The 60,948-nt window shown below is 57.3% G+C and overlaps 2 protein-coding genes across 9 annotated transcripts; one reads left to right on the forward strand and one right to left on the reverse strand.

Moving 5' to 3' along the window:
- The first annotated feature begins 2,821 nt into the window (after positions 1-2,821).
- Positions 2,822-8,404, forward strand: GJD3 (gap junction protein delta 3). 3 transcript variants are annotated; one of them, XM_086357792.1, is made up of 3 exons: positions 2,822-2,957; positions 4,047-4,240; positions 4,990-8,404. In XM_086357792.1, exon 3 carries the CDS (start codon positions 4,994-4,996, stop codon positions 5,846-5,848), a length of 855 nt encoding a protein of 284 aa, XP_086213918.1. In that variant the 5' UTR covers positions 2,822-2,957; positions 4,047-4,240; positions 4,990-4,993; the 3' UTR covers positions 5,849-8,404. The 3 variants fall into 3 exon arrangements, with proteins under 3 accessions (XP_086213918.1, XP_086213919.1, XP_086213920.1); XM_086357793.1 differs by lacking the exon at positions 2,822-2,957 and having other exon boundaries at positions 3,853-4,240; XM_086357794.1 differs by lacking the exon at positions 2,822-2,957 and having other exon boundaries at positions 4,132-4,254; positions 4,990-6,275.
- Positions 8,405-15,683: 7,279 nt separating this feature from the next.
- Positions 15,684-59,820, reverse strand: RARA (retinoic acid receptor alpha). 6 transcript variants are annotated; one of them, XM_086357786.1, is made up of 9 exons: positions 59,704-59,820; positions 38,725-39,252; positions 24,502-24,650; positions 23,029-23,170; positions 20,925-21,085; positions 20,429-20,605; positions 19,011-19,215; positions 17,822-17,980; positions 15,684-17,243 (listed from the first exon to the last, which is right to left on the reverse strand). In XM_086357786.1, the coding sequence occupies exons 2-9, from the start codon at positions 38,900-38,902 to the stop codon at positions 17,026-17,028; spliced, it is 1,389 nt and encodes a 462-aa protein (XP_086213912.1). In that variant the 5' UTR covers positions 38,903-39,252; positions 59,704-59,820; the 3' UTR covers positions 15,684-17,025. The 6 variants fall into 6 exon arrangements, with proteins under 6 accessions (XP_086213912.1, XP_086213914.1, XP_086213911.1 ...); XM_086357788.1 differs by lacking the exon at positions 59,704-59,820 and adding an exon at positions 59,448-59,521; XM_086357785.1 differs by lacking the exon at positions 59,704-59,820 and adding an exon at positions 50,801-51,070.
- Positions 59,821-60,948: the final 1,128 nt, after the last annotated feature.

Raw genomic sequence — 60,948 nt, forward strand, 5'->3', positions numbered from 1 at the left:
GGTGGCCCCAGTACATGCCGGTGAATGCAAAAGATGTTTTAACTGGAGGAAAAGAAGCCAAATCCATAAGTGACTTTGTCTTCTGCATTTAGTCTTTCTGTAATTTTCCAGGGCCTGGTGGGCAGCACTCCTTTGAACCCAGGAGTATCTCTTTCAGGGAGGGAGTTACTTTGGTCTGCCCATCAACTGAGCTGGAGTCAACCTGATCCCACTTCTGCCCCCGGGGTGATGGAGAGAAGGTCACAGGTCCACCAGCAGCGATTCTAGCAGCTTACGGATCTTGGCAGTTATAAATACCAGCTATTCAGAGCTCCGGGGCGGGAAAGGGGACTTGGAAAGACGCTTCTTGATAACAAACCTGTCCCCTTCCCCACCTCAGTCCCAAAGTAGTTTCTCCCTTCGGTCTTTCACTCTAGGCTTTCGAGGAAAGGAAGAGGAACTCCCAAGCCTCTTTGTCTCTCAGATGAGGCTGCCTGCAGGGCCCAACCACACTCAGGCCCAGTTATCGTCCTTACTGAACAAAGCTGCCCCACGTACAACCTAGAAAAGCGCGGCATGGGCAAAGAGACCAGCTGGGGCCTCCGGTTGGTAAGAGTGATTCTTCTGCCCAAGGACGCGAACAAGGGCCTGGCACAGGCACGTGAATGAAGGTGCACTGGTTTGGTAGGACCTGAGGTAACAAGGTGACAAGGTAGACTGAGGCGGCCTCCTCCTTCCTCAGGGAGCAGCTGGTGGGGGCAGACCTGGGGCAAACCTTATCTGCCCGACTCTCCATCTCAGGGCGGAAGGTGAATACCAGAAGTGGACTTCTGACAGTGAGGGCTACATTCTCGCTTCTTCCACGCAACGCCACTCAGAATAAAGATTCCATTTCCCAGGCTTCCTTGTGGAGGGAAGGCCAATGATATGCGAGCAGGTGGGTCACGTGGCAGCCTCTCGGGACTTTTTAGATGTTCTTGCGCCTGTTTCAGCCACTTCATCGCTTTCTCCCTCCGCTGCCTGGAATATGATTGATACATTCTGTGAATCCTGCAGGAGGGGGCTACACCCCAGGAGGGGTTTGGAAGGAGCCGACTGCTCCCTACTTAGGACTTTTGGGCGCAGAGCTGCTCTGCCAGTGCTGAATAGCCCCCACCGTCCTTTTATGTGAGAAACAAGGTTCCCTCTGGTTTGAGCCACTGTTCAGTATCTTTGCTCTTAGAGCCAAATCTCATCTTAAATAATTATAGAGCTAAGGGAAGAAGTAAGGCTGGACAGGGAAGCAGGTCCCAGCTGGTGATAAATCACAGAGCCTGAGGGGTCTATGGTGAACCAAAGGCTGAGGACAGAGGGGAGGAGGCAGAGAGCTGGGGCGACCAGTGACCAGAAGATCATCTGGTCTGGAGGCTTTTCAGACCAGCCTGGGGACCAGCTCAGAAACGGCACAGCTCTGTGGGGAAGGGGCTGCAGCGGATTTGAAGGGAGTAATCAAGGAGAAGCGGCCATGCCCCCTGCCTCTCACCCACTCTTCCTTCCTGCTCTGTTTGAGCTGGGGCAGATTTTCTCCATTAACCGATTTTGGAGTTTTCTTTTCTACCCAAGACTGGACATTCTGATTGCCGATCTCAGACTGGATATTCACTTAAGTGATCACAAGCCCTGGAGGAGATCAGAGGGAACAACGGAGCCGTGGGACCCAGCAGCGTCATCCTCTTGAGGCAGAGAAGATCTGCACCCTCTAAAACGCTTCCACCCCAATTCACTCATTCAGCCACCGCACAGATCTACTAAAGTGCCAGGAACTGTCTAGGCATTGAGGGCAGGACAGTATATAAAGCACCAAAAATTTCTGCCCTCCTGGAGCTTCCGTGCTAATAAAGGAGACAGATGCCACACAGAATAAATAAGAAAAATATAAAGTATGTTATGAAGTGGTCAGTGCAAAGGAAATAAAGCTCAGAAAGGAGATAGGAAGTCAGGGGTTAAATTCCAGTTAGGGCAGCTAGGAAAGGCCTTACTAAAAGGCAGCATTTATGTAAAGATTTTTTTAATGTTAGAGGGACACAGTGGAGAGAAAATATAGTTGTGGGTTGCTGATGTCATGGGTATTAATTTACCAACATGAGTGTGCCTGCCTATGTGTGTTCGTGTGTGATGGACATCATGTGTGATGGACATGGGAAGTTGTTCCACAGTCCAGCGGACCAGGGTGAGGTGTCTGGGATGGAGACCAAGTGTGAACCAGTCTGAGCCCAGCCCCAGACCGCAAGTTGGGCCAAGAATGGGGCCAAGTGCTGCCAGCTCTGGGCAGCATCAGTGACACCTCCTGCCAGGCTGGCACTATCTGAGAAGGAGGATGGGCCCCAGAGATTGCTAAGTCTCCTGTGTCTGGCCCTGCAGTATCAGGGCTGGGCACAGTGCAGGGGAACCACAGCTCCACAGCTCCCCGGCTCCCCCCTTGCCCACCCACCACCTCTGCCATTTTCCACTCTCCACAGGCAGATGCATCTGCTCTGATGAGGATTTTTCCAGGCTGGGCTGGTGGGCTAACCCGGCAGTGGCCATGAGGTCAGGGCAGGGACTATTCCAGGGGCGATGAGGTGTGTCCTTGGGCCCCCATGGCTGGGGGCAGGATTCATGGGTCAGGGAGCAGCTTTGCCAGGAGCAGATGGAGGTAGGGAATGGGGAGGTGGCCAGTGCTCCCAGCCCACATCCTGTTTTTGGAAAGGGCCCCAGCATATGCTTTCCTTTGGACTTGATCCAGGCTGATGTCTCCCCACCCAGGCCCAGTCCCTAGGGAACCCCAGCACTCCGGAGCATTAACCTAGGGTTTTTCCAGGCAGGGCTGGGCCGGAGCCAGTGTGGGTGAAGGACACGTTTCCCACCCCTTCTTGAAATCGGACCAGGGGTCCCCATCAGCACATGGAAAACCAGACAGGCCCCCATGGCCGGAGAGGAGAGAAAGTGTCACCAAAGAGGTGAGTCCTGGCATGGCTGCCACCAGCCCCACACAAAGCCCTAGGGACTGTGAGGCCCTGGGAAATCCAGGCAGGCTGAAACTGGAACAAATCTACCATGAGCTTCAGAACGTGGGCTCCAAACCAGTGAGGCTGGGTGTGAGGCCAGGACCCTCTCTTTCTTACTGCATGACTGTGCCTTAGACCCTCTGAGTCTCAGCTTCCCATCCTTGTCAGGAGGATGAAATAAGTTAATTCTTATGATGAGTGGGGCCTGGGGCCCGACCCAGAGCAACTGCACAGGCGAAGGAGGAGAATGGTGTGGGCCCAGGCTCCTGGAAAGGCAGAGAGGACAAATGAGCACTTAACCTGGGAGTGTCCCCTCCATGGCTGCTCAGGTCACCCTCGGTCATCCTAATTGCCCTTCTCTATGGGACAGCTTCTCCAGCTACCTAGAGCAGTAGAAGGTGGCTCAGTTCAAAGCCTTGTAAGGGAAAAGAAACCTTTCTTTTACTTTTCACATTATAAAATGGCATGCTCATTACAGTAAATCTGGAAGTTACAGAAAAGCAGGAAGGAAGCAAAAGCTTTTATTCAAGTCCCAAGGCCAGAACACCCTTGAAACCCTAATGTTTTTCCAAAAGAGAAATTTTTCTGGGCTTGGGCTTTTTTGGTTGGGACCTCAGCATTAAGATGCAGAGCTGGAAGGGAACTTGGGGATCAGCTGGCCCAGGCTCCTCAGCTGACAAGCCAGGAGACTCTGGCCCAGAAGAACTAAGGGACTTGTAATATCAGAGCTTGAAGAAGAGTTAGCAGGTGTCTGCTGCTGCTTAAAATACCAGTGCCACCAATACCAGCATCAAACCCCACGCCAGCCCTGAAGACCACCTTCAGGGGGGATAGTCCCTTGATCGTGGATCTAAGCCTTCCATTAGGAGAGTCTGTTGGAGATGGGCTTCCTTCAGCAGGGATGTAGCTCTGGGTAACCCGTTTCCTCATTTCCAGTGGGGGACTCAGCCCTGGGATGGGGGTGGGGGTGGGGAGATGAGGGGATGGGAAGGGAAGGCTGGCAGAGTCCAGCAAGGGGCGTGGCCCTGGCTCTGTTCCCAGGGGTGGAGCCAGTCAACAGGGTCACCCTGTCCCTTTAAGAGAAGGGGGAGCACTGGCCCCTCTCAGCCATCCTGTCTTGTCATCCATCCTGGCCAAATCCAAAAGGGAAAATGAAAGAGGGACCAGGAGGAACAGGTCCCAACCATCTCCCAAGGTTCTTCACTCGGCTTTGACATCCCAGCGCCAGCTGCAGCGTGAGTGGTTACGGGTGAGGGTCTGGGGGCCTGTGGGAGCTGTGAGGGGGGTGTTGGGGAAGCTGGAAGCAGAGGGACACCAGGGAGGAGATGGGAAGAGTGGGCCAGCATTCCCACCGCATAGATGGTAGGGGACACCTAGGACGATGGATCCTGATGGAAGTGGGGATCCTTCCCTTTGTGTCCACTCCCCAATTCTGAGAGGAGTTCACTGCAGTTAAAAAAAAAAAAAAAAGGAGGGAGGCAAGAGAAATGGTGGGCGGAGAAAGAAGAAGGTGAATCCTTCTGGGTCTGCTGGCTCCATTTCACCCAGAAGTACCAAATTGGGTCAGAGCCTTGGGTTCAGGGCACCACTCTTGCCCACAGAAAGCATCCTGGAGCACACGAGGGCACTGCTGGGTTTCTGCTTCCACACATGTAGTCAGGGGCCGGCAGGGCTCATGTCCGAGGTCCTTTCCCTCCAACCTGGACTCGGAGGAGCGCAGGATCCAACCCAGCAGTTCCATGGGTGTCTGACCAGAGCACTGGGGCGGAGCTCCTCCTCAGCGCCCAAATTGAGACTCATCTGAGTCCCCCTAAGCTAAGCCCTTTGTTCCCTCAAAGTCCCTGCTAAAGCCAGGTCTGGCTGAGCCCCTGGCTCACCTCGAAGTTAGAGGCGGTCCAGCTGATCCCACCCCGATGGGCGGGCGCGGAGGGTTGGGACCCTGATCCTTCGGCCTTTTAACTGCCCGCGCCGCGTCTATCTCCAGCGCCATGGGGGAGTGGGCGTTCCTCGGCTCGCTGCTGGACGCCGTGCAGCTGCAGTCGCCGCTCTTGGGCCGCCTGTGGCTGGTGGTCATGCTGATCTTCCGCATCCTGGTGCTGGCCACGGTGGGCGGCGCCGTGTTCGAGGACGAGCAGGAGGAGTTTGTGTGCAACACTCTGCAGCCTGGCTGTCGCCAGACCTGCTACGACCGTGCCTTCCCCGTCTCCCACTACCGCTTCTGGCTCTTCCACATCCTGCTGCTGTCGGCCCCTCCGGTGCTCTTCGTCATCTACTCGGTGCACCGGGCCAGCAAAGAGCCGGGCGGCGCGGACGGCGGGGCGCGGGCCCCGGGGCGCCCGGGGGACCTCCGCGCGCGCCGCTGCTACCTGCTGAGCGTGGCGCTGCGCCTGCTGGCTGAGCTGACCTTCCTGGCGGGCCAGGCGCTGCTCTACGGCTTCCGCGTGGCCCCGCGCTTCGTGTGCGCAGGTCCCCCGTGCCCGCACACCGTGGACTGCTTCGTGAGCCGGCCCACCGAGAAGACTGTCTTCCTGGTCTTCTACTTCGCGGTGGGGCTGCTCTCGGCGCTGCTCAGCGTGGCCGAGCTGGGCCACCTGCTCTGGAAGGGCAGCTCGCGTGCCGGCAGCTATCTCCAGGCCGCCGAGCGCGACAACCGCTGCAACCGCGCGCACGAGAAGGCGCAGCAGCTGCTCCAGCCGCTGCCGGCCCTGCCCACGCGGCGACCGGGCACCGACCCCTACGCCCCACCGGCTTATGCGCACGGGGCGCCTGCCGGTGACAGCGAGGGCGGCAGCGGCCGCAGCAAGGCGTCGCTGGCCACCATCCGTCAGGACCTGGCCATCTAGAACTGCCTGGGGCAGGAGGTGAGGCCAGAGGCCGGACCCCACCATCCCGGAGCAAGAAGTGTCTCCTCACCCCCTGTTGGCAGGGTTTCCTGCCCCAGCAGATGACACGCAGGGCGCATGGCCCTCCAGGCAGCACCCACACTTCCCAGCGGAGCTAGGGACATCGAATCAACTAAGGCCTGTCCTTGGTGCCCTGATCCAGGCAGAAAGGAAGGAGGCCAGGGAGGCTGAGAGAAGGTGGACCAGAGGAGGGCAGAGTCAGTGGAGAGTGGACGTTCTGGAGGAGCCCTGGGTGTTTTACTGGAAAGGAAAACAGCTGTGATACCAGCATCCCCCGGGCCCTCTCCTTGTTCAGACTGAGGTGTAGCCTCTGCTAAGGCTCTCTGTGTACATACACAAACACGGGTACACACATTTGGTGTGAGCATAGGTGCCCTCGCATGTGTAAAACCTGTGTAAGCACTTTGTGTGTGTGTATGCATGCATATATATCCTGTGTGAGCTCTGAATGTGCACACGTGTGCATATGCACATGTCCATCTTGCGCAGGCTTTCTGCACACACGTGTGCCTACCCCTGTGTGCATTCTGCGTCTGTGCGTGTGACGGTGTGTCCTATGTGAGTTGTGTGTGTGATCTGTGACATTCCCGGTGTGGGTGGCCAGGATCCAGGGCAAGCAGCAGCCACGGTGGCTCCTCCCATTCTCAGGAAGATCTCCCCTCCTGATCGAGCCTGCGCAGGAGAGGCGCTGGAGGGGAGGCAGTCCTTCACCCTGGGCAGGCTTCAGTCCAGGTACCATCTGCACTCTTAACTTTGTGGCCTGGGCAAGGTGGCTGGGCCCTTCTTTCATGAAGACAGAGTGGGGCTGGGGCTGGGGTCAGAGGGCAGGACTCTTTTCTAGCTTCCTCCTCCTTACCCTGCTGCTGTTACCCCAGTCCATAAACATCCTCCTGGCCCTGCATTTTCTTCCTTCACTTCTTCCCTCACTCTAACCCTCTGGAAATACAAGGAACTGTCTACAGGGCTGCCTCCTGTTCATTCCTGCCTCTCCTCTGCCCCTATCAGCTTCCTCCTTCACCACACCCATGGGGATGCTGTCCATAAGCAGCCAGCACCTGAGTGAAGGGCTTCTCTGGTGGCTCATACAGTGAAGAGTCTGCCTGGAATGCAGGATACCTGGGTTCGATCCCTGGACCAGGAAGATCCCCTGGAGAAGAAAATGGCAACCCACTCCTGGCAAATCCATGGACAGAGGAGCCTTGTGGGCTACAGTCCACGGGGTTGAAAAGAGTCGGACACTGCTGAGCAATGAACACACACACACACACCCCTACATGAAAAATCCAGGGGTCACCATCTAACCACACCTCTGGACCGTCACCAGACTCTGCTGAGCAGGCTGCCAGAGCCCCACTCTGCACGATTGTCTTCTATGCCTCTGGTCATTCCCTGTCTATCCTCCATTCCTTCATGCCTCTTCCTCAGCTTTTCTGCCTGGACTGCACATAAGCAGAGGAAAGAGTCTTTCTAAACAGGTACCCCTGCTTACTCTTTGGGGCTCCCCTGTCCTCAGGTAAGTCAAGCACCTGAGCGAGGCTTCTGAATCCCCCACGTCTGGCCCTGTTGCATCAGGTCTTCTCCAGCCCCTTCACCTCAGCTCCTCCAAAGTTTCCATGCTCCAAACCGATCTAAACTTTCTGTTCCTGCCAAACTGTACCAGATTTGCTTCTAAATGTTTCAACTTGCTGTTCCTTTGCCTGGAGCAGCCTCCCTCTCTGCCGACCCCCTTCCTCTAGTTAACGCCTCCCTGCCTTTTGGTCTCATTTGGGAAGAAAATGGATGCCTTCCTGGACAGACAGACCAACCCCACAAAACCAGAGCTAAGGCCCCAAAGCAGCACTTCTGTTGGATGCATAGTTCTCTCCTCCTTGCAGGCCCATAGTAGGTGCTTAGTAAACTCGCGCTGGGGGGCTTCCCAGATGGTGCTGATGGTAAAGAACCGGCCCGCCAATGCAGGAGACATAAGAGACATGAGATCAATCCCTGGATCGGGAAGATCCCCTGGAGGAGGGCATGGCAACCTACTTCAGTATTCTTGCCTGGAAAATCCCATGTAAAGAGGAGCCTGGCGGGCTACAGTCCATAGGGTTGCACAGAGTCGGACACGACTGACGTGACTTAGCACACACACACACAAACTTGTGTTGAAAGTGTTCTCCAGGCCCAAACACTTACCCATGCTCACAGAGTGTGCCGCCATCTCTCTGCCCAGGGTGAGTTCTGTGTCTGCCTCCCAGACCCTTCCGCACAGACTCAGACATGAATGTCCAACTGTTTCCCATGTATATTCATTCAACAAATACTTGTGAGCACATACTATATGCCAGGCACTGTTCTGCAGAAAGAGGACGCGAGCCACCTATGTCATTCCAAGTTTTCCATTAGTCACATTACAAACTGAAAGGAAACAGGTGAAATTCATTTTCGTAATATATTTTGTTTAACCCAATACATCTAAAATATAATTTCAAACACATCATCAGTGTAAAAAAAATATCACGGAGATGCTTTACATGTTTCATTTTGTGCAAAGTCTGGTGTGTGTTCAGTGCTTGAAATCCTTCTCAATTTGGACCACCCACGTATCTCAGGTTCGGCTGTCGTCTGTGACAAGTGGCTGCTGTATTAGCAGATCCACTTGCAAAACTTGCCCTCTCAAAGCTCACATTCTGGTGGAGAAGGCAGACAATGAACACAGACTGTGCTACCAACCAGGGTAAGAGTCAAGGGAGAGAGTGCAGCCCCTGGGGAGTGTCGGGGAGAAGAACTGGCAACGGTCTAGCTGGACGTCTCTCCAGGGAGAGCATTCATGTTGGAGGAAATGGCAAGAGCAAAGGTCCTGAGGAGGAATAAGCTGAAAGTGTTGGAGGCCCAAGACGAGACTGGTGTGGCAGCAGTGGAATGAGGGGGCAGTGGGGGTCACCAGTAACTGAGATGGCATCTCAGCTTCCTTAGCTCTCACTTCAGTTGCTGGGGCCCAGGCACCCCGGCCATCTCCATCCACTGTTGCCATAGCCTGTCTTCTGCCCGCCTTCCGCATCCTGTCAACCATCTGATCCTCTCGTTTCTCCACCTAAGCATTTCGTCCCCTCGTCACCTGTTTAGAAGCTGCCCAGGAGCAGCCGTCACCGATGGCCCGGTGTATGCCCTCCCTCAGCCTCTGCTCCGGCCCCTGTGATTCTAACCTGAACACTTCACTCATCAGCTTCAAACCCTTCACTGCCAGGGCCCTCAGGATCCAGTCCCACTCCTGAACTAGCCTTGTCCTGATACTGTCCCAGCCTCTACACCCTCATCTCTTTAAATTTATTTTTTTTAATGGAAGGATAATCGCTTTACAGAATGGCATTGGTTTCTGCCAAACGTCAACATGAATCAGCCATAGGTATACATGTGTCCTCTCCCTCCTGAACCTCCTTCCCACCTTCGTCCCCATCCCACCCCTCTAGGTTGTTTCAGAGCCCGGTCTGAGTTCCCTGAGTCATATAGCAAACTCCCATTGGCTCTCTAGTTTACATATGGTAATTGTTTCCATGTCACTCTCTCCATGCATCCCACCCTCTCCTTCCTCTTCCCCCCGGTTGTGTCTGCAAGTCTGTCCTCTGCGTTTCCATTGCTGCCCTGTAAATAATTTCATTGGTACCACCCTCCTAGATTCCATATATATGCGTTAATACATGATATTTGTTTTTCTCTTCACTGTGCATAATAGGCTCTAGGTTCATCCACCTCATTAGAACTGATTCAAATCCATTCCTTTTTATCAGCCTCACCTCTTTTACCACTTCAACCAAAGCCCAAAATGGTTAAAACACAGAGCTGGGGATAATGGCTGAGCCCAGAAGCTTTTATTACCTCTGCATCCCACTTAGCTAACTCGTCCCCTTACAGAGTTAGGTGGGCAGCAGGGGTACCTCTTTCAGGAAGCTGTCTCAGCCCTGCTCCAGGTCTGGTTAAATGTCTGAGTTGTGGGTTCCCGTAGGCAAAGCACATGTCAGCCGTTGATAACCAAACTCCACAGCAGTGGTTCTCAACTTGGGGCGATTTTGCCCCCTAGGGGACATTCGGCAATGTCTGGAGACATTGATGGCCCCTCACGACAAATAATTCCCAGTGCAAAATGTCCCTCGTGCCATGGATGAAAACTGCTCTACGGTGATGCACTGCGAACCATCCAGAGCGTCCTCAGACCCCAAAGGTTCTCAGCAGCAAAGTTACTATCCCAGGGTGGGCGTTCTGTATGTTTGGGGGTCACTGACTTAGTCATCACAAGGAGGGGGATCCTGCTGGCATTTGGTGAGCAGGGGCTAGGAATGCCAGTGTCCCCCCACAATAAAGAATTGTGACACACCCCTATAGAATGTCCCACTGACATTTACATAGTGAAAAACCTCTTTATAATTACCTGAGCCCGAAACTTTACTCTGTTTTACATACAAAATATTGAGGGTTTAGTTTGTTTTTTTTTTTTCACATGGTTGTATTATTCATTATCTGTTTTTATTTCAACATACACCCGTATTCTTTAACTTTCCTGAGCTTCCTGTACAGAATAACTTCTGACCTTCTTCTTTTAGATCCAAATATTTGTTAAAAATAGAAGCAAACATAGAACTATGTCCTATTGTCTGGTGATTGTGCCCGTGCATTGACATATTGAAATTCACAGTTCAGGTCAGTTCAATTCAGTTGCTCAGATCAGATCAGATCAGTCGCTCGGTCATGTCCAACTCTTTGCGACCCCATGAATCACAGCACGCCAGGCCTCCCTGCCCATCACCAACTCCCGGAGTTCACTGAGACTCACGTCCATCGAGTCAGTGATGCCATCCAGCCATCTCATCCTCTGTCGCCCCCTTCTCCTCCTGCCCCCAATCCCTCTCAGCATCTGAGTCTTTTCCAATGAGTCAACTCTTCGCATGAGGTGGCCAAAGTACTGGAGTTTCAGCTTTAGCATCATTCCTTCCAAAGAAATCCCAGGGCTGATGTCCTTCAGAATGGACTGGTTGGATCTCCTTACAGTCCAAGGGACTCTCAAGAGTCTTCTCCAACACCACAGTTCAAAAGCATCAATTCTTCGTGCTCAGCCTTCTTCACAGTCCAACTCTCACATCCATACATGACCACAGGAAAAACCATAGCCTTGACTAGACGAACCTTTGTTGGCAAAGTAATGTCTCTGCTTTTGAAAATGCTATCTAGGTTGGTCATAACTTTTCTTCCAAGGAGTAAGCGTCTTTTAATTTCATGGCTGCAGTCACCATCTGTACTGATTTTGGAGCCCAGAAAAATAAAGTCTGACACTGTTTCCACTGTTTCCCCATCTATTTCCCATGAAGTGGTGGGACCGGATGCCATGATCTTCATTTTCTGAATGTTGAGCTTTAAGCCAACTTTTTCACTCTCCACTTTCACTTTCATTAAGAGGCCTTTGAGTTCCTCTTCACTTTCTGCCATAAGGGTGGTGTCATCTGCATATCTGAGGTTATTGAGATTTCTCCCGGCAATCTTGATTCCAGCTTGTGTTTCTTCCAGTCCAGCGTGTCTCATGATGTACTCTGCGTAGAAGTTAAATAAACAGGGTGACAATATACAGCCTTGACGAACTCCTTTTCCTATTTGGAACCAGTCTGTTGTTCCATGTCCAGTTCTAACTGTTGCTTCCTGACCTGCATACAAATTTCTCAAGAGGCAGATCAGGTAGTCTGTATTCCCATCACTTTCAGAATTTTCCACAGTTTATTGTGATCCACAATCAAAGTCAAAAGTGCCAAAGTCAAAGGCTTTGGCATAGTCAATAAAGCAGAAATAGATGTTTTTCTGGAACTCTTGCTTTTTCCATGATCCAGCGGATGTTGGCAATTTGATCTCTGGTTCCTCTGCCTTTTCTAAAACCAGCTTGAACATCAGGAAGTTCACGGTTCACATATTGCTGAAGCCTGGCTTGGAGAATTTTGAGCATTACTTTACTAGTGTGTGAGAGGAGTGCAATTGTGTGGTAGTTTGAGCATTCTTTGACATTGCCTTTCTTTGGGATTGGAATGAAAACTGACCTTTTCCAGTCCTGTGGCCACTGCTGAGTTTTCCAAATTTGCTGGCATATTGAGTGCAGCACTTTCACAGCATCATCTTTCAGGATTTGGAATAGCTCAACTGGAATTCCATCACCTCCACTAACTTTGTTCGTAGTGATGCTTTCCAAGGCCCACTTGACTTCACATTCCAGGATGTCTGGCTCTAGGTCAGTGATCACACCATCGTGATTATCTGGGTCGTGAAGATCTTTTTTGTACAGTTCTTCTGTGTATTCTTGCCATCTCTTCTTAATATCTTCTGCTTCTGTTAGGTCCATACCATTTCTGTCCTTTATCGAGCTCATCTTTGCATGAAATGTTCCTTTGGTATCTCTGATTTTCTTGAAGAGAGCCCTAGTCTTTCCCATTCTGTTGTTTTCCTCTATTTCTTTGCATTGATCGCTGAAGAAGGCTTTCTTATCTCTTTGTGCTATTCTTTGGAACTCTGCATTCAGATGTTTATATCTTTCCTTTTCTCCTTTGCTTTTCGCTTCTCTTCTTTTCACAGCTATTTGTAAGGCCTCCCCAGACAGCCATTTTGCTTTTTTGCATTTCTTTTCCATGGGGATGGTCTTGATCCCTGTCTCCTGTACAATGTCACGAACCTCATTCCATAGCTCATCAGGCACTCTATCAGATCTAGGCCCTTAAATCTATTTCTCACTTCCACTGTATAATCATAAGGGATTTGATTTAGGTCATACCTGAATGGTCTAGTGGTTTTCCCTACTTTCTTCAATTTAAGTCTGAATTTGGCAATAAGGAGTTCATGGTCTGAGCCACAGTCAGCTCCCGGTCTTGTTTTTGCTGACTGTATAGAGCTTCTCCATCTTTGGCTGCAAAGAATATAATCAATCTGATTTCGGTGTTGACCATCTGGTGATGTCCATGTGTAGAGTCTTCTCTAGTGTTGTTGGAAGAGGGTGTTTGTTATGACCAGTGCATTTTCTTGGCAAAACTCTATCAGTCTTTGCCCTGCTTCATTCCATATTCCAAGGCCAAATTTGCCTGTTACTCCAGGTGTTTCTTGACTTCCTACTTTTGCATTCCAGTCCCCTATAATGAAAAGGACATCTTTTTTGGGTGTTAGTTCTAAAAGGTCTTGTAGGTCTTCATAGAACCATTCAACTTCAGCTTCTTCAGCATTACTGGTTGGGTCATAGACTTGGATTACTGTGATATTGAATGGTTTGCCTTGGAAACGAACAGAGATCATTCTGTCGTTTTTGAGATTGCCTCCAAATACTGCATTTCGGACTCTTTTGTTGACCATGATGGCCACTCCATTTCTTCTGAGGGATTCCTGCCCACAGTAGTAGTCATCTGAGTTAAATTCACCCATTCCAGTCCATTTTAGTTCGCTGATTCCTAGAATGTCGACATTCAATCTTGCCATGTCTTGTTTGACCACTTCCAATTTGCCTTGATTCATGGACCTGACATTCCAGGTTCCTATGCAATATTGCTCTTTACAGCATCGGACCTTGCTTCTATCACCAGTCACATCCACAGCTGGGTATTCTTTTTGCTTTGGCTCCATCCCTTCATTCTTTCTGGAGTTATTTCTCCACTGATCTCCAGTAGCATATTGGGCCCCTATTGACCTGGGGAGTTTCTCTTTCAGTATCCTATCATTTTGCCTTGTCATACTGTTCCTGGGGTTCTCAAGGCAAGAATACTGAAGTGGTTTGCCATTCCCTTCTCCAGTGGACCACATTCTGCCAAATCTCTCCACCATGACCCGCCCGTCCTTGGTTGCCCCACGGGCATGGCTTAGTTTCATTGAGTTAGACAAGGCTGTGGTCCTAGTGTGATTAGATTGACTAGTTTTCTGTGAGTATGGTTTCAGTGTGTTTGCCCTCTGATGCCCTCTTGCAACACCTGTCTTACTTGGGTTGCTCAGTCACGTTCAACTCTGCCACCCCATGGACTGTAGCACACCAGGCTTCCCTATCCATCACCAACTCCAGGAGCTTTCCTTTACCGGACAGTGTGACAGCATGGTGATTTTTTTAAAGCATGTGTTTGGTATGTTATATTAAATTTCTGTCTAGTTCATAAAGAAACCTGATGGGAAGTGTTAGAAAATATTGGCTAGAGGAAGAGAACCTCTGTCCCACTCCAACCTAGGCCAGACTGTGACATAAGTGAGAAGCTGGCGCCACCTGATGGCTGAAGTAGAAATGGCCGGTGGTCTCCCACAGAAGAGACTTCCCACACAGGAATCGCATCCTGCAGGGGAGCCTGCTAATTGTCCCCAAACACAGCCTCTCCTGCCAATTCCCTAGACCTCCCCCAGGCCTCGGTGCTTGACACTTCTTCAAGGGCTTCAGAGATCCAGGAAAGAGCTCTGGCTGAGAGGCGGGAGCCCTACTGTTGTTCAGTTGTTAAGTCGTGTCCAACTCTGTGATCCCTTGGACTACAGCATGCCAGGCTTCCCTGTCCTTCACTATCTCCGAGTTTGCTCAGATTCATGTCCATTGAGTTGGCGATGCCATCCAACCATCTCATCCTCTGTTGCCCCCTTCTGCTTCTGTCTTCAATCTTTCCCAGCATCAGGGTTTTTTCCACTGAGTTGGCTCTTTGCATCAGGTGGTCAAAGTAGTGGAGCTTCAGCTTCAGCATCAGTCCTTCCAATGAATATTCAGGATTGATTTTCTTTAGGATTGACTGGTTTGATCTCCGAGTCCAAGGAACTCTCAAGAATCTTCTCCAGCACTACAGCAGCAGTTCTTTGGTATTCAGCCTTCTTTACAGCCCGTCTCACGTCTGTGCATGACTCCTGGAAAAACCATAGCTTTGACTACACAGACCTTTGTCCACAAAGTGATGTCTCTGCTTTTCAATACTGTGTAGGTTTGTCATACTTTTCTTCCAAGGAGCAAGTGTCTTTTAATTTCATGGCTGCAGTCACTGTCCACAGTGATTTTGGAGCCCAATAAAATCAAATCTGTCAGTTTCCATTTTTTTCCCCATCTATTTGCCATGAAGTGATAGCAGCCCTTACTACTGTTCCCTGATCGGCCACTTATTTGTTGGGTGACCCTGGGCAAGGGCACTGCCCTCTCTGGACCTTGATGCCTAGTGTGAGGGGGTTAAAACTGGTTTCTAAGGACCCTCAAGGCCTATCACACTCCACTCTCTCGATCAGGAGCATCCAGGTGCCGTCACCTGCCTGTCCCCTGTGCCTCCTGCCCACAGACGTGACGTTGGGGGCGGGACAGGGACAGTTCTTCCTGGAGGTGGAAGAACAAGTGGCCCGGCCTCCCAGGTTCCATCCCAATCCTGAGCTCTTCTTAGATTGCAATGAGCGAGCCCCTGACCCAAGTCCCCCAAGCCAACTGCCACTCTTGTTGTGGTCATCGGTGGTCACTAAAGATAGCACTCTGCCACTAAATGGCTCTGATTCAAGCTCTAGCTTCCCAAGGGCTAGGGACTCTCAGAGAGCTGAGGTGGCTTTCTCTCTCGGGCTGGGGACTCCCTGAAGGCTGAGGCGGTCTCTCCCTCTCTCCCTCCCACCTCTCTACATGGGTCCCTGACAGGCTGTGAGACCCCTAGACCAAGGGCTTCCTAAGGGCAGGCCTATCTCCTCCCAGTATCTCCAAAGCTCTGAGCACAGCAAGGCAGGTCCCGAAGGCAGCTTGGGCCCTGCCCAAGACACCGAGAGAAGGCGGCGAGGCAGCGAGGCTCTGAGGCGCATGTAGAATAAATATAACTTTATTCTTTATCCAGTAGATCTCAGTGGCAAGTCCAACAGTAACAGGTGCACCAGCGGGCTCTGGGGGGGATGAGACCCCAACCCCAGGGCAAGGAGGGCAGGGCAGAGCCAGCTCCCCCAGCCCCGGGGGAGCAGGGGTGACATGAGAGGACCCCCTGTAGGCCCGTCCTGCGGGGCAAAGAGGGGGCACGGGTGTGGGGTGGGGGGCAGGCCAGGGAAATGGAGGAACTCAGGCCATGTGTCTGTCGGCCTGTCTGTCCACTGTGTGTGTGTGTGGGTGGGTGTGTCTGTGTGTGTCCGGGGGCCCTGTGGGCGGTGCTGGTGGCCATGAGGCTGGAGGGCAGGGGAGCTCGGACCCCCTGGCCAGCCCCTTCATGGGGAGGGGAGCGCTGGAGGACTTCGATGACGTGGGCTCTGATGGGGAAGCAGAGGACACAGGGTGGAGAAACACACGCCTGGAGGTCCTGAGGCCCCGGTGCTCTGCCCCCAGCCCCATCCCGGGGGTGAGCCACTCCTTCCAGGGGTTGCCAGGAAACTGTCCTTGCCCAGTGGTTAGGCAGAGAGAGAGGAGAGGGCAGGCCTTGGAAAGTTAGTACTTCACAGTTTTAAAGAGAAAACTGAGGAGGAAATGGCTGGGGAGGGGGCCTTGGGGGGCACAGGGACTTGGAGAGACAGGGGAAGCCCCTTTCAAGCCACTCCCCTCCCCCGGGGCCCATCCCCCCCTCCAGCTCTGAATCCAGCTCCCCCCAATACACAGCACACTTCAGTATAAATGTGCTTAAAATGAAAATTCTTATTTAAAAAAATCAAAACCAGAAAAAAAAATTAAAATAAAAACAAAACCAGCGAGAATTAATACCTGGGGGTTGGTATGGCAAAGTATGTACAGGGGATTCCCCCACCCCGGCCCACCCCCTCTGTCACCAACCGAGGCAGGGGGGGTTCCCCAACCGGGGGGCAATGGCTTGCAAGTTCTGAGGATGGGGGAGCCAGGTCCTGGCATTTGCTGGTGATGAAGATGTGGCGAGGTGGGCAGAAGGGTGTCTTGATGAACACAAAGCCCGCAGGCCCCATCCTGAGGCCCGGGACCAGGGGTCCTCACTCAGTCCACGGCCACGGCCCTGACGTCAGCCCAGGCTCCAAGAGCGGGCAGTCCATCGCAGGCCCGGGCCTCTGTCCGAAGAGTCGCCGCCACCTCCTCCCTCCAGCCCCCCGGGCAAGGGAGGGCAGGTGGGGCGCAGGGCTGGTGGGGGTTGCATGGTTGGTAGAAAGGCAGAGAAAAGCCAGGGCACGGGGTGAGGGCTGTGTCCATGGGGCAAGGGCAGTCACGGGGAGTGGGTGGCCGGGCTGCTTCTGTTTGAGCTGGGGCTGAGGCTGGGGCTACAGCTGCCGGGCGGGGGAGCCAGGCCACCCCCGTCCCGCCCCCCACTCCCCGCTTGTCCGCTCAGAGTGTCCAGGCCCTCTGAGTTCTCCAGCATTTCCTGGATGAGAGGTGGCATGGAGCCCGGAATCTCCATCTTCAGCGTGATCACCCGCTCAGCCCCTGCAGGAAAGGAGGGACAGAGGTCAGGAGTGTGGCCACCTTGCTCCTCTAGCCCTGCACACAAGCGTGGCCCCAGGAGGGAGTGTGCAAGGGGTAGGAGGATCCACAGTACCAATATCAGCTCCCGCCACACACCGACCCCTGCGCTGTTTCCTGATGTAAGCCAGCTCTCCTAAGCCCCACAGCTGAAGGGCAGCAGGGAAAAGTGGCTCCCAGCTCTGGCTCTGGGGTCACTGGGCTTGATGCCAGGCCCTTCCTACGTGCTGCTGACTCTCCTACTGACATCTCAAGACAACTCTGCAAATGTTATCCCTGCTCTGCAGATGGGTAACTGAGGCTTAGAGCCGTTGTGTGACCCACTCAAGGACACACAACAGTCTGGTTCCAGAGCCATGCCCTGAACTAGCATGCCAAGATGACACTGCCATCTTGGGGCTCACAGGCACGGAGGTCACCTGGGCACGGTGAGGTTCAGGTGAGTGGGGCATCACAAGGACACAAAGATGTGGGGTACTGGCTCAGACACAGGAGGCCTGACTCTGGACATGGATGGCAGACACACAGGGAGAGAGCCTCACCCTTAGCACTGATGCTCCGCAGGTCTGTGATCTTCATCAGCATCTTGGGGAACATGTGTGGACGGCTGGGCCTCCGTTTCCGCACATAGACCTTCAGTGCCTCAAGCAGCGGCTCCTGCAGCATGTCCACCCTATCTGGCTGCTCCAGGTCCTGCCGGTCTGAAGAAGCAGAGAAGCCCTCTGCCTGGTGAGGAACACAGCTGCGGGCCCCATCGTGACCACCAGGGGGCGCACCTGTCCAGGCCTTGGGCAGAGTATCTTTGCTCCTCAGGCCTCCCCACCTGGCCCTACTGCTGCTGCTGCTAAGTCGCTTCAGTCGTGTCCGACTCTGTGCGACCCCATAGACGGCAGCCCAACAGGCTCCCCCGTCCCTGGGATTCTCCAGGCAAGAATAGTGGACTGGGTTGCCATTTCCTTCTCCAACGCATGAAAGTGAAAAGTCAAAGTGAAGTCGCTCAGTCGTGTCCGACTCTTAGTGACCCCATGGACTGCAGCCTACCAGGCTCCTCCATCCATGGGATTTTCCAGGCAAGAGTACTGGAGTGGGGTGCCATTGCCTTAGAGGCTCTCAAATGTGAGCAAAGAAGGGCTGGGGCACAAGGGTGTCCCAAAGCTCGCCCTGAGAGCCCAGTTCATGGAGGTCACACCCCTGAACACAGGCAGTGCCATCTTAAGCAGAGCCAGGTCTCCCACTCGAGCTGGTTATTCTGGACACCAGCCCAATATGGCAGAACTCATGACAATAAAATAATAACAGCAGCCAGCATTTACTGGGTCTTCCTCTGGGCACACTGTGCCTTACTTATTACCTCCTAATCCTCCCATCAACTTTATGAGGTGGAGACATTACTGCCCCCATTTTACAGAAATGGAGGCTCAGAGAAGTTCAGCGACCTGCTGAAGGTCACATGTTGTCCAGGATTTGAACCTGGGTGGTCTGACCTCCAAGTCCTCACTCTTAAGCCCCCTGGAAGGAGTGCTGCCTAGAAATAGGGAACCAGAGCTCAGGTCTCTATCACTGTTCCCTTGCCCTGTGGCCACAGACCAGACCCTGCTCTGCTGGGACTCATTTTCCTGTCTGACAGGTGCCTTTTTGATCAAATGATCCCCCAGCTTCTCCCTGGGAGAGGCTCCGCAAGCCACACCACCACCCCTGGGCCTGGCCCCCAGACCCAGGCCCACAGCCCACCTCCACAGATGAGGCAGATGGCGCTGAGCAACCCAGTCTCAGCGTCATCCATCTCCAGGGGCAGCAGCTGGTTGGCGAAGGCGAAGACCAGGTCCGTGAGCGGGCCAAAGCCGGCGTTGTGCATCTGGGTCCGGTTCAGGGTCAGCCCATCCGAGAAGGTCATTGTGTCCTGCTCGGGCGTGTACCGTGTGCAGATCCGCAGGATCTGGGTGCAGAGGGTTCTCGAGTTCAGGAACTCACATCCGCCAGCACTTCCGGCACCAGCATCCCCCCCCAGGACCACCTGGCGGGCAGCCAGACTACTGCTGTTCTACAGAACCTTCTGTGCGACACAGTAGCCACCAGTCACACTGGTGACCAGTGGGCACTTGAAACATGCCAAGTGCAACTGAGAAACTGAATTTAATTTTAATTAATTTCAATTTAAAACAGCCATACATGGCCAGCGGCTACTGTATTAGACAGTGCAGATCTACAGCATCCTGCCTCCACACAGAGAATTAAGAGGGCAACAAAACATTTCCAGGAAGGCCAAAACCAAAGTGGATTTCAGTCTATGGTTCCCAGGACTGGGGACAGAACAAGAGCTCAGTAAATGTACCTCATCTTCAGGTCTTTCAAACCCTGACCCTGCCTCTCGCATCTCCCTTCCACCAGGAAGAGCAGCCTGGTCACACCCCAGGTTCCCGACCTTGGAGGTGGCCGAGAGGGAACAGGAGGGCTGAGGAAGACAGGGAGGACAAGCCTCCCTCCAGCCTTGGAGTTGACAATCTCATCCGCCCCCATCCTGCCTCAAGTCCAGCCCACCCTCTGGCCCCACCAAATACCCTGCAGTCCCCTGAATCCCACTGGTCCCACGCCAGCAGGCCTTTCACAGACCATTCTACACACCTCTAGAGGCCAGCTCCTCTGGGGCTCCTCCCTGGGGCCCAGTAGTGTGGCTCTCTGTCCTGCAGGGAGGGGACAGCCCTCCCCCATCTGCAGCCAGCACTTATCACAGTTTTGCAACCTCTGTTTACCTATCTGTTGCCTCCACCAATGGAAGGTTCTCGAGAGGGGACAGTGGTGTGTTCACCTCTGTTCTGACACCCAGTTCAAGGCCTGGCCACACAGGGTCCCAGGTGAACCTTTATTAGACTGAATAGATGGGAAGATGGGTGGGTGGACGGAAGCACTGAATCAAAGATGGGCTGAGGGTGGATGAATGAGACTAGAGGTGAATGGGTGCACACCCGGGTGCTGGGTGGCTAAGCAGACAGGTAGACACGCGGGGGAGAGGAAGGGTGGCTGTTCAGGTGGCTGGGCGTTTGGACAGGTCGACTCCAGATGGATTTTTAGGAAAGTGGTTATTTGAGCGGCAGGACATCCTCCAAGAACACAGGAGTCAGTGCCTAGGCGGGCAAGGTGCAGACCCTCACCAGGATATCCAGGCAGGCAGCCTTGAGGAGGGTGATCTGGTCCGCAATGGTGAGGGTGGTGAAGCCGGGCAGTTGCTTGGCGAACTCCACAGTCTTAATGATGCACTTGGTGGAGAGTTCACTGAACTTGTCCCAGAGGTCAATGTCCAGAGAGACACGCTGTTCTGAGCTGTTGTTCTGGGAGAATGGGGGAGGGGGGGAGTGGGAGGAGAGTGAGGGCCTTCCCCTGGTGGCACCCTTCTGGGCCTTCCCCTGGTGGCACCCTTCTGGGCCTGGCTCTACCTGGCCCCACCCGCAGGCCTGCCCTCTACTGGCCTTCACTTCCTGAGAGGCGGGGAAGGGGTGGACAAGGCAGCCCAAGCAGGGTTGCGGAGGGGCAGGCCTGAAGAAGCAGGGGTGCCCCTGGGGGGCTGTACTGAAGTGTATTTGCCCAGCTGGGGGGAGGGGCAGGCCTGACAGCTGAAGGGGTATGAGGTCGCGGGGGAGCGGGCCATACCGTAGTGTATTTGCCCAGTTGGCAGAGAGCAGGGAAGGTCTCCTGATGCGCTTTGCGCACCTTCTCGATGAGCTCCCCCACCTCTGGCGTCAACGTGTAGCTCTCGGAGCACTCGGGCTTGGGCACCTCCTTCTTCTTCTTGTTCCGGTCATTTCTCACAGCTGTGGAGGGCCCAGGCCGCACAGTGAGAGGGCAGGTGGGGTCAGCGGTCCATCCCCCAAGCCGTCCAACCCCAGCCCAAGCTCCTCCCACCAGACTGAGAGCTGCGGAGGCCACCGGGTGTGGTCAGGCACGCACACAAAAGTGCACACGCACGTGAGTGCACAGGCAGGCGGGACATCCACACACAGCCGGTCCCTCGGCCCCCCTCTGCGGTGCCCACCCGGCCCACACGCCGAGGCCTGCCCCAGGGCCTGTGACCACAGCACACGTGCCCCAGACCAGCTCACTCTCCAGGGTGAAAGCCTGTGCGCAGGGTGTCCCAGGTCTGTGTTCTCAGCCTCCCTGCCCCCTGCTACTCCGGCCTGCAGGGAGAACCGACCCAGCCCTCCCGGCAGTGTTTGGGATGGGCTCAGAGCAGCTCCCTGGGCGGGCAGACACGGAGGAGGGCTCCCCAGCCTGAGAGTGGGGGGCCGGGTGGCAGAATCTCTCGGCCCATTAGCCGGGGGAGCTGACAAATCACCGGGGGCGCTGAGCCGCACACACCACTCGGCTTTAAAGAAGCGATGGGGTCGTTACCAGCCGATTATCCCAGACACACAATCACTCACAGGGCCAGTGGTGGCGGCTGCTGACGCTGGAGGAAGAGAGGGTGGGGGGTGGGGGACCCAGGGAGGGGGTAGCAGGGTGGGGGGGGAGCTGGCATAATTTGGAGATCACTCATGTCGATTCTGCAAATTCAATAAAGTGCAAGGGAGAGAAGGGAGAGGGAGAGGGAGAGAGGGGGGATAATTTGGGAAGAGAAAATTGCAGCTGTGACAAGACGTTTATCATTCGGAAGCTTTAATTCTATTGAAATGGCAGCTGCTCAGCTCCGGGGCACAGAGCAGCCAGAGAGGAGAAGGAGGGAGGGGAAGGGGGAGTTGGCAGTGGGAGGGAGAGGGGGCCCCACCCTGGTCCCCCTGCCATGAAAAGCTCTGGGATCGGGAAGGTGGCAGAAGCGGAGGAGGAGGTGCTGGGCCCTGCGGGGAAGGGTCCCAGGCCTGCAGGTCCCAAGCTGTCACCTGCTCTGCAGCGTGGAGCCACCACTTCCTACGCTACAGAACAACACAGCCCTTTCCTCCTGAGGCAGGAGGTGGCCGGGTACTTCAGGGTTCCTCTACTCCTGTCGTCCCACCATGTCCCCTCCCCACTTCCTTCTTCCACTGCCCTGCCCACAAAGGGCTAGAGGGTCCTGCAGCCCCCTCCCCCACCCCATCCCCCAAGGCTCGGGCTCCATGGCAACGGCCACGCAGACAAGGAGGCGTCTGTCAGCGTCATTTATCTCTGACATCATCAATCACCGGTCACCAAGGCAACACCCATGATTCAACACAAGAGGGTCTCCCTGTCCAGCCCTCCTTCTTTCCCTCCATCGGGCCTCAGCTGAGCCCAAACTGGAAACCCCCATTCCTCTGGGACTGGAGAAGTCCCAATTCGCTCTTCCAACTCCAGGTCCCAGGCTCCACCAGACAAAGGCTCTTAGATCCCGGTGCCTGGAGCAACCCTCAACACTTGCACACAAATACCCAGCAGCACCCCTGTCCTCAGATGCACGATGGGGTGGGGGACTCAGGGATGCTTCTGAGCCCCGCCCCAGAGCCAGTCAGAGCCTGGAAGCAAGCTGGCAGGGGCAGACACGTGCGTACACGTGAGCAAGCACACACAGCCCGCCTCACACGAACAGGAAGGGCTGTCCGCCCATGGACACACAGATGGTGAGACAGACAGGTCCGGTCCGTGCAGCTATACGTGAACTGTCCTCAACCATGAGCCAGGGCACCGCATCACGGCAAGGTCCATTTGCACCCACACGATCACCCGCATGCCCCTGCTCCTCTGGCTTTAGGGGCTAGGAGCTCACACCCTGCCCAGTGCGTGGCGCGGCCCCATCGGTGGCACTCACACTCCTTGGACATGCCCACTTCGAAGCACTTCTGCAGCCGGCAGTACTGGCAACGGTTCCGGGTCACCTTGTTGATGATGCAGTTCTTGTCCCGGTGACACGTGTACACCATGTTCTTCTGGATGCTGCGGCGGAAGAAGCCCTGGGTACAGAGAGCAGGGAGTCAGGTCAGCCACACCCACAGTCGAGCGGTGCTGGCCTGTAGCCGCAGTTCGAGGGCCAAGAATCAGGCGACTGCTGTCCCCAAGCCTTTGGCCATCCCCTACCTGAGAAGGCCAGAGAAGACGGGGAGAAGGGTACGCCTATAAGGATCCCCCGGAAGAATCTGAGTATCTGCCTCCACACTGGGGTGGGGAAAGGGCTTCCCCCACCCTGCACACATAGACCTGGCTTCCCCACCCCTGGGGAAGGGGACCGCAGGCTGCTGGTGGGTCAGGAAAAGCAGCAGACGGGGCTAGATGGGAGAGAGAGACAGAGCTCTAGAACCCAAAGCCCCGGGCTCGGTGTGCAAGAAAAGGAGACAAGCAGGAGGGGCCAGAGAGATACACACACGGGCTGGCCTGGCCTGACAGGTGGAGACATGAGTGCTCACAGGCAAGGCAGCAAGACACACGTTCACTAACCAGGCAGATGAGCACAGATCACAGGGTGACTAGGTTGGTCAGAGGCTGCCCATGTGGGCTAACAGCGAGACGGACAGACGCCTGACTAGGGCAGACCACGAACAGCTGGTCTGGACAGGACAGGCAAGACACAGAGAGTCCAAGGCCTTGTGCTTTTTGCCCTTGACCTCTGCCCCACACCTGATGGCCACTCCACACTGAGGGGGAGCGTAGGGCCCCAAGCCCCGAAGCTGTGCAGCTTCTGATCCCCAATCCCTGGAGAAGAAACAGGTACAGACAGACTCAAGCCCTGGGGAGAGGAAGCGGGAAGGCCATGCCCACAGCTTCCGGAAAGGTGGCAGTCCCTTCTGCACCCTGGAACCTAATGTGGGCACGTGGAAATCCGGCCAGAAGCTGGGGAGCCCCAGCCCAGGCACCTGAAGGAGAGACCAAGGCAAGGCGCCTGCTCCTGACGGCCTCCTGCCAGGCTGCTATGGCAAGGTGCAGGCAGGCCACCAGGGGCAGGCCTCCTGGGTCCCCAGCCAAGAGCCAGTCGGCAGCCAGTTCACCATGGCAACACGGGCAGCGGGAGCAGAGCGGGTGTGAGCCCTGCCAGCTGGAGGATGGAGATGCTAGGGGAAAGAGTCAGGGCTGGAGGAAGACCTCCGGTTTGGGGGACCCCTGCTCATCTACGGTAAGGAGGTTCTGCTGAAGGCTTCCTCTCCTCCAAGGCTCCTGCCACCTTCCACACAGAAGTTAGAGCAGCAGCTTTAGGGACACCCCCACTGCCGGTACAGTCCCCAGACCCGGCGGTGAGAACATCCCACTTATCTAATCAGGACTGTCCTTCCCCACGACGCCCTGGACTCACCTTGCAGCCTTCACAGGCGCTGACCCCATAGTGGTAGCCGGAGGATTTGTCTTGACAGACAAAGCAAGGCTTGTAGATGCGGGGGAGGGGAGGTGGCGAGGGGGGGCTGGGCACAATCTCTTCAGAACTGCTGCTCTGGGTCTCAATGGCTAGAGAGAAGAGAAGGACCGTTAGAGACCCAGGCCACCACCCTCAGCACAGTGCCCACCTGGCCTCCAGGTCTCGCCCAGGAACCTCTCCCAGCTGCCCCAGGGCTGCCAGATGTCAAACTCTGGGGCAGGGGCAGTCTTGGGAAAGCTGGCACTCCCACAGCCAGACTGCCAATGATGCCTCCAGCACCCCATCAGTCCTGCCTACTTCCCCAGGACCCCACCTTCAAAACCAGAAACATCACATAATAAACCATCAGATTGGTATGTGGATGTGGCTATACTAGGCAGGTGCCAGGTATAGGTATCAGCCTGGGTCCACAGCCCTGGACCCTGGGCGCCAGGTCCCACCTCCCCCAAGTGAGGAAGGGGTTAAGGCCTGAAGGAGGGAGGGGCCAGGACACAAGCTGGGGGCAGAGGAAACTGGGGTCAACAGGATATTCAAAGTTGGCCACTCCCCCACCCCTTCTGCTTCCGCTCCCCTCTCCACCCCCACTACCAGCAGCGACAGCCCCTCCTCCGCCCAAGCAATCCCCTGGCCAGGGATCCAAGGCCGGGTACAGTCACAAATGCTGGGGCACAACAGGCAGGGACTCCCTCAGAGAAGCAGGGGGACCCTGTGGAGACAGGGGGAAGAGTCCCTGTGGGCCCCGGAAGCCCATGGCTCTGAGTGCACCCTGGCTGGGGGGAAAAGCATGACAAAGGGGGTCTGTTCCCATCAATGCTCTGTCTGTCTGGCCATAGAGTCCATAGTATGTCCGGGTTACTGTCCCCCTCCCCTCCTGTTATTCAGCTCCAAGAGGGCAGCCAGGAGGGTGACCCCGCCAGCAGGGGCAGCCCCCACTAGCAGAATCCTCCCCAGTGCCTGGCCCCATGCCCATCACCCAGGCAGAACAGGGCAGGGCTAGGTGGGGGCTGTCTGTGCCCCAAGCAAGGGCAGCTGTGGGTGCACTGTACTAGATGGGAACTGTGACCCGGTCACCCCCAGATTCCCAAGGGGCCAGTGGCAGCCTCCTGAGGCCTTCGCCAAGTCCACTGGTCCAAGGCCAGGGATGCCTCCCTGAGTAGATAGATCCCTGCCTCCTCCCACACCCCAGACTCCTACCTAGCCTCACCCCAAACCCCAGCACACAAGGTTCTGGAATTCAGTGGGGCCGAGTTCCTGTCCAAGCACCTCATAGCATCTCATAGTGGCTCATGTGGCCCCAAAATCCAAGCACAGAGAAAAGAAGCACTCAGATGGGGGGCTGGCAAGCTGCAGGTTACCACCCTCCCCCCTTACCTGCAGACACGACCAGAGACTGCCAGGCGGCCGATGACAGGGAACCAGGCCAACAACCTTGGCAAGGCTTTCCTGGCTCTTAGTTGGGCCCGGGCACCACTTCCCTGGTCAGCCTGCTGACCAGCACTGCTATGGCCCTGCGTCCCTGTCCCTGCCCAGAGAGCAGCCTGCAGCAAAGGATCAGTGGATGCTCACACCACACCCCCAGAGATCCAGACTCTGCTGACCCTCCCCCACTACTCTGCTCCTCACCCCAAATCGAACTGTCCTGGCCTGGTTTTCCCCCACCTCACTCTCCCGGAGGCCAGACAAGCAAATCAGACAGGCGAGAGGCCTGAGAACAGCTGCTGTGGGGGGAGCAGGGTTGGGGGGCCTGGGTGAGGCCAGGAGGCAGAGGGGTGAGCGACAAAGGAGCCCTTTGTTGTGCTAACTTTTTCCAAGACGTAAAAGGAGTAACAATAGACAATCCAGACTAGTGGGGGGGGGGGTTGTTGTCAAGGACAAGGGGATGTGGGGGGGACCGTGGCCTAGAATCCCAGTCAGCGTTCCAACAAACAGGGGACCCAATAAGCAGGGGCTGGAGGCACTGACCTACCCCCCTCCCATCCGCTCCTATCCAGTCTTTGCCCTGGGTCCACCTCCCCCAAGTCTCAAAGCTCTCCAATGGACCAGAAGGCAGGGGGAGAAAGGACAGAGGGAGCTCTGGGTTCAGAGTGGGCTCGAGAGAGGGGAGGTGCACGGACGCACAGGGGGTGCCCGGATGAAGGACAGACAGCTCTGAGGCCAGGGACTGACTGGAGGGCCAAAGGCTTGTAGAAATTTGGAGCTAAGGCAAAGTCCAGAGGCTGTTTATGAAACTGGAAGAATGTGCTTTTCTAAACTGTGCTTTTTGGCAGGATGGGGGGTGGGGGCAAGCTGACCCAAGGTGGGGGTACAGTTTGGTTTCAGTGAGGCCTCCTTTCGGCCCACCCCATAGCAGCGGGCTGCCTCTGGGGCCGAACTCTGCTCTGCACCCTCTACCCCCAGCACAGCCCCACCTGTCACCCAGGTAACAGCTTGGAGGCTTCCCACTGTGCCCTTTGAACCCAGAGCCCCAGCCCAGTCCCCACCTCCCAGGAGTGTAGCCAGCAGCCGCAGAGGAACAGGGGACACTCTAGGACCCTCCCACCCTCTGCAAGAGTTAGCCTGAACTCTGCACACCTGGGGGAGTAAGGACTGCCACGACCTGGCCCCTCCCCAGAGGCCCCAGCACAAGATCTCTCCTCTTCCTGCAGAAAGACTGCACGGGAGAAGCACCACACCTTCTCGGGCTCAAAGTTCCAGCGCCTGGCGGAGGGCTGGCACCGGCCCAGGAAGCCAGGCGTCCCCTCCCTCCCGTGCTGCCCCACCCCCGGCGGGCAGGAGGCGCAGAGCGCTCCGGAGTCCCCAGCGGCCCAGAGCCGCTCGCAGGCGCACAAGGGGCCGGTTTCCTGGAGGAGATCAGCAGGAAATCAGCCGGGCCCCCGGCCAGCGGCTCCCCTCCCAATCCAGCTGGCGCCCGGTCCTCTGCAGCTCCCCTCGCAGCCCCCGGGGAGGGCAGAGGAGGGGGCGCCAGGCGCTGGGTCCCGCCCTGCCTCCACCCCGGAGAAGGGTGGGGGTGGCTCTGGGTGCAGTGCCGCGGCCGGGGCGGAAGAAGGCCCCTACCCAGCGGCCGCCGATAACCATCTCTCCCCCTCCCCCCACTAAGGGCATCCACGTGCTTCACATTCTTGGACGTCTGGGAGCGGGCGGAGGCAAGAGCGGCGAGATTGGTGGGGGACAGATGGAAAGCCACTTCCTCTGTACCCCTTATCCTCTGGCGCCCCAAATCGGGGGCTCTGGCGAGGAAGGCAAGGTCCCCAGGGTCCTGCAGGATCGGAAGGTCTCTTCCCACAGCCCACTTGCTGTCTCTTCCCACCCCTGGTGGAGGTGGCAGGAGGGAATGGAGAATTTGGTGGAGAGGACCCCCGAGGGCTCCTGTCATCAAAGGCCACACTGGTGGGTTGGGTAATGACCCCATGTGCTCTAGACTCGCTCGGGTCACCACCCCCAGCCTCCAGGTCCTTCCTGTGCCCCACAACCACCCCTAAAGCCCCCCTCCCAGCCTACACAGCCTTGGGGGCTGAGCCCACTGCCACACACCCACACTCCGACCACGGAGACAGGGCAGCCCAGGCCTCTGGCTCCACGCTGCCCCGTGTCCTCCACCTCCCTGTCGCCTGCTGGACTCCAGGCTCCCTGGGACCTTGTCTGGCCAGTTTGGGGCCAGGAAGAGCTGAGCTGCCCCCAAGGGCTGGAGCCCAAGGTCTCAGATCCTCGCTCCTCCCCAGACCTCTGGCAAAGGCGGCCGAGACTGTGGAGGGAGGGACCACGGCAGCCATACCCTCAGTGACCCCACTCTGGAGAGGGGACACCGTCCTCCAGTTCTGCGAGGTCAGGAAGAAGGGTCCTGGTATATGTCACATTTCTCGCATGTCCCCTTCTCCCTGAAGTCCACCCATGAACACCCCTCCCTCCCTCCCTCCCTCCCACCGTCTGCAGCCTACCAGGCAATCTGCCCCAGAGGCAAAGGTCAGGGGGCAGGACGATAGAAGCTGGGGGTGAGGTGGCTCTGAGAGGGGCAGAGATGGGCGTCGCCCCACTTCAGGTCACTCTTCCCACGGTGAAGGTGTTGGGGGCTGCCCTTCAACCTCCCGAAGCCCGCCAGGCCCCCAGAGACCCACTCCACCCCTCCTCCCCAGCAGGCTGGAGGGAGGCAGCCAGTCCGGGAGTGGGGGGAGAAGCCCCAGGGAAGAGCTGAGCCCAGAGAGGACTAAACCGGAGCCAAGTAACAATAACCCCCTGAGCGCCGTTCTGGCCCTCAGGTACACCACCTCACTGCTGGGTATAAACACGCCCAGGTGTGCACCCCAGGCACTTACGGCTCCCGCCAAAGCACAGAGCCCCTCCCTTCCAGAGAAGCCTGAACCCAGACAGGGGACAGCCAACAGAGGAGGTGCCAGGACTCCGGGATTCTCGTGGGCGGCCCTAGTAGGGACAGCCCAGCGCCTGCCCCCATCCCCAGGTGAAAACAGGGAAACAAAAGGACACGCTGGGTTGGGAGGGGACACATTCCTCACTTCCAGAGCAGCTCCAGACCCACAAAAAATCAAGCTCAGCCTCCAGAGGACAAACCGTGTTAGGATTACGGGGAGGGGGAACCCTTCCCACCAGATTAACTTCCTCTCTCCGTTCCTGGTGCAGCCAAGTATCCAGGACCAAGGCTACCCTCAGATGGACAGGTGGCCTGCCCCAAGGTCTAAGGGCCGGGTAGGGTGGCCGACGGGTATCTGATGGAGTTGCCCCTTCTTGCAGCACCCCACTGCCAACACCAAAGACACGGAGCGCTCCCCTGACTCCCACCCAGACGACACAAGGGCAAGAGCTGGGGGCAGCAGCTGCTGCCCAGGAGGGACTGTCCCCCAGGCTTTGGCAGGGGTGGGATCAGAGGAGGCAGCCCCTCCTCCGAGAAGCAGACAAGCCCACTCTACGACCTTCACCCCACCCTCCTGGATGGCAGAAAGGACCACTCAGCTGTGAAGCTATTGGATTCCAAGCAAGGAGATATAAACTGGGGACAAGGGACTTCACTTCCCCTTCAAGAAGTCGAAGGAGAGATGAACAAACGTTTCCTGAAAAGAGGAGCCCCCAAAGTTCCTCTGTCGGAACACAACAGAAATAAGCGCCCAGGATTACTTGGGGGGAGTCCAATTGTCCAACAAGGGCACCCGACTTTCAGCAAGAGAGTCAAGGGAAAGTTAAGGGTCAGAGACAAGATCACCTCACCACGTCCCCAGTCCGCACCCCCTAGTAGCAGCGGAAGCCCCACAGTCCGCCCCCACCCCCAGCTCCCACAATAGCAGGGGAAGGCCGATACCTACAGTGGTTTGAGCCATTCCAAAGCGGAGTCCGGAGCGGAGTGGAGTAGGGGCCGGGAGCAGGGAGCCCCTTCTCCGGAAGCAAACAGGCCCGGTTCTGGTTATAAAAATCCACCACCAGGAAGGGATTGGGGGTGGGGGTGAGCCCCCCCACGTCCACACTCTCGTACATCTTCCCCGCGAATACAAGAGGTCCGGGCGGGGAAGTCCTGCGCGCCGCCTCCCTCACTCAGTCGGCGGCGCCATCCAAGAGCTGCTGGGGGCGAGGGGCACGTCCCCCTCGCCCCGACTGGTGACCCGGGCCGGGGGCCACCTTCTGCCCGAAGTCCCGCGTCCAAATCGGCCGGCCGCCCTGCGAGTCCCAGGTGAAAGCAGGCAAGTTGTGTGTACTGGGGGAGGAGGGGAGTCCGCCGACTGCCCTCGGGAACGCCCGGCCGAGGCCCGGGAACTCCGCAGCTTCACCTCGAGGGGGCTCCCGTCGCGAGTCTCATGGTGTCCGAGGCAGCGTCCCGCGGCTCCCCGAGCGCGCCGGCCGGAGGCGGGATCGGCGCGGGGCGGGGGGTGACCGAGCACTTCCTCCTCCCCACCCCGGGGCTCCCGGGCTTCTCCTGGGCGAGGATTCGGGTGAGGTGGGGACCGCGCGGCTCCGCCTCCACCAGGCCCGGGGCGGGCGCCCGGCACTCGGTCTCCGGCGGTGCGCGCCGAGGTCCCCCCCGCCCCGGCCTGCGCGCCCCGTCCCCTGCGGTCCCACCCCTTTTCCTCCGCCCCGTCCCGTCCAGGCGCCGCCCCTGCCTTAACCCTTTCCCAGCGCGTCCGGTTGCAGCAGACGCCAAGCCGGGAACTGAGAGGGAGAGGCGGGGTGTGGAAGGAGATTGCGGGGAGCCCGGGCAGGGGGAGGAGAGAAGAGCGGACGGAAGGGGGAAAAGGCTCAAGAGCAGGAGTGCGCGGAGTACGGACGGAGGCTGTGTACCAGGAGAGGAGGGGGCTCCACCAGGACGGAAGAGGGACGGGCATCTCCCCCATCCCAGTTCCGGCTCCCAGCCTCCCCTGTGGTTGGGTCAGTCCCCGGCCCGGTGAAGCTACGGCGAGGGAGGTGGTAGGCGGGAGGAGGGGGGTGGTCCTGGTGTCCTCCCCCAACACCCCCCCCCCCCCCCAGCCCGGGCCTCATTTGCCTAATGCAATGCGGCTGAACTCTCTCTGAACTCGCCTGGCGGCGCCTCACCTCCGGGTGACCCACCCACCGCTGCCCGTGACATCACCCGCTCGCCAGCCTGCCCGCGGGGCTCGCCCACCAGCCCCCTGCCCGGTTGGGCCGCTCCCCGGGAGACGCCGGGAGTGGCGGCCGGAGACGAAGGCCCAGGGTGCTTGTGGCCAAGTGTGAGCGCCTTGCAGGGTGTCCCGGGTGTGACATTGTGCGGCACCGTGTGAGAATGAGACACCCGACTTGTGTCATTGTCTGTGACATCATGTGTGACTCCGGCCACCCGCCCGACGGAACCCGAGGCGGCGGCAGCTCGGACGCTTTGGCAGAAATGCTTGTGCTGAGGGGGGCTCTCCCTCCACGCTCTGCGTGCTTCCGTCGAGCAAAGCCCCGCCCAGGGTGTCTCCCAGAGGCGGAACCACCCTGGGCCCCCCACCGCACCGCCCAGCCCTGGAGTGAGAAAAGGAGGGGCTGATGCCTTCCAGCTGACCACTTCCTCCCGGAAGCCCTCGGGAGGCCTGTTTCACTGGAAGAAAGGCCTAGGTTGGGTAGGTCCAGGGAAGTGGGGGGATGCCCTGGGAGAAGAGGACATCTTATTGCCCCCCTCTGGCCCTGCAGCCGAGTTCCTCATTTTAAAAAGGGATAGGAATTTACGTGCTTCCCAAGGATATTGTTCCAAAAGCCAGGTTTCTAAATTATGTGGTCAGGTAATCCTCACAGCCAATCCAAGAGATAAACACTATTATTCCTGTTTTACAAATAAAGAAACTAAGCTCTCAGCAAGGTCAGATGGGTTGTCCAAGATCACACTGCTAATATAGAGTATTTGAACTTTCTGCCATCAAAGCCCATATTCCCACCATGCCAAGCCAGTGCAAGGAAAACTATTTTCTGATCACCTCCTAGGTGGATACCATGGGGAGCATGCCTTTTTAGACCTTATGGTGAAAGAGCCATTTAGCAAATAATCACACATATATGTTTATTATTGCATATATATATATATATATAAAATTGCAAGCTAACTGGTATTATGACACAAATAAGCACATAAAAAACAAATAAGCTTGAGGGAGAATTAATGTAGGCACCTAATTTAGGTTGGAGGGTCAAAGCAGAGACCTAAAGAAAAAGTAGAAGTTTAAAAACTAGTTAGGCAAAGAGCAAGAAGGAGTGGAGTTCCAGTAAGAGCCTATGCAAGGGTCCTGGGTTATAAAAGTCGGAGAGTTTACTCAAGGAACTATCAGAGGACTAGAGTAGATGGCATATACAACTCAAGAGGAAAAGGAGCACAAGACCAGGCTGTAGAGGTGGGCTGAGACCAGACCACGTGGGCTTGCTGAATTTTATCTCAAATGCAGGGAGAGACCACTGAAAGGTTCCAAGCAGAGGAGAGGCAAGATCTGATTTAGTGTTACAAATCAGCTTTAACCTTGTGAAGCTGTGTGGAGAATGGATGGTAGGAGGGCAAGAGAGACCAGTTAGAACAGTCCAGGAAGCACACAATGGTTAGCACAGCCCAGGAAAATCCCTGGTGGCTCAGAGGTTAAAGCGTCTGCCTCCAATGTGGGAGACCCAGCTTCAATCCCTGGGTCGGGAAGATCCCCTGGAGAAGGAAATGGTAACCCACTCCAGTATTCTTGCCTGGAGGATTCCATGGACGGAGAAGCCTGGTAGGCTACAGTCCACAGGGTCGCAAAGAGTTGGACACGACTGAGCGACTTCACCTTCACCTTCAGGAAACTGCCAGTGGTGATAAGTGAGTGAAAGTTGCCCAGTCGTGTCTGACTCTGTGGGACCCCATGGACTATACAGTTCAGGCCAGAATACTGGAGCGGGTCGCCTTTCCCTTCTCCAGGGTATCTTCCCAACCCAAGGATCAAACCCAAGTCGCCCGCCAGTGGTAATAAAGGAAACTAATCAGTGTGTGGCTTGTGCTACAGCAAAGTTCCAAGACTGCAAAATAGCAAAGTCTACCGGGCTGGGGGACAGGTGGGTGTGGGACTCCAAAATGAGGTCTCACCTAAGTGAGGTGTCTGGGCTGCAGAAGCAATGCTGGGACCTGGAGCACAGATGCAAGCCTTGGCTGGGGATGAGACTGCTGGGGAAGAGGGCAGATTGCTTCCAAGGCCCTTGGTATCTTTCCTCCCAGTGACAGATCCAAGGCACCAGTTATGTGCCAGGCCTTGCGTTCGCAGCTTTGAGGTGCTCAAGGATCAGGGACTGTCCCTGCCACCAAAGACCTGGTGATGGGGAAGAGATCTCCCAGATGATTACAGCTCACGGTGGGTATCAGGTGGAGAGGAGTCCCTTCGTGGGAGAGAGATGAGTTTTATAGAAGAAAAAATAAGGACCTGCGGGCATTCAAAGGAGGTAGGGGGTGGGGTGGAGAGTGAGCGAGGAAGAGTGAACTTCTGTGAAGGTTTCTGGGAAGAGGCGGTATTCAAGATGTTCCTTGAAGGATGGATAGGATTTCCGGAGCTGGAGAAGGGGAGAAGTCGGGGTGAGATGCCTGTTCTGGGCAATAGCAAGGTCACGGGGCAGGTCAGAGTAGAACACAGTGTCCTGGGGCAATGGGAGAAGAGGGAAAAAGGAAGGTTCCGGCAGGTTCTGGCTGGCCGCTAGGGGTAGCAGGGGAGGTGGGAGGGCCTAGTGGCAGGTCTGGGGCCTCTGTCCTCCTCTGCCACATCCCCTGTAACTCCTCCAGCACTGTGTGCTTAGCAGGCCCTCAGCAGGTGTGGGCTGAAATGAACTGGCCCCCAATTACCCTCCAAGCACGGCTCCCTCTGGTCCCCGACCCCATCTAGAGGGGATAACAAACAGGAAATAATGAGGCTCAGGGGCCAGACAGACATCAGGTCCCAGTACAGGGTGCCATCCCCCAAGACAATACCAGCTCTACCCCCTGACCCTGTCATCACTCATCTTATAGGGTACTTGAAGCTCGCCCAGGCCCTCACCAGCAAGCAGGTCAGCATGGCCTCCTAGCAGCCTGCCCAGCAAGGAACGGATTAGGAGTCTTGATTTAAAGAGGAAACAGACCCAAGAGAGGTTGAGTGACCTGCCCCCCGCCGCACAGAAAGAGCTGTCCTTTAAGACTTCTGCCAAAGGGGCCTTGGTCCGTGGGCTGAGGTTCTCTGCAACTCAGAAGTAAGAATGGGGAGGGGAGGACCTCTATTTCTGATCTAGCCAGGGCTGAGGGCCTCTGGTCTACCCTGGGAGGTCCGGCTCCATGGGCTATGCCCCACCTTTGAAAAGGGAGAGGAGGAAGAAGGCGTTGTGGGCACCACCCCAAAGTGATTTGGAGAAGGGAAACATTTCCTCTTTCCACAGACACTACCCCTCAAAGGGTGGTCAGGCCTGCACTGGCACATCCCCATGGGCACAGGGCTTTGGCATGGGCACACACTGTGTCTCAGGTCTGGGCCAGCCTAGAGGACAGGCTTCCTTCCTGGAGTCCCCTCCCCCAGCCCATGCTGGGATCCGGCCCTGAGGGGGTCTGTGCACTACCAGTGCCTTGAGATAAAAGGTGAGGGGGGCCCCATTTTAATTCAAAACCCCATCCAACAGTCTTTCAGCTGATTCTGCATTTTGGACCCCAGGAAGGGCACTGCTAGCAGTTCCCCCGCCCCCTGGGCTGTCTCTCCTATTGTCCAGGGAAAGAGTGGGCAGAAGAGGGAGTGGCAGAGGAGAGGAAGTCTCCCCAGGCTCCCCCAGACCCTAGAGCCACTCCCCCGTTTCTAGGCATACATAGCAAATGTGTGGATGGAAACGAAAAGTCTGGACCCGGTCTTTCGGGGCTCCCATCCCCAGCTCCCCTCCCCGTGGCTTCCAACTTCCCTGCCCCCACTCCACAAACGGAAACAAAATAAGAATAAGAATGTGGCTTTTACACTCCGTTCCTCCAGTGTCCGTCTGGAGGTGGGGGGAGGGTGCCCGCTGAGCTCTGCAAACTCCCGGGGCTGCAGTGGGCTGATTGGGGGCGGGGATGGGTGTGAACAGATTGTATCCGCAGCTTCCAGGACAGGATGGAGATCTGGCCCGGGCCTCTTATCGCTCTTTCCCTCCAGCCTTCAGGATCAAAAACAGAAGAGGGGGCGTGGCTAGGGGGAGGCCTTCCCTACGCCCCCTGCTGGGTAAAGGCGGGAGGTCCAGAAGCAGAAGCGGGGCTTCCTCCTACCTTCAGCCAGGGAAGAGGGGGTTTCACCATGGCCCAGATCCGCCGCCTAGACTCCTCATACCCAGGGCTCCCCACCATACCCTCCCAGGGCTGCCTATCTGGATGGCAGACAACAGCCCAGCTGTAGGGTCACTCAGCTCAGCCACATAACCACCAGCGCTGTTTCCCCATGTGTAAATGGAGATAATGTCCCTCTCCCGGATTGTCGGGATTAAGATTTGTAAAACAGAGATAAAGTCCCAGGCACACAGTAGGTGCTCCACAGATGTCAGCATCCCATTCTCTCCAGCTCCCACCCAGAAAAGGGTCACGATCCCTTTCCCCTGTCATAAAACCCAGGTACCACGGCCACGAGACAGCGATGAGCGCACGCACGGCGAGGAGCAGAGTGCATTACGTCGGCGATCTTGCCTAACCTCAGCCGTCTGAGGGAGCTTCTGCTTAGATCCCTGTTTTACAGACGAGGAAACACGCTCGGAGAGGTTGTCACACTTAGTAAATGGCAAAGCCAGAACTCAAGCTACACAGCCTACTCCACAGCAACCCCTCCCACCCCATGGAATTCCCAGGGCAAGCAATAAAAAAAGGCAGGTGCGTTTCCTCTCCAGCCTAGACTAGCGATAAGAAATAGAGACCCTTCCCCCTCCAAACACACAATCACAGACCCCTCCCCCTTACACATTCGGTGCCCTACGTCACCTCCCCCTCCAGCACACAAACACATTGACACCCCTCCCGGCTCTGGATCTGATTTTCCTCAAACACACTCTGACCCTCTCACCCAGTACTTTTAAGCCATTGACCCCCTCCCCAGCACAAACCCAACCTTGACCTCCCCACCCCTAAAACACACCCAACCCTCACCTCCCTCCCCAAGCACACACAACCCTGACCCTCCCCACAAGGCACACAGAATCCCAAGCCTCCACAGTAAATACCAGTCCTCAAGAGACCAAGCCCCCAGGGCTGGTTTGGAGGAGGAGATCTTGTACCATCCCTGGAACTTCCCACTCTGGCTTCCCGGGAGAGGGAGAGGACAGCAGGACAAACACCCACCCCTCGCCACTGACCTAGAGAACAGTTCTGTCCTTCCACAGGCCACTGAGTCTCTGAAGCGCACCCAGGGTCCGGCCTCCCCCCGCCCCAACTTGGTGAGAGGGATGGAAGTTGTGGAGGGGGCATTATCCAAACACCTTTGTTGGCGCCAAGTGGGAGGAGGGGGCCTCCTGTGCCAGGCTGCCTGCAGGAAGGGTGGCAGGGGACCAGAGCATATAATCGCTCCTGGTGGGATGGGGGCCACAGCTGTCCACCATCCTGGGAAATGCCTGGCCCCCAGCACCAGCCCTCAGGTGGGGGGAGCGAGGCTGCCTCCAGGTCTGAACTTTGATCTGTCATGCTGCACTACCCAGAGCTGAAAGCCAGGGTTACCAGGTCCCACAGCCTTCCACGACAAAGAGGGAGATGCCTGGCTCTCTTGGGGTGGATGGACAGGTTTCTGACCTAAGGGGAAGGAAGGTCAGGGAGAAGCTCAGAAGCTGGGGGTCTGGGTAAGCAGAGGTGTTGTTGTTTACTAGGAAGAGGCAGGGAAACCCACTGGCTCACAGAGGGAGGAGGGCAGGAAGGGGCATTGCTTAACTAGAAATGTGGGCACCCCACCCTGGGGGAAGAAGGTTACCAGGGTGGGAGGTGGGGTACCCGGAAACCCTCCCCACCCACCTCGAAGAAAGAGGAAGAAGCTTGCAACATTCAAAAAGGAGAGCAAAACACTCGCTTGTCCGGCACAAGATAAGGGTCAGGCCAGCCCACCGTGAGCCAGGCCCCAGGGGGACAGTGTCCAAGGCCCTGTTCCCAATCACCTGGGGAAGAGCAGGTGGTCCACCAGCACCAGGCTGAGCGCCCTCGGTTTCTCCCTCCCTAAAAACCCCACCCTGGCGGGAAGCAGACACTCCAGTTCCTGGAACTGGGATGTGAACTCCAGTTCCCACACAGATCTCAGGCACCACAGACCCACCCGCCCCTTCTCCAGCATCCCCTAACTCAGAGACTGGCCCAGCATCTCCAAACTCAGAGACTGGCCTCTCCCATCACCAAACACAGACTAAAGACCAGGCCAGAATCGTTCTGACTCCCAGGTCACAATGTGCCTGCTGTGCCCCCTCCATGGGAGGAAACAGAAGGTGGAGGTTTGAGGAGGCAGCATCCGCCTGCCCCCTGCCCCGGGGCCCAGAGGGTAGGGACCTAAAGGAGCACAGACTTACAGCCCCTGCTCTCAGTGGCTGGTGGGGCTGGAGAGGGAGGAGGCCACCGTGCAAGCCAGAGGAGGCGAGCCAGGAAGCAGTGGTGGCGGTGGGCAGCCGGCCAGTGCGGGCAGTGAGGCGCCCAGCCAGGTCCTGCCCCAGGGACAAAGAGACTCCCTGGCTCCGGGGAGAGTGTGCTGCCCCCACGCTGGGAAGGGGGCACTGACCCAGCCCAGCCAGGCGCACAGGGCAGCAGTGCCAGGCAGCTTGCCAGTGGCGTGGGAGAGGCGGTGGGTGCCCGGGGCAGGGTGTTCAGTCCCTGCCCGCCAGGAGAGGTGGGACACGTTTCCCAGGTCAACAGCTGACCGGCCAGGCCAGCCTGCCGTCCATGGTCCCCTTCTAGGGCTTCCACCCCCTCCCGCCCCAGGCCAGGCCCCGGCTCCCTCCTCCCCCAAACTCTGGCCTGGCGCCCAGCTGGGCCCTGGGGGCCAGAGTTACTGTAAGCGGCCTGGCAGGACCGAGGCCTGGACTCTGCCAGCTGGCCTCAGTGCCGCCACCTCCCACTACCTGGCTCGGCCAGCCAGGGAAGGGTACTGAGACCCCCACCCAGCCAACAGGCGACCCCCCGTGGCAGACGGCGGAGGCGGAGAGAAAACACAGGCCCTGCCAAGAGCAGGCCTGCGCGCAGAGCCAGAGTCCAGGCCTGTGTCCCCTCCCCGGACTCTCCCCCCATCACCAGGCTGCCTGTGGGGCCCTCCCCTGCCCCGGCCCCTCCCCACAAGGGAAGCACCATGCAGCCTGGCCAGCGGTGAGGGGAGGGGGTGCTCCTCCCAGTCCCTTCTCTCAGAGGCACTGGATGGGGTGGGCTGGAGGTGGGGTGCTGTTCTCAGTAGACCAGCCATCCCCACCAAATGTTGAGAGGTTTGTTTACCCGCCTCCAGCCTCCTTGTCCAGTGCTTGGAGCTATTTATAAGGCCCTCAAAGGCAGAGCACAGGAGGGGGCGTGAGGGGCCAGAGGACAGCATTGTCTCAGCTCTCCACACTCCAGGCCACCCCCCAACACAAAACACAACCACGGTGATTAGCCTACTGGCCTTTCATCCTCAAGCCCCCTTGTCCAGCAGGTCCCCCTTGTCTGGAGGAAACCTGGCTGCTGAGGAAGAGATGTGCCCAGAGGCCCAGCCTCGGGCCTGCCGCCCTCCACGGCCCCCTCCCACGGCGCTCCCCGACCCCACTTACTGGCTGGGGATGGCGTGCTATAGCCGCTCACTGGAAGCTGGTGCTGGAGAGTGGTCAGAGCGCCTGGCGGGGAGAGTCCACCCAGCATGGGGGGGAAGAAGAAGGCGTAGGGGGGCACCGGGTACCCATTGAGGTGCCCTCCCCCAGGTGTTGGGCAGGAGCTGCTGTTGCTGGCCATGCCAGGCGGCCACAGTCAGAAGCGCAGGCAGACAGTCTGGCGGGCTTCAGGCCGCCTCTCCTCGGGGCATGGGGCCTGGGCCCAGAGGGGGCTTGGGCAGTCAGCCCACCCCCCCTTCCGTCCCGGAGCTGCAGTCCAAGGCCAGCAGGCTAATCTCAGGCTCCTGGCACCCCCACTCTAGGGGGGGCCGGTGGGCTGGGGGACGTCCCAAGAGCCAGTCCTTTGGTCAAGCGGTTCTGCGAGCTGGCACTTTCCCGGGAAGGTCCAGAGCGGGCCCTCAGGATGCCGAAAAGGAAGCCTCTCCTGGGTGGGCCCCAGCTAGGCGGCTGTGGGGGCCATGTCCCGTGATGCTGCAGAGAGAGAAAAGACAGGTGAGTGGGCACCGAGGAGCGGGCTCACGGGCATTCCCCGTGGAGCTCCCCAACCTGGGCAGCCGGAGATTTTCCCGTGGCACCCGGCTGAGCAGACAGCTGGCACCATGCCTGGCTGGCAGAGACAGCCTGGGAGTAAGGCCCAGACACTGCTGGGGGTGGCAGGACAGCACAGCCAGGCTGGGGAGACGGGGACAGAGCCCAGAGCGAGGAGGGCCTCTCACCCACAGTCCTGAGAGCAAAGCGTCCACGCTGCCATGCCACCCTGGAGGATTCCTGCAGCAGAGAAAGGCAGCTGGCCCTCCTTCCCCCAAAGCAGGTTACCTGAGGTCAAGACACAGAGAACGTGTGCTTGAGAGGAGGAGGGAGGGGGAGGAAAAGCCGCTTCCCTAAAGCATTGGCACTTCTCAGAAAAATGACTCCTAAGCCAGGGGGCCTTGCTTACACCACTTCCCCCCCAAATCCAAGCCCAAGCACCCCAGATGGGTTTGTCCCACAGACCCGTTTACATACCTACAAATAGGGAAATGGGAGCTGAGACTCCTGAGTGTCACCTCCATTGCCTAACAGCATGATGGGCTGGGGGTGAAGAGTGTGCCAGGGACTACCTAGCATGGAAGCCCCCTACTCTCCTCGCCCACCATGAAGGAGCAAGGGAAACTGAGCTCAGACTTCACCCACATCCTCTGCCTGCAGAAGCAACCTCCCTGGAGGGAGTGGGAGGTGAGCAGAAGATGAGAGCCCAGATGCCCCCACCACCATCAGTGTATACACAGATCCACACCCTGTTTGAACAGCTGGGGCCTGAGGATACACAAAGATAACACCACAGGTAGCAAGAGACAGAGGTGAACCCAGAAATTCCACGACACAGTGAGACAGGCAGCAACAAGAGCAAAGAAAGAGACAGGAAGAGAAGCATCCACGAGAGGCCTAGGAGGATATGTATAAACAGTATCAATAACCATGCATGTATTTATATATGACTGTGTGTGTGTGTACACACACACACACACACACACACCTGTGACACATATGAAAAAGCAAAGAGAAACACGGCTAATCAAAGCCACAATGAGATACCATTTTGCATCCACCAAGATGGCTATAATCAAAAAGACTGATACTAACAAGCAGGTGAGGATGTGGAGAAATTGAACCTTCATACATAGTAGGCAGGAATGTAAAATGGTACAGCTGCTTTGGAAAACAGGCTGGCAGTTCTTCAGGAGGTTAAACACAGAGTAATATGACCCAGCAATTCCACTTCTAGGTATCTACCCAAGAGAAGGTAAAACATTAAGTCCACACAAAAACCTGTACATGGATACAAACCTTCATACCAACACTCCTTATAGCCAAAAGAGTAGAACCCACCCAAAGGTCCATCAACAGATGAACGGATAAATAAAATGCTGTACATCCATACAGTGGAATAGTATTCTGCCATAAAAGGAACAAGACACTGTGACTTCCCTTGTGGTCCGTGCTCCCAATGCAGGCAGCCTGGGCTTGATCCCTGGTCAGGGAACTAGATCCCACATGCTGCAACTAAGAGCTCCCATGCCACAGCTGAAGATCCCACACAAGGCGACGAAGATTAAGGATCTCGAGTGCTGCAACCGAGACCTGGCGCAGCCAAATAAATAAATGAATGAATATATTTTAAAAAGGGACAAAGTCCTGATATATACATCATGGATAAACCGTGAAAACATCCTGCTAGTTGTAAAAGACCACCTGTTGTATGATTCCCTTTATATGAAATGTCCAAAACAGGCAAATCTAAAAAGGCAGAAAGTAGCTTGTGGTTAGTTACGGGGTGGGGGGGGTGTGGGTGTGGGTTTGAGGGAAATGGGAAGTGACTGCTGAATGGTACGGGGGCTCTTTCTAGAGTGATGAAAAATTTCTACAAGTGAAGGTGGTGATGGTTGCACAACTCTGTGACTATAGTAAAGCCACTCACTTATACACTTTAATAGGTGAATTTCATGGTATACGAATTACATCTCCATAAAGCTGTTAAGGGGAGGAAGGGAAGAGAAAAGAGAAGAAAAGAAAACAGGGCCAGAGAGACTCAAAATAAGGATGGCCTCCAACCCCTTCCTCTCCAAGCTCAGGCCATAATACCATGTTCCAAGCTCCAGGCTCCAGGCTCAGACCTGGAGTCCAGGGGACACGCATTGGCCAGCATTTGGCCAAGAACGATGCCTGAGATGGAGGAGTTCTGCCAAGGCCACTGTGGACGAGGCCAGGACTTCTGGGCCCAGCTGGGCGAGCCACCCAGCCTGTGACTGTGTGGGGCTGAGGGGGGAGGTGGGGACAGGTACTTGCAAGGGAGGGGGCAGCTCCCCAGGAGTGAAATCTGGACCTTGTTAATGACCATGATTTTTATTTTTACTAATTATGACCTCCTTAGGGCCTCTCTTACTCCTGAATGAGGTGCCCCCTTCCTTCCCCAGGCCCCCGCCGATTCCCTCCCAGGCAGAGAGGCTGACGTCAGAGGAACAGGGGCCCCACCCATTGGGCCAGCTGCCACCCTGGCCCCCCTACACACCCCTGAGGGGCCCCGCACAAGGGGAACTCGAGCCAGCACGAGAAGGAGGGACTGGCTGAGCCTCAGTAGTGTTGACAGTCAGACCCTCACACACACACACACACACACACACGCACTTGCAGGCACTTACACGCAGAGTTCTAGGGAAAGCGTCCGGTGGGCAAGGGCACGTTTGCACACCCAGCCTGTGTGCGTGCAGACATGCATGTGGCACATGAGGAGGGGGAACCCAGACACATGATCCCCCACACCTAGGCTCCACACACAATGAAGCTGGCTCCAGATCTGCATGCCTGGCCCAGGACACAGCTCCTCACAGACACACAACCACAGCCTCACGGTCTCCCAAACTGTACTTTCCCTGGTCCTCACCCAGCCAGGCTGGCCTCTGCACCTGCCTCCCTGTGGGCCAGCCCCCCAACAGCAGCAGGGTCCACACACACAGAGAAACACTCCAGTAGATTCAGGTCCATAGGGGGGCCTACCTCCCGAGGTGAAGCCCAGGAAGCCATTCACTCCAGACTCCAGGCCTCCTGACCGAGCTTTTGAAGGGTGGGGGCGGATTCAGTCTGGACCCTCTGGAGCCCACCCTTGACCCCAAAAGAGACTAACAGCTACCTTAATATGCCTCAACTCTGCCCCTGAGAAGTTTGAAACTGGACCATACTTCAAACCTCACTCACAGATACACACCCCAGGGAGAGGCTGGAAGGCGTCCCCCACCCCCATCAGAGCTTCACCAAAGGAGCTCAGCCTGCAAACTTCAATGCAAAGTTACTCAACTCCCTGGGGAAGGCCTTGAGTCAAGGGAGGGGGTAAAGGTCACAGAAATGGGCCAAGGGCCAGGCTGGCCAGGGAACAGGGATGGGCAAGGGCAGGGATGAGGGGGGGTGGGGCCAAAGAGCACAGGCTTGGCCTCAATAGGCTTCTCTGGAACCATGACCACCCTCGGGCAGATGCCTGGGCCCTGGCCCCAGGCACCCAGGGGTGGAGAAGACACTGTCAGAGAATTGAAACCAGCACCAAAGAAAGGGAAAACAAATTACCCACATCCAACCTCCACCCTGTGCCTGCCACCTCCACTGCCCACGGGCACCCTCCCTCGAGGGAGGGAAAAACCACAGGCCCTCACCTCCCATACACCTAGCTCAGCCTCAGCACAGCACAAAGAGGGTGGGGGGAGGGCTGGAGCACTGACCACCAGCCAGGCACCCCTGACCGCTGGGGACTCCCCCGCCCTCAAAGGTGCCAGGATCCCTTCCCCAGCGTCAGGAGTCCCAGCCCCCCGTTCCTTAGGTCCCCAGAGTCTCACATCTAGAGAGAGACAAAAGTTGGCCAAGCCGTGAAGACAGCAGAAAGAACCAAAGGTTTTGAAGGGTCAAATCTCAGCTCTGCCACTCTGGGTGACCTTAGACAAGTCACTTAACCTCTCTAAGCATCTGTTTACTTGCCTGTGAACTGCCTACCTCAACAACTGGCTGTGTGATTTCAGAGATAAAAGTCCTGGAAAGTACCTAGCACAGTGCCTGGCACACAGGAGGTGCTGGGCAACGGGGTCCCCTGCTTCCCCATCTGCCAGCGCCTCCTCAGCGCCTCCCTGGCCCATGTGTCTGCACTCCCCTCCTTCTCCCCAACCAGGGCTAGTATCTGCTGACAGGGCTGGGTGGGAAAATTACCCATTTTCCAGGGTCTGTTTCCCCCCTAGACCAAGGAGCGGAATGTAGGGAGAGGAATACTTGGGGTGTGGGTGGAGGCCTGACCACAATCCTTTCCCAAATTCCCTTCTTTCGTTTCACAAACCAAAAAAGGGAAACCTTTGGATTTGGGGAGCGGAGGAGGGGAAGAGAAATAGTCGATTTATTTCCCTGCCCTCAGGGAAGGGCAGCCAGGGGTCCCCAAACCCAGCCGGCCTTGTCCTCCTCTTCATCTGCTTCTCCTCTCTGTTCCCAAGTTCCCCCACAACTAAGGCTCCTAAGGAACAGAGGCCAGGCAGTTCTGGATAGGCTGAGAGAGAAGGGGATAAGGATTGAGGAGCTTAAAAGAAGGGGCGACAGGGGCTTTCCTAAGCATTCTAGACAGTCAATGAATCATATGCAAATGACACCCAAAGCTCAAGCTCAACTTGGGGGTGGGGGGCAGGGAGTCCAGCCCTGGCAGAAGCAAAGACCCAGTCTCTCTGGACCCCCTTCCCCTGCCAGGAGCTGGCAGGGCAGGGCAGGGCGGGACAGGGCAGATTTCAAACCAGAACAGTGGGCTGGAACTATTTATAAACTTTCCAGGAAAACACACACACACACATACACACACAAAGCCACAACCTCTCCCCCTCCCCCATACTTCTCAGATCAGCAAAGTAATGAACATTACTTCTTTTTCGCCCTTTTCCAGGGGCCCCTCTCTCTTCCCGGCCATGCGCGTCCTCTGTTTACCTTTTGCTCACCCGGCTCTAGGCTGCAGGAAGCCGGCAAGACCAGCCTCATTTTGAAAGAGACCACCCCAGGCAGGGCAGAGGAGGATCGGCTGGGTGAGGCTGGGATAAGTGGAGGGCATCTCTTTCCCCACCAGTCCTCAGAAGCCCAGGCCTGCCTCGCCAGAGCTAGGAACTGTTTGAAAACCTGCCCCAAGCGCTTGCAGGGCACATCACTGGAGACAGTTAGGGGAGACCTGAAGTCCAGAGGCTGGCCTCAGGATGCTACCACTGCCCGACCCCACCCCTGTCTCAAGTTGCAGTACTTACTCCCAAAAAGTGGGTCTCATGTCTCCCCAACTTGTACCCCCCGGCCCAAGCTTCTGCCCCAGCCTCACTGGGCTGCCTGATGTCCACAGGCCATGCTCCCCATGTGACTGAATCCCAGGCAGAAGGCAATTGGATAACTCAAGCCCAGGACAGGCCAGGTCTGCAAGAAGGAAGTGGGGGGGCATCTCTGCCAGTCAGGGCAGTGTCCCAACTCTTGCACCTCCAGGGACTGCACCCCAGAGGCCCCTGGGAGATGTGACTGGGGCCTCCAAAGCCCAAGGTGACTGGGGGACCCGTTCAGAATCAGAGCTGAAGCCTCCCACCCAGTCTTCTCTCGGAGCAGAGAGCAGGTGAAAGGGCAGGGGGCAGCTCAGGCCTCAAGGAGAGGGACTGGCCCACGGGGAAGGAAGAAAACAGGAAGAGGAAGAGATGAGGCTGCTGAGGCCACAGCCAGACCACAGGAGTGTGTGGACCACACAGAGGCAGCTCTGTCCGGGTGGAGGACCAAAGGGGCACAGACAAAAGGGGACCCCCCCCAGCTTGGAAACCACCGTCTTGTCTTCACAACCAGCCTGGCATGGGGCTTTCCCCACCCCCACCTTGGCAGCTGCCCCCTCACCACTGTCTCCCCTCTCCGCAGGGCAGGAAGTACAACTATCACAATGCGGGGGGCAGGGGGAGGTGGGGGTGAACACAGAGAGCAGAAGGTGTGTAGGTGTGTGTGTGTGTGTGTGTGTGTGTGCGCAGGTATAGGTGTTGCGTAGATGTAAGGCTATAGCAATCTACCCTGCTAACTCCTCAGCCCTGCCCCAGCCCTGGGAGTGCCAATTCTGAATCTGAGGGCAGAAAGACTGTCAGCAGCACACAGTGCTACGAGCCCCCCTCTCAGCATCCCTCCCTAGGGACCGCACTGCAGGGAAGCTGGGAACGCCCCCCCTCCTGCCTCAGGATATCCTTTTGGCTCTGACCCCAGACCAGGCCTGAGTCAGACTGTGCCCCGCCCCATACCCCTCTATCCAGCAACCCCCCAGGAACTTCCTACTCCACACTCGCCTACTCAGTTGGGGTTGGAACTAGAGGGAATCTCTTCCCCTACTTTAGCCCCCTCCGAACAGAGAAGCCCACCAGGGGGTGGGGCAGATGGTCACAAAGTCCCACGACCTGCCCCTTCAGCTGAGGGCCCGTGGGATCAGGGAGAAGTGGATGCAGGCTGTGTGCAGAGGCGAGAGGAGGCGCTACAGAGCACCACCTCCCCACCTCCAAATCACACAAAACCGGGGATCCTGCCGGGGCCCTCCCTACTCCAGCCTGGACCCCAAGAAGCCGCAGGAACTCCCTGGGGAAAGCAGTTTCCATGAGAACACAGGATGGGAGAAGGTTCCGAAGGGAAAGAGGACAGGAGCAGACGTTCCTAGAACGGGAGTCTTTCTAGGCCAGCGGGACCCCCAGGTGGAGGTCTGCACAACTAGTCAGACTCAGTCAGCTACAGCCAAGCGCAGCCAGACGTGGTCACAGTCTCCTCGACACTCAGTCTGACTGGGTGGCTGCGACTCCTTCCCACAGACAGAAGTCTGGGGGGCCCTGGGGGATCTGGGGCATCAGAGACCACACACACTCAGCCTGAAACAGCCCCCTGGGCAGGCCCCCTCCAACCCTCCCGCAACTGTGGGCCTAGAGGGAGGGGCAGTGTGCTCCCCACAAGAGCCAGGGTAGTGCCCAAGGCGGCCATCTCCATGGCAACCAACAACAAACATCCCGGGAACCACAGTGGGACAGGAAGTGACAGTCACGTGACGGGAAGACAGTTTTTTTTTTTCAGTGGGGGGTGATGAAGCTTGTTAGCAGTCCCCCGCCCCGGGGGAATCAGCGGTCCCCTAAGTTTACCCCACTTGGAACTGGAGGGAAGGGGGCAGCTGGGAAGGTGCACCCCACACTGCAGTGTGCGCAGTTGGCCGCAGGGCTGATGGGCCCTCCCTCCCTGCCTGCCACTCATGGTTCTCCCCGCTGGGTCCCCCTCCCTTCCACTTCCTGCCGTGACTGGAGATCAGAGAACTCCCCACCACAGCTTCCCCTTCTCAAGTCTCGATTCCTGGGCTGAAGGTTTCACTGTGGGGCGAGGGACACAAGGAAGGAGGGCTGGGGACCTGCGGTAGGACCCGGGGGACAGGAGCTCCAGGGGAGGGGCTGGGAGGGAGCTACTCCAAGGGAGGTGTGTACACACAGGCGCACCAAGAGTGGGTCACCGTGACATACCACCAGGCGCAGTGACACAGACTGCCTGACCTCAGGCAGCTCTGGGTGGAGGGGAGCAGAGCCACTGGATCTGGCACGCCCCACTCCACCCTGGTCCTGAGCCTCCAGGTTCATCTCAGGCGTCTACTGGCCTCCAGGCAAGCAAGGTCCCAACGGTGCCCAGCCCACACCACCTCTCCCCTGCATTCTGTGCTGAGGAATCCCCCTCCCAGCTCCAAGGTGCCCGCCCAGACGAGGGCACCTTGGCCGGAGGTGGGGGGAATGGAACCTCCCGCCACCCCCCTCCCCTTCTCTGCAGATGTCCCAGACTATATTTAGCCCAAACCGGGCGGCCAGCCAGACCCAGACTCCCCACTGGCCCGGAGCTGAGCTCCCAGTTTTTATGCAATTAAAACATTAACAGAGAACCACCCCCATCCACACACCCCACCACCACCCCCCCAGTCCAGCCAGAGCAGCAGAGCTCAGAAAATTTGAACATGGGCAGCCCAGCTCTGCAGGCAGGGAAGGGGGTGGGGGTCATCGGGCAAATAGCAATAAATTCATCCCCTTGCCCATCTCCCAGGCCCTACCCCCACATGCAGGACAGGCACATCATCCATGAGATCAGGTTGACACTTGGGAGGGGAGGGGAGGCTTTCCTGGTTCCGGGGCCCGGCCCGGAAGGGAAAGGCATACCCAGTGGGTGGGGGGGTTGCCTGGCTGCAGAAATTCCACCTGTCATTTTGCAGCCCCCCTCCCCGGCCAGCTCCAGTTACAGGGCTGGGGGTTGGCAACAGGTGCTGGCCAGGCTGGCAGCAGACTAATCCCCACTCGTTCCCCAGGCTGACAGTGGTGCCTGGAGGTCCAGGCAGGGGCCCTGGCCAACAGGATGCTGGGTAGAAGAAGGAGACATTGCTGCCTGGGGGCGGGGTGGGGGGAGCCCAGACCCCTCCTGTAAGACCTGGCCCCCTGGACTCTGCGTGCTGGAAGGTCTGGCGAAGGCAAGGAAACCTTAGTTCCATAGCACCTATTTCATTTCCCCAAGATGCCAGGCGGGCGGGCTAGAGTGTGGGAGGTCTGTCTGCCTGCCTCTTCCTCCTCCTCCTCTCCAAATTCCAGGAACAGGCAAGGGAGGCTCCAGTTGCGGAGAGAGCGAGCAGGCGGTCCCAGCTGAGAGGGAGGAGGGGCTGGGACTGGAGCGGGAGGCAAGATCCAGACGAAGCAAGAGACACCCACACCCAAGCCAGACGGGACAGGCACACCGACACTGACACGTTCTCACACTCTGGGCCCACTCCTCGTGCGCCGCCCACTGCGCAGGGACACCCAGACTCCCGCAGCCAGTCCTGCCAATCTCCAGAACACTCCCTGGACACACACAGAGATCCGGGACTTCGCCCCCACCCCACATCCCCCCACAGACTCTGTGGGCTCCACACAGCAGCCAGAGGGTGGAGAGGGGAACAGAGGGAGGAAAGACAGCAGGCGTCAGAGAGGACGTGTGGCCAAAACCCTGGGAATTGGGGTATCAGTTGCCACACTCCGTTTCCAAAACCCAGTAAGTCAAGACAACCCTGGCCATCTTGCCAGGGGCCCTGCCAGCTTCCCACACTCCCCAAACCACCACCACCGGGAAGGGTGTGGGGTGCTGGGTGAGAGGAGATTTACTCATCGCACTGGGGTGGGGGGGAGGATAGGATTACCTTCCCCAGACTCCCATCACCCCTGAACCCAGACAGTGCTCCTAAATGGAAGCAGAGTCCCAAACTCACCCACTCATACAGCCCAGTCAGGGTCCTGCCCTGTCCATGCTACCCAGAGAATAGGGAACAGGGCACGAAGGTTTTATCTGGGGGCAGGCCCCACCCTGTCACAGAATTCTGAGGACCATCCACCTAAGACCCTCTAGTCTGATCAAGGAGTGGGGAGGGGGTTGGGGGGCGCTCCCTGAGGGCAGACAGAGCCAGGTTCCAAGGACCAAATGATTTAGAGGAAGGGGAGCTTAATTAACTGGGGTCTGGGTCAATACCCCCAAAACAGATCCCAAGGGCCACTCAGACGATGCCCTTTCCCCCCACAATAGACAGGGTGGCAGGAACCACGTCATGGCACATGTGGGTGACTGTGCCCAGCGGGGGAGGCATGGGGGTGATTAGGATGGGGCTGCCCACAGCTAGCTTCCTGCCAGGCGGCCACATGGTTAGGAGTAGGAGGGGGACCAGGGAGGTTTCCCAGAGTGGTAGTGGGGCATTTAGGGCCAACCTGAAGGGCGGAGATATGGGGGCTATAAAAGGAGGCAGCCAGGATCAAGTTGCTCCAAGCCCAGGGTCTTCTCAGAACTGCCCCTGCATCTGCACTGCCCTTATCAGTCTGGCGAGGAAAGTCCTGAGGTGCCCACCTCATGTACACTCATTCACACACTCCAAAGCCAAGATCCTCCACTCCCACAGACCTACTCAAGTCTGATACCAGTGACCCCTCTGGCTCAGGACCGGCATGGCCCAGACTCCAGGCAGAACTAACGTCTGAGTCCCTCCCAGTGCACCAACATCTTTCATAGTCACAAACTCCCTGACTCCACAATCACCCCCCTCCCCGCCCCCTCCAGCTCCAAAGACTCTTTTATCCCCTCCCCCAGACTCATCTCCACCCCTCACAGGGGAAGCCCCAAGGCTCCAAGCCACCCCCACTGCAACCTGGGGCTTCCCCTGCCCAGCCTCCCCATCAAGCACAAGGCCCCGGAGGAGAGTTTGGGGCTTGAGCCCATTTCCTAGCAAGACCTGACAACCTTACTGAACCACTTCCCCAGAACAACCCTGCCCTGTGACCACTGCAGCCAGCGAAGGGAATGAGAGACATCTCTGAATCTCCTAACTGGGCAACTGGAGGAGGGATGGCAATCAGGAGTAGAAATGAGTGTTGGGGGTGAGCCCGCAGTGGGTGGAGGTGGCGGGGGGAGTCTCCATCTGAGAACATACACACACATACATGTGCACACATCTTGCAAGTAGAAGGCAATCTGGTTACAGAAGAGGGAGCTGACATTAGGTGGGGGCCAAGGGTACCCCCCTCCATGCCAGCATATGGGCAACCTATCCAAGGTAGGATGAATGGTAGAGACATGACTCCCAGACTGGGGGGCTTTTCTTATCTGATTTTCACATGAGTTAGTCCCCATCCCCAGCCTGGCACAATGGAGGCATGGCCCCCTTCTCAGGGAGTAGCCTGACAATAAGGCAATGCCCAGAGAGAAGGGGCACTGCCAAGCAGACTTTCCAGCGCCCCCCCCCCCCACATACACATCTGGCTCGCAGCTTCCTCGCTTTCTGGGTGGCACCAGGTCCCAGACACCCTCAGCAGAGCAAAGACGACCAATCTGTGCCTTCCTCCCTACGCCCCCAAATGCTTCCACAGCCCCACAGTGCCACCAGATTCAGAGACATCCCTCCCCTGGCTGCACTGGCTCCTGTCCCCAGTTCTGACGGCTCCCCGCACTCCACGGGGGACACCAGCTGAATGGGCCCCGCCCCCCAACCGGCTGCCTCTGGTGGGGGTGGGCCCCAGGGCTGATTTTCCCCAAACCACAGGGCGGCTCAGATAACAGGAGAAAAAGGAGGGGGCTAGTCCGTTGGGCATCCGATCTCTCCCCAAACAGGTTTCAAAGTCTTTTTGTTTTAGTTGTTTGTGAAAAGAAAAGCGAGAGAGGGCAGGAGTTCCCAGCGTGGGTTCTGCCACAGCTCGGCCGCCGGAGACACGCGCGGCAGACGGCCCCAGACATCTCCCGGCTGCGCGCGAAGACACCGGAGCAGACAGACGCACAGACGGGGCTCTCCCACCCTGAGCACGGCGGCGGGTTGGGAAGCCCAGGAAACCCCAGGTTCCCGTCGGAACTCGCCCGGCACCGGGTCCCCGCCCGCGGGTGCTATCAGGAACAGGCCAAGGGGCCCCGATGTCTGCGCGAGGCGGAGGCTCTCCAAAATCCCCAGGGGAGAGGTTACCTCGCAGTAGGGGGAAGCAATCCGTCCGGGTCACCCGCGGGCACAGCGTATGCCCTGACCCTGAGCCTTGGAGCCGCTCGGCGTCAGGGGTTGCGGGGTCCAGGGAGAGGAGCGGTTTGGGGGGCCGTGGCTCAGGGGCGCGGGGCTAAAGCAGCGGCCATGGCGAGTCACGTGCGGAGGCTGAAACTTTACCCCGAGCCCCAGACTGGGGGGGCGGAGGGTACCGAGCAGCGGGGAGGCCCTCACCCTCGGGCCCGCCCCCGCCCGCCCACCGACCAATCACGAGCCAGGGGCGGGCACACAGGATCACGCCCCCCCCCCCATAGACCCAGGGAACGGGCGAGTCTTAAAGGAGCCGCGCCTAGCAGAAAGCTCGACCGTGGGAATCTGGGAGAAGCCCTCCCTCTGCCCCAAAAGAAGAGATTGAGAGCCAGAACTGGAGTTCTGCGCAAAGAATGGAATGAGGATTCAGTGGAGAAAGGACTGCCGTGTGCGGTATCACACTCCTTTCCCCCCAACCACACACACCCACACTCAGGAGCGAGGATCACGAGCACACACCCTTCACACCTAAACCTGGGTTAGACAGGCGACGACGTAATTTGGAAACACATGCAGAGATTCTGGCCCTAGCGGTCAAGGCTCTGACCCCTTTCATTATAATCTTTCTCCTGGAGCCCCCTGAAAATGAGAGCTGTGTGATCTTGAGCGAGTCGCTTCCTTTCTCTAAATCTCAATTTTCTCACTGGCAAAAAAGGAGTGCAAAGGCATGTAGACCACCTCCAAGCACGGCCCCCTCCTCTTCCCTAAACACCTTTCCAACTTGGGTGGGTCGGAGGAACTCTGGCCCAACCCAACCTTTCAGCAACCCCCAGAACCCTTCCCCCAAAAGAACAGCGATTCTCAGGGGTATTCCAAGACCCGAGCTGGGGGCGCCCAGGAGCACCCCTACGTTCTCAGACTCAAGCTTCTCTCTCCTGGTCCAGGCTGGAGGAGACAGGAAAACTCGCATTATTGGGGCAGAATCTGAGTCACTCTCCCTCTGCAGAGACCCCAGTCCCCGACACGGCCACAAGCCCCCTCCTAGCCTGCTGCTCCGTTTGAGAGGACCATCTGCCCACTCTAGCCGTCTATGGCGGGAGGGAGGGGCGGGGGGCGGACAGAAAGAGGAATCAGTAAGTGAACACCTCCCTCCAGGTCCTCGGTCAGAGAAGTGGCCACAAGTGCCCCCACAGGACTTCCCACTGTAAGGGGAAGTGCCTATTCCCAGGCCTCCTGTGAGGAGACAGCATGACCCGGCTGGCAGAGCTCTCAAACCCACCGGCCCGACGGTCCCCGCTTTTTAGACGAGGAACCCCAGTCTGCGACGAGTGGACACTAGGTTTAATCCCCGATCGCCCGGCACAGGTAGCACAGCTGGGTCTAGGACTGAGGGATCTCATTGTCTCTCTCCAGCTTTGGGCCCCCAGCCTGTTCGAGGTAGGACAAGCAGGGTCGGCAGGACACTGTGCCCTGAGGTCCGGCGGCGCGGGGAGAGAGCGTCCGGGTGACGCTTCCCCAGGCCCCTTCCCGCCCGCTGGGCCGGGCTGTCTCCCGCTCCCGTCTGGATTTCCGTCCGCCGGTGCGAACCAGCCCCTCCCGCCCTGTCCCGGCCAGATCCATCCGCAAACATGCGCTCAGCGGGCAGGAATGCGCCAATGGCTCCCAGATGTGCACGCCGACGCTTAACCCCTTGTCCCCCAACTCCCCCCCTCAAAAAAAGGCCTTCTAGCTAGAGTCCAGCCAGCAGCAGGGGGCGCCGCTCAGGGAGGGGACTCAGTGCCAACAGCCCCCCAGCTCGCACAGTCTCCTCCTAGATTCCACTAGTCTAGATTCTGCCAGGTTTCCTTCCCGCGTTGGCCAGAGGGGAAAGATCAAGGACACTAAAATGTATCGTGCACTTTGCGCACAGGCATACTGCCTCCCACGAAGGGGGGCCTTCACGTACACCTGCCAGCACATGGGGTGAGGTTCACTCGCGCACATGGGGATGCAGGTGTGCAAATGCACACTCAGGACATCCAAATATGCACAAGCATGTGCACATTAGCACACACACATATGCACACATATGTATACACACAGAATTTGCACATACAAGACAGGCATTTGTGTACCCACAAGGTCATGAAGCAGAGGGGAGGCACACTCCTGAAAAGACAGAGCAGGAGACCCACATGCAGATGAGGGTAGAAATTCATGCACCCACAAACCTGCTCCCCACAGAGGGCAGACACTCACGCACAGAAAATTGACATCCATGTGTACAAGCACACAGCTGCACACTTTAGAGCACTGCCTCACTGCTGAGTTGAACTCCAGCTCTGCAGGACCCACTCCAGGGTCTCCACCCCCACCCTCCAGGGACTCTCACGCAAGAAGGAGAAGCGCTCAGGGGCCAAAGGAGGGACACAGTCCCAGGGACTCCTCACTCTAAAAAAGACGCCCCTTCTTGGGGCCTAGGCTTCCCCTCTGGCAGGCAGAGGAGATGGGCTGCGAGAGGAGCCTGAGCAGCTGATTTCCCAAGACAGGCATCCCTCTCCCAACTGGAGGAAATCTGAGAAAATCCAGATAGGTGTGGGGCCAGTGACAGCCTCAGTCAGACAAAGGAGATACAAAATAGCTGTGAAACACCCTGAGAGAGCCTACACTTCCAGCAAAACAAGGCCTCCCTTTCTCTGCCTGTGGGGAACTCTTGAAGAATAGCATCACTAGTAATCTGAACAGAGGATGGGAAATACTGCCCCCGCAAGACCACCTGGATGCAAGTGGGGTGGAGATGTCTGCTGGAACCTGAACCTACCCCACCAGACTCCTCTCCCCCTCACTAGCTGCTCAGCTTATCCCCCTCAACCCCCCTCATGGCCCCACCCATCTCACTTTCACAGTCCTGGAGAGTCATCCAGGGCAAGGCTCCTGCTTACATTGTATAGATGAGGAAACTGAGGCTCAGAAAGGGAATGGCCCTGCTCAAGGTCATACAGCTTGTCAGTGGCAGAGTTAAGAGCTGAGATTTAAACTCACAACCCCTCCTCAACCCCCCATTTATCCTGAATATATTTCCATGCAGCACCCTGCTCCCTCTTCCTTCATCCCCCAACAGAGCACAGGGCAGAAACACCAGCCTTGCCTGGCTCTGCAGATTTGTGGGTGGGGACAGGACATGCTAGAGAGAGATCAGAGAAGATGCTGGGGGCTACATACATAGCCCCCCAACCTCACCCCCAAGCTCAGTGCCCACCTGCCCAGCAGGCACGGCCAGTGACTCAGCTGCATCCGGGGGAGATGCCAGGGCAGTGACTCACCTACCGAGAAGAGCTGAGCCTGGCACCTTGCCAGCCCCAGGACAGAAGTGACTTAGTCACCGAGACTGTGATACCCAGCAGGCACAGCCCAGGGATTGGGGACAGGGGCAGGCCATGTCCTCCACGGTTATCTGCATCCCTGATGAAGAACAGGCATCCTGGGGCAAGCCGTGGCGCTACCCACCCCTGAACCCTTACTACTGCCCACACCCACCATGACAGGCCCTGCTTCCATGCAGACAAGTTTTCTGAGACCCCTGGGCTGCCCTGCCCCACCCCTGAATGAAGCCTGCCCCTTGCCCATCACTCACCACCCACTCTTTCCCCGGCCCCACCTCCTCCTGCCACCCAAGTTGTACCCAGGCTGTGAGTCTCCTTTAACGTGTCTTGGCAGCACCTCCTGCCCCCACAGCCCCTCTTCCCCCCGCCATACACACATGCACTCATACACATTTCTGCCAGCCCTGCTTCTGCCAGCAGCTGCTGAAGTTGTTCAGCGGGAGGGGAATCGGGGTGCAGGGATTGAGTTACCAGAGGCTATGGGGTGGGCTGTCACCCAATCCCTTCCCCAGCTCATCCTTCCCGCTGGATACAGCCTCCCTCACCCACCTGCTCCCCTCCCACCTCTGGCTAGCAGCCTACTGCCCTTTAAGCCCCTCCACCCCCACTCCACCCAAGCTAGAAAATAAATGTTCAAGGGTATTTGTCATGCAAAGACCAGCCCAGGATATGAGAGAGACAGAACAAGAGAGAAGACAGAGACAGACAGACAGAATCATTCCTGTGCCCAGGCTACAGGCACTAGGTGTGTGGATCTCTGTGTATGTTGAGCCAGAAACGGACTGAGTAACTCCCCAAGTCTTGGGAGAGTTGATGGGGCCCAAGGGGAGCCGACAGGCTGAACAACCTCAATCCATTTGCACTATTGATTTCTCATACACTGCAGCCGGCCTGATGAGGGGGGATGATAAATCAGCCCCCCAGAGACATAGAAACTGAGTGGAGAGAGGGGGAGGGGCCCCTGCACCACAGTTGGTGGCCCACTGAGACCTGCTTGGTGGGCAGGAGGCAGGGTGGGGAGTGTGTGTTGGATTAAAGCCTGTCTGGGACACCTCCTTCCAGCTGGATCTGAAGCTGATTGGAAGAAAGAAGGTGATGGACAGAAGCACCTTTAGCTCCCCAAGCAGGGCTCTGAACAACCCCAGAGGGTGCCCTTCACCCTCTGGTCTACGGAATGGCGCCCCCTGCAGCTTTGCAACATGCTGGCCCCTGGGATGAGGCTCAACTCAGGGACCACGTATCTCTGCTGAACTTTCTCCCCCACCTCTGGGCCTCAGAGGGCTCACTTCTGACTGTGATCAGAAGCCAGTGGCAATCTCCCTGCTCCCACCCCCTTCCTTTGTTGGGTGGATTGGCAAACAACCCCTGTGGCCTAGGCGTGGCAGGACGGGGGCTCACAACGGGCTCTGTATCCTAGTCCTTGGTCGGTCCCCAACTCCTCCTGGGACTGTGGGCACAATCCCCCACCCTCGCTGGGTCCCTAAAATAGGGTTAGGCCGGATGCCCCTTTTCGAAGGTGTCTCCAAGCTCCCGGTGAGCCAGCCTGTGAGACTGTTGGAACCAGCCCAGCACCTCGATTCACACCAGTGGCCACAGGCCACGTAAACAAACCCCAACCCTGACCTCCTTCCAGCCTGGACACAGACTCTCTCCACACACGGTGGAGACTTATAAACAAACCAAGCTGGGGTTTACCAAAGACCCTGCATAAACAAGCAGAGAGGGAAAGAGACCAGGAGCCTGGCCAGGCCCTACTTGCTGCCGGACGGACAGACAGACAGACAAGGTAGCACAGCCCAGTTGGGGGAGGGGCTGTGACGAGAAAAACAAAGGGCGCAAGGGGCCTGGATTGGGGTTCCAAAGCCCCCAGTGACGGGCTGTATGTCCACGGGCAAATCACATCCCCTCTTTCCCGCTCTGTAGGGCAAACGGATGGGCCAGGTGCCTCCAAAGCCCCTTCTGGTTCTCTTGGGATAGAGAGAGCCCTGGGGGTCCCCAGGACTCCCCGCCCAGTCCAGCCCATCCTCTGGTCAGGACCCTCTTCTCAAGGCCCTTCCCCTGCCCGCCACACCTCCTCCTTACTCTGTCTACTGCCCCCCTGGCCCTTCCTCACTCCTCCGCCCGCCGGCTTGCCCTCACCTTGGCCAAGCCCCTCTGCCTGCCCCGTGCTTTTCTGCACGTCCCTCCTGCCAGGGGACAGACCAACTAAAAATAGTCCCTGCAGCCTTTCTCGCCCACAGCTGCCCAAAGAGCAGGAAATGAGGGGGGCAGGGAGGCCCATGTCCTGCTCTCCCCCACAAACTCCCAGCCCCAAATCAGGTCCAGCCCTCCAGCCTGGGATGTGTGCCAACTTGGCCATCTCGGGGGCACCCCACACCCCTTCCCTAGGGGGAGGCCTGCCCATAAGTGCCTACAATCTGAGAGCTATCCTCACCCCACGGGAGGGGGAGAGGAGGCCAGCGGTCTGGAGGGAAACCTTCCCAATTTCTGACAAATCAGTGCCAACCACACTGTGGGCACCGAGAGGGCAGGGCCTGGCTCCACGGACTGGTCTTTTGAGGGCAGAGGGAATCGGTGTGGGGAAGTCTGGGCTGGTTCTCTTCATCCTGGCCCAGCTGGAAGGAAGACAAAATAGTGCCCCAGCCTCAATTATGCCAATCCCCCATTCCCCTAAATGTGTGGGTGCAGACAGAGGGGTTTCGGTAGCCACCCCCAGATGCCATGGGGTAAGAAGCTTTAGAGGAGAGGTCTTGGCTCCCACACATAAAGATGGAAGCCTAGAGGCAAGAACAGGTCATGCCTGCCAGGCTGGGCATATGCTGCCCCCAAGCTGAGTCAGAGGCTGGGAGGGAGGAGCCGGACGCTGGGTGCCAGGGGCTACAGAGCCTCCACCCCTATCCCACCTGGGACTCCTGACACCTCCAAGCCCTGGAAGAAGGCCCTCCCTGCGCAGGAGGAAGGAAACCAGCTTAGCGACTCTCTGGAGGCCTGCAGGGCAGCTCTGCACCAGGAGGCAGGCGGGAAACCCAGGAGCCTTGGCTCCCGGCCCAGGGAGGGAGTGAGAGAAATACCTCGGAGGGGAGGAAACAGCCTGGAGAAAGGCAGACGCAAGTGCCCCCAGCAGCTCCCAGAGGTGACCCTCCAGGAGAAACTGGCCAGAGGGGCTGCAGGGGGAAAGTGAACACATTTCTGAACAAGAAGGGAGAAGAAGGCAGAGCCCCAGGGATGCAGGAAGCAGGGCAGGCCAGCCAGGCTCTCACCTGCTCTCCTCTCCTCCCATCAAAGCCTGTCAGAGTCTGAAGTGCTTATTAAGGGCATGAAATATCAGGGAGGTCCTAGGGGCCTACGTGTGTTCCCCCCTCCCCTTATCTCCAGACCCCAGCCTGTTTGTTCCTGAGCTTCCCCTGGCACCCCTCCCCTGGGGCCCAGCCAAGTCAGGAGTCAGCAGGCCCAAGGTGGTGCCTGGGAGGCCTGGGCAGTGCCAGGGGCAGCCCTCATACCATCCTCCCACTGGCTTCCCTCCCGCCTGCTCTCGGCCGCCACACATATCTCAGCTGTCGAATCCGATTAGGGCTCCTGCCCAGTGAGCCGGACAAGGAGGCCACTGGGCAGGGGAGAGACAGGGACAAGGACGCTGAGCAGGAACGGCAGGAGGAAGGTGGAGACGGGGCTCAGGGGAGAAGGTGTGGAGCCCCAGAGGACCAGAGAGCTGGTAGCCAGCTATGACCCGCATTAGGGGAACTCTGCAGCCCCTAGGGCAACAACCTGGTTCCTCCATCCCAGAGATGGGCAAGGATGGGGGAAGGAAACTGAAGGCAGAGAGATGACCTAGATTAGAAAAAGAATCCCATCCTGGAACTCTATCCCCGCCCTCCCACCCTGCCACACCCCCACCCACTACCATTTGCAGTGGGCTGTAGGATACATCTTCTAATGAGGTCTTTATGGCTGCATCCCTATCAGGCAAGCCGGGCTTGTTACTAATAGCCATTTTTATAAATTAAGAAACTAGAGGCTTAGAGACCTGTATAAATGCACGTAGTCAAATGAGCGAGCTGAGTCTCAAATTCAGGCCTGATTCTCAGTCCACTGCTCACAAGCAGAATTTACTTTCCTTCCTGGGTCAAGAGCAGAACTGAGTCTGAAGTCACTCCATTATCCACATTTTCCTCCAAAACCACCCCGTAGGGGATCTGGGGGATCATGGAGGAATACAGAACATACCCTACACCTAGATAGAGTGACCAGATAGAGGTGCGCCACCCACCCCCCACACAGAGAGCTAGAGGGGTTCCCTCAAAGTGTGACCTGTCTCTTCCATGGCTTCCCAGCCCAGTCTGCTACACCCAGAGGTAATACACACACTTACACACACGGTTACTCAGACAAGTCATACACCCCTCCCGCCAACCCACCAAACCAGAATGAGATGCCCTAGATCTTCAGAGAACAAGGCCTGTCAGCCCCCCAGAAGAGGGACAAACAAGTCACCCTAAATACTAGGTATCATCCACCTCTCTCCCAGAGAGCCTGCAGGAAGGCAGAAGCCTCAGGGCAACACCAGGAGCTCGAGCTCTGAAAACCAAGGAGCCCAGGGAGCTGGCATGGCTGGGTGGCCTCCCTGATTTGGTCCACACCCCCTTCCCCAGCCATCTGGGCTGATTCTGTTCTGGCCTGGGCCACACTCTGGGATCTCTCCCCTTCCATGCATATAGCCACCTCTATCCCAAGCTTATAGATCTTACAACCATATGGTCTACACACACACACACACACACACACACACACACACACAGAGTGGGTGTGTGTGTGTGGGGGGGCGCTTTTCCATAGGTGTTGAGGTGTTGGCAAGGATGGGAAGGGCTCTAACCTGAAAGAACGTCCCCCCACCCCAGGGAAAGGTCACCCCCAAACCCCTAAAAAGCTCACAATCTCCACTACCCTCCCGCACAGCCTTTGGCCACTCCAACGTGCCATGAGCCTGGAAGCGGGCACTGGGTCTACAAGGAGAGTAGGGATTCGGGGGCAAAGTCCTGGGCTCTTAGGGCTGGAGGGGCGGGGAGGGTAGGCAGGGAGGAAGCAAGAGAGAAATCCCCAGGGAGTCTTGGCTTCCCCAGCGGTCTCCCGGTCCGGCTCCCGGTCACCTTAGCGTGCCAGTTCTCCCCTCGAGGTGAGGTGGGGGAAGGGGGATTAGGAAACACTGCAAAGAAGGGAGCGGGGTCTGGCGCCCGGGCAGACCTTACCCCCACTTTCCATTCTTAGCTGGAGAACGGGAATGCCTGAGGGGCGTGCAGCAAGGGCGCCGGAGGGCGCAGGGGCTCCGAGCTCCCAGGCACCCCTGTGTTCCCAGGCCCCCACCTCCCTGGACTACAGCGAGCCGTGGGGGAGGAGAGACGGGGAAAGCCTGAACTGCCGAGAGGGAAACGGCCGGATGAGAAGCGGAGAGGCCAGGCGGAAGGCGGCCGAGGCAGAATGGGGAAGGGGTGTTCGAGGTCCTACCTGCTCAGGTGCGTGCCGGCGGGGGGCGATGGGGTTCCCAGGAGAACCGGGGAAGCCCTCTCAGCTCGATTCAGGATTCCCCCCTGCTTCTGGGTTAGGCTGCTGCAAAAGGCACAGGTTCCCGTTGGGTCCTAAAGCCCATTCTCCAAACTCTCCCCGCCCTCTTCCACCAGCCGTGACTGGGTCAGCGGGTGCAGAGCTGAACCGATGGGGCAGAAAGAACTCACTGGTGAAAGAGGTCTGAGTCATGGGCTGGGGACAGCCACAGTCCCCGGTGTCAAATACACAGCACATGGGAGATTTTAGTTGAGGATATTATGGGACAGAATTAAAGAAAACATTGCTTCTGCCTGGCCTGAACGGATGGATTTGAGCTTTGGGACTGAAGGTGGGGTTAAGATGGCTTTTCTCACCATTCCCAACTAGCCTGGGGTCTGGGGAAGGGGGTTGTTCACTTTGGACAGGAGCTCACTTCTACCCTCCCCCTCCTAGACAGAGCACAGTCTCCCCTAAATTATTCCTAAATGCCTAGGAGAAAGAGGTCATGCCAAGGGGAAAGAAGGCACTGATTTCTAGCAAGTGGAAAGGGCAGTATGACTTAGGTAGCAATTGGAAATTGGCATTTTTATATCCTTAGACTGAGGCCTGTGTGTCTGGAAGTGTGTTGGGCTCTGCAGATACACGTAGCCAGGTGAGAGGGTAAGCCGGTGGGGCTGGGAGTCTTTGGGTTACATCCTTTGGCAGAAATGGCAACTGTCAGTGAAGGAAGGGGATGCAGAACCTAGGGGTCGACTCGGGCTCCCTACCCGGCCCTCAACTGGATCCTGAAGCTTTACCAGAATGAATATGTTAAAGGAGAGTATTTTCCCAGGTACTATTTAGGATAAATAGGGGGCAGGAGGGCCTCAGCATTAGATCAACTTCAAGGGTTTTGTTGTCTAGTCGCTCAGTCATGTCCGACTCTTTGTGACCCCATGGACTGTAGCCCACCAGGCTCCTCTCTCCCTGGGCTTCTCCAAGCAAGAGCACTGGAGTGGGTTGCCATTTCCTTCTCCAGGGAATCTTCCTGACCCAGGGATCAAATCCTATATTTTGGCAGGTGGATTCTTTACCGCTGAGCCACCAGGGAAGCCCGCAACTTCAAGGTTACAGACCCAGTTTAGGATAGCCCAATTTCTCAAAGGGAGAACTCAGAGTTGGGGGCCAAGGTGGGCCAGGGAATGTGGAGGGAAGGCTGCAGAGGGC

The sequence above is a fragment of the Bos grunniens genome, chromosome 19 (assembly GCF_055505025.1).
Source record: "Bos grunniens cultivar Pamir isolate PY7600 chromosome 19, Bosgru_T2T1.0, whole genome shotgun sequence".
NCBI lineage: Eukaryota > Metazoa > Chordata > Mammalia > Artiodactyla > Bovidae > Bos > Bos grunniens.

Excerpts from the sequence above, each read along its gene's own strand:
- GJD3 (XM_086357792.1), top strand. The coding sequence starts at position 4,994 with ATGGGGGAGTGGGCGTTCCTCGGCTCGCTGCTGGACGCCGTGCAGCTG.
- RARA (XM_086357786.1), bottom strand. The coding sequence starts at position 38,902 with ATGGCCAGCAACAGCAGCTCCTGCCCAACACCTGGGGGAGGGCACCTC. Across the intron at positions 24,651-38,724 it reads TAGCACGCCATCCCCAGCCA|CCATTGAGACCCAGAGCAGC; the intron begins GTAAGTGGGGTC and ends TCTTCTCTCTAG. Across the intron at positions 23,171-24,501 it reads GCGCCTGTGAAGGCTGCAAG|GGCTTCTTCCGCCGCAGCAT; the intron begins GTGAGTCCAGGG and ends CTCTGTACCCAG.